The sequence below is a fragment of the Malaclemys terrapin genome, chromosome 7, assembly GCF_027887155.1.
Source record: "Malaclemys terrapin pileata isolate rMalTer1 chromosome 7, rMalTer1.hap1, whole genome shotgun sequence".
NCBI lineage: Eukaryota > Metazoa > Chordata > Testudines > Emydidae > Malaclemys > Malaclemys terrapin.
The window spans coordinates 59,625,584-59,697,672 of NC_071511.1; the positions used below are offsets into that span (position 1 = coordinate 59,625,584).

General features: G+C 46.1%; 1 protein-coding gene across 2 annotated transcripts; it reads right to left on the minus strand.

Annotated features, from left to right (window-relative positions):
- Nucleotides 1-252: 252 nt before the first annotated feature.
- On the minus strand, nucleotides 253-27,787 carry GDF10 (growth differentiation factor 10). Of its 2 annotated transcripts, XR_008445582.1 has the most exons (4): nucleotides 27,336-27,787; nucleotides 14,613-15,520; nucleotides 806-2,196; nucleotides 253-690 (listed from the first exon to the last, which is right to left on the minus strand). XR_008445582.1 is itself a non-coding variant. In XM_054033362.1 (3 exons), the coding sequence occupies exons 1-3, from the start codon at nucleotides 27,628-27,630 to the stop codon at nucleotides 2,005-2,007; spliced, it is 1,395 nt and encodes a 464-aa protein (XP_053889337.1). In that variant the 5' UTR covers nucleotides 27,631-27,787; the 3' UTR covers nucleotides 253-2,004. The 2 variants fall into 2 exon arrangements, 1 of the variants encoding a protein (XP_053889337.1); XM_054033362.1 differs by having other exon boundaries at nucleotides 253-2,196.
- Nucleotides 27,788-72,089: the final 44,302 nt, after the last annotated feature.

Below are 72,089 nucleotides of genomic sequence, written 5' to 3' on the forward strand. Positions count from 1 at the left end.
TCTAAAAAACTGACTTCTATTAAATTGACCTAATTTCGTAGTGTAGACATACCCTAAGAGAGTGAGTGTAGTCCTTGGATGTAGGAGCTGGGGAATATCGAGTAGGGAGGAGGTATTACTTCTGTACAAGGCATCAGTGAGACCATACTGGATACAGTGTCCTGTTCTGGTGTCCATTCGCCAAAGAATTATATTAAACTTGGGAGTTCAGAAAAGAGCCATGAAAGAGATTTTTGCAGACCTCAAAACTACTTAGTGAGAAACTAAAGAAACTTTATTTAGTTTAGCCAAGAGAATGGTTAGAGGTAACCTGATCATGGTATACAAGTACAATAGAACCTCAGAGTTACGAACACCTCAGGAATGCAGGTTGTTCGTATCACTGAACATTATGATTAATCTTTCAAAAATATACAGCTGAACATTGACTCAATACAGCTTTGAAGCTTTACTATGCAGAAGAAAAATGCTGCTTTCCCTTTATTTATTTTTTTAGTAGTTTACATTTAACACAGTACTGTGCTGTATTTAGATTTATTTATTTTTTTGTCTCTGCTGCTGCCTGACTGCATACTTCCAGTTCCAAATGAGGTGTGTGGTTGACTGGTCAGTTCGTAACTCTGGTGTTCGTAACTCTGAGGTTCTACTGTACCTACATGGAAGAAACTTCTGATAGTAGACATCTTATATCTAGGAGAAAAAGGCATAAGAGCCAGTGATTTGAAGCTGGACAAATTCAGACTAGAAATGAGGCACAGTTTTAACGGGGGGTTGGAGGGGGGAAATAACAATTGGAACAACTTACCTAGGGAGAGGATAGATTCTTCATCATTTGAAGGCTTTAAATCAAGATTAGATATCTTTCAAAGACCCACTCTAGCTCCAAACAGAAGTTATGGGTTTGATGCAGAAATTACTGGGTCAGGTTCTCCGGCCTGCATTATGAAGGAGGCCAGAAGAGATTATCATAACAGTCCCTTCTAGTTTAAGCTAATAAAAATTATTATGACAAGCATAACTAGGCTTTTCCAAGTAAGATAACTTTGATTTCCTTCCAATTAGCACAATGCAATGATCTATATTTAGAGATATGAAACCTGCATGAGATTTAGAGAACCATTTTAACTAGTTTAGATACTACTGTACCTTTAATTTATTTAGCTTTTGTTAAAAGCATTTAACAATCGATCTAGAGGATATAAAGTATAACTTACAAAAATATAAATCTTGGTTATTTTTAGTATTTAAACATATTACTATATAGTTTGTGTTATTCAGAGAATATATATGTTTAACAATCTGAAATTAACCAGCAAACAAGTGACTGTGGGAAGGAGTTACATACGTCTTTTGTAAAATATATATTAGGGAAAGGTAACCAAAAGTGGTTATATTAACATACTGTATATATAAAAGCTTATACAGTACACTACATTTGAATCCCAAAGAAAAATGTACATATTAAGCCTTTTATTACAGCATTCTTTTTCAGTATAAATATGTGGATTAAAAGGTATAAGTGAGTGTTTAGGCAAAACAAAAATTACAATTTTTGTACAAAAAATATGATTCTAGAGTAAGCCTGCCTTTGCAGAGTCCATTTTTCACCTTCTTGGTTAGCTGAAGAGATAAAACAGTCAGGAAAATAGCACATACAAATGTAGCTTAGTCCTCAGTTTATGGCAAACTGTTTAAGTAGAAGTGATTACACTAAATATCAGATTTCTTAGCAGGCCAGGTTTTGTTTGTTTGTTTGTTTGTTTTTTAAAGTGGGCGATTTCTGGCTGATGAATCCCTGTTAATTTGCAAGACACACGATGACATTAAGGGAGATCTTTTGAGGGGAGCTTGTGTATTACTTTAGAGTCTCCTCATTCTTTCTGTGGATGGAGTTGTAGACCTGCATTCATTCATAAACACAGGCCAATTGATTTCCCATTCACAACTTTCCCAGTGTAGCTGGGCAGGGGGCGCTGGTCTCCTTAAAGGAGCATTGGCATAGACTTATCGGCAGGCACAGGTCTCCACAGACATATTGGGGTACACCTTTAAAACAACATTTTTGTTCTCGTCTAAGAACAGGACGCTGAGGGAGTTCATCTTGTCAGGAACGCAGCATGGTTCGGGAATGCCTGGAATGATTCCCACGGCTTTTACAATGCTCTGGATTGTGGCATGATTCGATGGCCGGACAATCTGGAACAGAGAAGGAAATAAATTACCCCTTCATTTATGGAAAGTCACTTTCCCATGGGCTTGGAAAAGAACAGCAGTTTTTTTTCTTTTTTGAATAAATGAAAATATGAGTCCAGATCATGGCTTCTCCCAGGCCAGTGAGTCAGAGGGGTGCAAAGCACAGAGACACCCCCCTGCCCGCTTACCTGGACTGGATTCTTACCCAAGAGGCAGCTATTAGTCATACTGCAGTGCTCATACTCCCTTAGCTTATGCATATAGGAGAGCACTGGCAGTACAGCTAGCACTCCATGCCCTAGGACAAGGGGCATGGCTAGGCTACTACAACTTGCAGCTGGAGTGAGGCATTTCCCTTTCCCCGCTATGTAGACAGGTCTCACTGCCTCCAGCCCCTGCCTGCTCACAATAGGTTTTCCCTTTTCCTCCACCTCAGCAGGCCTCTGGCACCCAGAGGCCTAACATGATGTTTGGAGGAAACCATTGGAACAAAAGGAAAAGTGGTATGAAGTCAGTTTGCAGTTCAACTGGTGCAATAGTGGTGCCTTAAACAATACATAGCTTGTGTTACTTTTACTACTGATTTTCTAATAGCAACAGCCCAACGATGTTCAACAATAGGGAGACTTTAAAAAGGTATGACCGAATGGAAATAGTTTAACACAGGATAATAAAATAAGCCAGGAATAAGTTCTCAGTATTTGGATCCAGGTACTGAAAGCACACTTCATCCAGTACTCGGCAATCCAAAAAACGCAGCGCAGCTCCGGCTTGTTGCTCAGTTACTTTATTAGGCATGTAACAGTTCTTCACCCATGCTGGCCAAGCCCAGCTGCAGGAGGTTTAGGTACAGGGTGGTACCACAATTCCAACTCATGTCATACACTACCCAATTTACATACAACTATCTTGGCTACTAACATCTGTACTTCTTGCATGTAAGGACCAATTGCTTCGCAGATTTAAGGCAAGCTCATCCTCTCAGGGTATTCCTTCCTACTTTGCTTACTATAAACATACCCACAATAGTTAGTTTAGTTAGTTTCTGCCTCCCTTGTTTACTAACAATAGTTAATTGTTTCAGCAATTACTTGTTCAGGCTTGTCTTAACTTGGGGATGCTTATATCTTAGTTAGCACTAAATGTGATAGTCAAACCATGATCTGGCCATATGGGGAAACATTTGCCATGAACAATTGTGTACCAAATCTGTGCACACAGTTTCCGCAAACAGATGCCTGCAGATCTGAAAATCCAGGGTTGCATATGAAGTCCCTTCACCCACTATTGAAATGCAGCAACCTCTAGGATGGAGCATGGCAGCTGTTGAACAGCACACAGAGCACTACACAGCTATTTAGGATAGAAACAATACCTCATGCAGTTGAAACTGTAGGATGATTTAAGAAGGCAGAGATAGATTTTCCCTGCGATAACAAGAACATTGCTGCTTTCACTGAAATGAAATACGTGGCATGCGCTTGATTATTTTTATATACAGGAGAGGGTTTTACGAGAAACAGGTTTGATCCTCCTACTTTAACAATCACAACATAATATCCCTTGCTGCTTTCTAACTACAGCAGCACATCAATACAAACTCAGCCAGGCTAAAATTTTCAAATGCTCTCAAACTAACCAAGGAACTTGGAGCTACTATGAGGATATGCTATGTGCTGGTCCTTCAGAGTCCCTACAACAAGTCTTGTCTAGCGCCTTATCCTTATTCAGGCCAGGCTCAGAATTCTGCCAGTCTTGTAGGAAGCCCGGCCCAAGTTTTGAGCAACCATGGGCTAGCTTTTGCTTTATCTTTGTGCCAATGCATGCTCTTAAGGGAAAGCTTGCAAGACTTGGAGCTGAAGGCACAGCAGGGATGGTGCTGAGGCAGTGGTATAGTCATGGTCCACATGTTACATGGTAGTGAGTTTAAGCTACACACAGCAGGCCAAATTCTGTCCTCATTTACTCCTTATCCGGTCTCACTGTAGGAGTAATTTGATCCTAAGAGTACAGAGGGGTGGGGCTGAAGCAGGAAAAAATACAACCAGGAGGTATAAGATAAAGTAGCCACCCCACACCTTTTATCTTACACCTTCAGACCCACCTTTCCTCTTCTACAATCCCACCACATGAGAAGTTATACCTACTTATGCCAATTTCCTGACTCACACCACCCTAAGAATTGGGTGTTATCTCATGGATTTGACTTCTCCCTCCCCTGGAAAAAAGAAAAACCAGGTTGGGGTTGCAAAACTGTATGGAGGGCCAGGCCACCGCCTGGCCACCGCCTCCTATCCATCCCCTCCCACTTCCTACCCCCTGACTGCCCCCCTCAAAACCCCTGACCCATCCAACCCCCCCGCTCCTTGTCCCCTAACCACTCCCTCCCAGGACCTCCCCACCCCAAGCCACCCCCTGAGACCCCACCCCCATCCAACTGCCCCAATCCCTGTCCCGACTGCCCCCCTGACCCATATCCACACACCTGCCCCCTGACAGGACCCCCGGGATCCCACGCCTATCCAACCCCCTGTTACCCATCCCCTGACCCCTATCCACACCCCCACCCCGTGATAGGCCCCCCCGGGACCCTCACGTTTATCCAACCCCCACCCTGTTCCCCATCCCCTGACTGTCCCCCCCCACCCAAACCTCCACCCCTTATCCAACCCCCTGGCCCCAGCCCCCTTACCATGCCGCTCAGAGCTGCATGTCTGGCAGCCACGCCACCCAGCCAGAGCCAGACACGCTGCCGCGCTGCTCTGCAGTAGGGTTACCATACGTCCTGATTTCCCCGGACATGTCCGGCTTTTTGGTGCTCAAATCCCCGTCCGGGGGGAATGTCCAAAGAGCCGGACATGTCCGGGGAAATAGGGAGGCATAAGCCAGGGTCCGCCCAGCACGATCCACTGGGTCCACAGCGCAGCCCAGCTGCCACAGCTACAATGCTCAGGTGGCGAACGGGGGGGGGGCTCGGGCTTCCCTCGCGGGCGGGGACCCCCCCGGCCACTGGGGGACCTTACCTGTGGCCCCGTTGCCCCGCGCAGCTTGGAACCCGGCACCGTGGGAGCTGTTTCCCGCGGGGACAGACAGGCCAGGGAACGTGCTTGGCGGCGGAAAGGAAGCTGCAGCCGGGGCTGCAGGGACCCGTGCTGCTGAGCGTCTGAAGCCCCCACCAGGCAGAGGCTGCCGGGGGAGCGGGGGAGCTAGGCAGGCGGGGGCATAGAGGCTGCAGGGGCAGGGGGTGCAGGGGCTGCAGGGCGAGTGGGGAGCAGGGGTCTCAGAGGCTGCAGGGGTGGGGGGGTGCAGGGGCAGGGGCGGGGGGTGCAGGGGCAGAGCAGGCGGGGGCATAGAGGCTTCAGGGGCGGGGGGTGCAGGGGCTGCAGGGCGAGTGGGGAGCAGGGCTCTCAGAGGCTGCAGGGGCGGGGGTGTGCAGGGCGAGTGAGGAGCAGGGGTCACAGAGGCGGCAGGGGGGTGCAGGGGCTGCAGGGCGAGTCGGCAGCAGGGGTCACAGAGGCTGCAGGGCGAGTGGGGAGCAGGGAAGCACTTAGCAACCCCCAACCAAGATCAGAGCGGGAGGGAGGAGGGGGAATGCAGGGTGCTCAGAGGAGGGGGCAGAGTTGGGGCAGGGGCTTTGGGGAAGGGGCGGGGTTGGGGCGGGGCTGGGGCAGAGTTGGGGCGGGGCCGAGGGTGAGGAATGGGCGGAGTTGGGGCAGGGCCAGGCCCCCGTGGAGTGTCCTCTTTTTTCAGTGTTGAAATATGGTCACAGAAGCAGCCTGAAGAGCAGACCTGTCCAGGGAGCAGAGCTGTAGCAACCAGAGCCAGAGGGGCCAGAGAAGCAGCCCAGGGAGCTGGAGGCAGAGCAGCAGCAGCAGCCGTGCTGAGGCCGAGTGGAGCTGGGGCTGGGGCTGGAGCAGTCCGGAGCTGGGTGCGGTGAGCAGCTGGGTAGAGCGAGGGGGATCCTGGACAGTGGGCCCTGCACAAGGAGACGTCTCAACCAAGAGGCCCTGCAGGCCAGGCCAGACTTGAGGGGGATCGTAACCCTGACAGGGCAGGGGCGATGCTGGGAAGAAGGGTCCTGCCACCTAGAGCCTGAGAGCATATCATGATAGGGGTCTACGATAGCCCACCAAATCAGGAAGATGAGGTGGATGAGGCTTTTTTAGAACAAATAACAGAAATACTCAAAACACAAGACCTGATAGTAATTGGGGACTTTAACTACCCAGACATCTGTTGGAAAAGTATTATGGCAAAGCACAAAATTTCTAGTAAGTTCTTGGAATGCACTGGGGACAACTTCCTGCCTGCCCTCGCTCCGCACCGCTCCTGGAAACAGATGGCATGTCCCTGTGGCCCCTGGGGAGGGGGTCGCCACGTGCTGCCCCCGCCTCGAGCGCCATCTCCGCAGCTCCCATTGGCTGGGAACCGCGGCCAATGGGAGCTGCGGGGGTGGTGTCTGTGGTAAGCAGAGCACGGAGACCCCCTGGCTCCCCCGCCTAGGACCCGTTGCCAAAGGTGTGTGCCGGTCACTTTTGGTAACCGGCTGAGATAAGCACTGACCCCCTGGCCACCTCCTGCACCCCAACCCCCTGCCCCAGTCTAAAACCCACACTCTCTCCCGCACCCAAACTCTCTCCCAGGGCCCGCATCTCCTCCCGCACCCAAACTCCCTCCCAGAGCCTTCACCCCATACCCCCCCGCACCCAAACTCCGTCCCAGAGCCTGCACCCTGCACCCACTCCCGCACCCAAACTCCCTCCCAGAGCCCAACCCCGCACTCATTCCCACATCCAAACTCCTTCCCAGAGCCCGCACCCCACACCCCCTCTTGCACCCAAACTCCCTCCCAGAGCCCTCACCCCATACTCCCCCACACCCAAACTCCCTTCCAGAGCCTGCACTCTGCACCCCGTCCCACACCCAAACTCCCTCCCAGAGCCCAACCCCGCACTCCCTCCCGCACCCAAACTCCCTCCCAAAGCCCAACCCCGCACTCCTTCCCGCACCCAAACTCCCTCCCAGAGCCTGCACCCCGCACCCCCTCCTGCACCCCAACTTCCTGCCCCAGCCTGGTGAAAGTGAGTGAGGGTGGGGGAGAATGAGTGATGGAGGGAGGGGGGATGGAATGAGCAGGGGGCGGGGCCTCAGAGAAGGGGCAGGACGGGGTATGGTCTCAGGGAAGGGATGGGGCAGGGAACAGGGCAAAGGTCTTTAGGTTTGCGCAATTAGACAGTTGGCAACCCTACCAGGTGGGCATGTGAAAGCCCTGGCTATGCCAGAAGAGCACGCCCATCAGCGCAGCCAGCAGCTCACTGGGCACCAGCAGCACAACTGGCAGCTCGCTAGGCACCAGCCAGCACAGGCGCAGCACCGCCCAAATGTCAGGCGGCCCATGTCCATGCGGGCGCAGCTTGTGCATGCGTGGGGGCCCACTGATTGTTCTGCCCAGGGGCCGGAGTTGCTGTCAGCGGGCCTGTCTGAAGGTGAAAGGCATTTTGGGTGAAAGTGATCATGCATTACATCTATGATTTCTTCTAAGGAAAGGAAGGAGTGAGAGCAGCAAAATAAGGACAAGGGACTTCAAAAAAGCAGACTTTAACAAATTCAGAGAACTGGTTGGTGAGGTCCCATGGGAAGAAAATCACAGGGAAAAAGAAGGAATGCTGGCAGTTTCTTAAGAAGACATTAAAGGCACAACTGCAAACTACCCTGATGTGAGGGAAAGATAGGAAGAATAATAAAAAGCAATTATGGCTTCATCAGAAGCTTTTTAATGACCTGAAAATCAAAAAGAAATCCTACAAGAAGTAGAAACATGGACAAATTACCAAGGAGCGCAAAGGAATAGCACAAGAACACAGGGAAAAAATCAGAAAGGCTAAGGCAGAAAATGAGTTACACCTAGCAATGGACATAAAAGGCAGTAAGAAGAGTTCTTTAAACACATTGGGAGCAAGAGAAAGACAAAAAGTGTAGGTCCTCTGCTTCGGTGGCTCTCAACTTATCCAGACTACTGTACCCCTTTCAGGAGTCTTTGTCTTGCTTACCCCCCAAGTTCCACCTCATTTAAAAACTACTTGCTTACAAAATCAGACATAAAAATACAAGAGTATCACAGAACACTGTTATTGAAAATGTGCTGACTTTCTCATTTTTACCATATATATATAAAATCAATCAATTGGAATATAAATATTGTACCTATATTTTAGTGTATAATATTTAGAGCAGTATAAACAAGTCGTATGAAATTTTAAATTATACTGACTTTGCTAGTGCTTTTCATTTCACCTGTTGTAAAACTAGGCAAATATCTAGATGAGTTGATGTACCCCCTGGAAGACCTCTGCATCCCCCAGGGATACACATTCCCCTGGCTAAGAACCACTGCTTTCCTTAGTAGGGAAGGAGTGCTCATAACTGATAACATCAAGAAGGCTGAGGTGTTTAATGCCTATTTTTCTTCAATCTTCACTAAAAAGGTCAATGGCGACCAGATACTCAACACAATTAATATTTACCACAAGGGTAAAGGAACACAAGCCAAAACAGGAAAAGAAAAGGTTAAAGACTATTTAGATAAGTTCAATGTATTCAAATTGGAAGGGCCAGATGAAATTCATCCTAGGGTACTTAAGGAACAAGCTGAAGAAATCTCAGAACCGTTAGCAATTACCTCTGAGAACTCATGAAGGATGGGGGAGGTCCCAGAGGACAGGAGACGGGTAAACATAGTATCTATCTTTTAAAAGTGGAACAAAAAGAACCCTTGGAATTACTGATCAATCAGCCTAAATTTTTGATACTGGAAAAGATACTGGAACAAATTATTAAGCAATCAAGTTGAAACACCTGGAGGATAATAGGGTTATGAGGAATAGCCTGCATGGATTTGTCAAGAACAAATCATGCCAAACCAACCTAATTTCCTTCTTTGACAGGATTACTGGCCTAGTGGATAGGATAGGTGGGAAGCAGTAGCTGTGATATATCTTTGTTTTAGTAAGGCTTTTGACACAGTCCCACATGACATTCTCATAAGCAAACTAGGGAAATGTAGTCTAGATGAATTTATTATAAAGTGAGAGCACAACTGGTTGAAAGACTATACTCAATATAAATTGTTTATTGTCACACTGGGTGGGTATATCTAGTGGGGTCCTTCAGGGTTTAGTCCTGGGTCAGGGTACTATTTAATATTTTCATTAATGACTTGGATAATGGAGTGGAGAGGATGCTTATAAAATTTGCAGATGACACCAAGCTGGGAGTGGCTGCAAGCACTTTGGAGGACAGGATTAGAATTCAAAATGACCTTGACAAATTGGAGAATTAGTCTGAATTGGACACGATGAAATTCAATAAAGACAAATGCAAAGTACTTCACTGAAGAAGGAAAATCAAATGCACAACTAAAAAATGGGGAATAACTGTGTAGGTGGTAGTACTGTTGAAAAGGATCAGGGAGGTCATAGTGGATCATAAATTAAATATGAGTCAACAACATGATGCCCTTGAGAAAAAGGCTAATATAATTCTGGGGTGTATTAAAAAGAGTGTCATATGTAAGACATGGGAGCTAATTGTCTTGCTCTACTTGGCATCGTTGAGGCCTCAGCTGGAGTATTCTGTCCAGTTCTGGTGCACCATATGAGAAAAGATGTGGATAAAATGGAAAGAGTCCAGAGGACAGTGACAAAAATGATAAAAGCTTTAGGAAACCTGAGCTCTGAGGAAAGATTAAAAAAACTGGGCATGTTTAGTCTTGAGTAAAAAAATGAGGGGGGACCTGATAGTCTTCAGATATCTTAAGGGCTGTTATAAAGAGGCTGGTGATCAGTCATTCTCCAGGTCCACTGAAGTTAGGATGAAAAATAATGGGCTTAATCTGCAGCAAGGGAGATTTAGGTTTGATATTAGGAAAAACCTTCTAACTCTAAGGATAGTCAAACCCTGAAATTGGCTTCCAAGGGAGGTTGTGGAATCCCCGTCACTGGAAATTTTTAAGAACAGGCTGGACAAACATCTCTCTGGGATGATCTAGGTTTACTTTGTTCTGTCTCCACACAGGGGGCTGGACTAGACGGCCTCTCAAGGTCCCTTCCAGACCAACATTTCTCTAAGTGAACTGGTTAGTGGGACTCAATTCCTAGCAGACAGGCGTCCACACTATCAAAACTGGCCACCATCAGAACTGGCACTTGTTTGGCAATCCCAGCAGCCAGGCTAGTGACTGACAGGCCATGGAAACGGGACTTATCCCTTACCTCACAGGTAGCCTCTCTGGGCCAAGGGAGAGGCACTTGGGCAAGGGGTGTCAGCATGCAGTGCTGATACCTGTGTTTTGGACATAGATTGAGAACTTCACTCTCTAGTCAGTTTCTTATTAAGATCCCAGCAGAAAGGAAAACACTTCTCTCCTGATTTGTCAATGCTCAGCATCCCAGATGTATCGCATGGCTCCAGCACTGTATCCCGCAAAGAGAGCACTTTGTTCTTTAGTTACAGTTTATCAATCTCCCATTCCCGTGTTGGCTGGTCTAGGACAAGTTTTCAGAGCAGCCTGAACCTGACCTCTAACTTTTATGACATCCAAAATCACATGCCCACATTCTTGACCACTCGTTTTGAGTGACCACATTTTTACATGTCCCAACATTTGTACTTGCCCTTGCAAATAGTATTTCCTCCCCCCACCCACCTCCTAGAGATTAAGTAGTTTGCCTACTTGGAAGTGGATAGCTGAAGACTGTATCCAAGAATTTAGTTTCCCTTCTCTGTGCTCAAATTGTGGGTGCTCAAACTTATCAACGACAGAAAATTTGGCTTTATATCTCAGTATTGTATTTATTTTCTCTGAAATACAAGTTGTGAGCAGCCAGCAAGCAGACTTTCCAGAACAGTGGGACATAACAAGAGACAGGCCCAAACCAAAACCACAGATCTGAACCCACACAGATTTTGGAGCTGCATCTATCAGAATTTCAACTCTGTGGCTCAGATGCATCTACATGCCTAATACTTCTGAAGGTCAAGTAGTGATAGCATGAAAACTGGATTCGTTTTGACACCTGAATACTTAGAGAGACCTACGTCTATAGTTTGCTGTTCCTTACCTTAGAAACAACTTAGCCTATTTATGATATATTTCAGATTTAAGATTTTTTTGTATTCCGACTAAGAATTCTTCACTCACTATTGGCCCTGTGCAGTGTGGAACAGCAGGTTTAACACAGAAAAACTGACATAATCAATTTGTTCACAAGAACCCAGATTTGTTGGAGCAAAGGGGCTTATGGCTGAAGCACAGGATTGGGAGTCTGATGTGGATTCTATGCCACAGACTTCACAAGTGGCCATGGGTGACCTCTGTGCCTCAGTTTTCCCATCTGTAAAAAGGGATGACACCTATTTCAGTTTTTGGAGATTCTCTGACGTAAAGCATTATCCGTTATTTGTGTGCACGTTGGGTAATTCATAGGCTAAGGCCAGAAGGGTCCACTGTGATCATTTAGTCTGACCCACTGCATAACGCCAGCCATAGGACTTCCCTCAATTAATTCCTATTCGAACTAGAGCAGATCTTTTCAGAAAAATATCTAATCTTGATTTTAAAATTGCCAGTGATGGAGAATTCACCACAACTCTTGGTAATTTTTTTCCCAATGGTTAATTACCCTCACGGTTAAAATATTGTGCCTTAGTTCTAGTATGAATTTGTCTAGCCTTTGGATCTTGTTTGTTTGCTGGATTGAAGAGCCCTTTATCATCAAATTTTTGTTCCTCATAAAGGTACTTATAGTCTGTGACTAAGTCACCCCTTAACCGTCTCTTTGTAAACTAAGTAGATTGATCTCCTTCAGTCTCTCACTGTAAGGCAGGTTTTCCAATCCTTTAATTATTCTTGTGGCTCTTCTCTGAACCCTCTCAGTGTATCAACATCCTTGTTGAACTGTTGACACCTGAACCAAACACAGTATTGCAGTAGTGGTCGCCAAATACAGAGGTATTACAACCTTGCTATTCAAAAGTCCTCGGTATATGCATTATGCTTTACTGCTCATCTGAGCAGTTTGCATGCATTTTCTATGTAAGAACATAAGAATGGTCATACTGAGTCAGACCAGTGGTCCATTTAACCCAGTATCCTGTATTCCCAAGAGTGGCCAATGCCAGGTGCTTCAAGGGGAATGAACAGAAAAGATAATCATTAAGTGATCTAACCCATGTTGACCATTCCCAGCTTCTGGCAAACACAGGCTAAGGACACCATCCCTGTTCATCTTCTCCAATAGCCACTGATGGACCTATCCTCCATGAACTTAACTAGTTCCTTTTAGAACCCTGTTATAGTCTTGTCCTTCACAACATCCTCTGGCAAGGAGTTCCACAGGTTGACTGTGTGTTGTGTGAAGAAATACTTCCTTTTGTTTGTTTTAAACCTTCTGCCTATTCATTTCATTTGGTGACCTCTAGTTCTTGTGTTATGAGAAGGAGTAAATAACACTTTCTTATTTACTTTCTCCACACCAGTCATGATTTTTGTTTTCCTTTTCTGTACCTTTTCCAATTCTAATACATCTTTTTGAGATGGGGTGACCAGATCTGCATGCAATATTCAGTATGTTGGCGTACAGTGGATTTATATAGAGGCAATATGATATTTCTTGTCTTATTATCTATCCCTTTCCTAATGATTCTCAACATTCTGTTCACTTTTTTGACTGCCGCTGAGTGGATGTTTTCAAAGAACTATCCACAATGACTCCAAGATCTCTTTCTTGAGTGGTAACAGTTAATTTAGACCCCATCATTTTATAAGTATAGTTGTGACTATGTTTTCCAGTGTGCATTACTTTGCATTTATCCACACTGAATTTCATCTGCCATTTTGTTGCCCAGTCACCCAGTTTTGTGAGATCCCTTTGTAACTCTTTGCAGTCTGTTTTGAACTTAACTATCTTGAGTAGTTTTGTATCATCTGCAAATTTTGCCACCTTGCTGTTTACCCCTTTTTCCAGATCACTTATAAATATATTGAATAGGACTGCTCCTAGTACAGAACCCTGGGGGACACCACTATTTACCACTCTCCATTCTGAAAACTGGCCATTTATTCCTATCCTTTGTTTCCTATCTTTTAACCAATTACTGATCCAGGAGATGACCTTCCCTCTTATCCCACAACAGCTTACTTTGCTTAAGAGCCTTTGGTGAAGGACCTTGTCTAAGGTATTCTGAAAATCTAAGTACACTATATCCACTGGATCGCCCTTGTCCGCATGCTTGTTGACCCCCTCAAAGAATTCTATTGGATTGGGGTGGCATGATTTCCCTTTACAAAAACCATGTGGACTCTTCCCCCAACAAATGTACATTTGTCAGGTTTCTGAAGTTGTATAAGTTGTGCCCTGCTTTGAAAGTGTGTTGTTTAAAAATCCAAGTCTCTACAAAATTAATTATCTCCATATCTTACAAAAACTCCATAGATTATCTTTTCTAGTATTTTCTGCTATTTCTTATGGTGCCCTGTTGAGGGCACAGATAATATCTACACATTTGAATGTAGAAGGACATCTCCAGTGAGTGTAGAAAACTCATTTGTCTGGTGGTGCTGAATGAGGAGTTAGATATAAGATTGCTTTCACATATGCAGGTTCTAGCAGCGAAGAAAAGCAGGAAATCATAATAACCATAATGTACATCTGGGGTCAAATCTAGAAGGCAAAGCTCCCACAGGACTTCAGCTTGGAACTTTATTAATAAGTTTCATCTAGTTCTATAGAAGGGATTCAAAACACAGCAGTAACACTACTGTATGATGTATTGTTGGGCCCCATTAATGTAGAATCTTCCCTCCCATCCAAAAGCAAGCTGAAGATTTGGTGCATGTGATAATAGTTTAATCCATTGTGTATGCCTGTGTGCTGTGGTTTGAGGTCATAAAACTAGAAATATTGGGGTGAAGTGTAAGTTGAAGATCCATATTAAGAAAAATTTCTTAATGGCGATATCTGTTAGGCTTCAGAATAGGCTCCGAAATAATTTGGTGGAAACCCTATAGAGGACAGAGCACTGGACTGGAACTCAAAAGACCTGGGTTTGTTTCCTGGCTTCGCCACTAGCCAGCTGGATGACCTTGGGCAAGTCACATCACCTCTCTGTGCCTTAGTTTCCCCAACTGTAAAATGGATATAGTGATACTGACCTCTTTTTAAAAGGGCTTTGAGATCTGTGGATGAAAAGCACCATTTAAGAGCTAGTTATTTGCATTAAATTAGATTGGACAGAGCCCTTGAGCATTGTGAAGAAGGGGAAAATCCCACAGTAGCAAGAGCAGTTGGATGGACTAAGTAATCTTAAATCAACATATTGCAAATAAAGACAAGTGCATCAGCAGTAGAGACTCATACTACCTTGGGCATTGGAAACTCGCAAGCCCCAGCACAGTAATATGCATCGAATGACTTGGGAGATATGATCCATTCATTCCAGCCAATGTCGGCAAAGTCCACTTTCATGTATCTTCTAGAGCAAATCCTGGGCTCGTTCCATTGTTTTCGTCTGGCTTTCTTCATGGTTTTCTCATCAAAATTTAGCATCTGAGATTTTGAGAGCACCTCTGTGTTTTCTTGACCTTTCCTCCTCCGGTCCTTGCGTGAGGTTTTGGGTTTTAGGGACTTGTAGGCACTTTCCCATATGTCATGTTTGTTGTATTTGTTGTTGTTATATTCCACCTCTGGCAGCTCGTTGTTCTGGATAGAGCTGGAAAGAAATATGTCCCTCCTGACCCGGGTGTCTGTGGAAGCATTGGAGGATAGGCTGGGATCCCCATCACTGGAAGGGAACGGGTCATATCGCTGTAGAGTGACGGCCACACTGTTGGGTTCTGATATGGCCAGGTCATTAGCATAAACCAGTATGTACGGTAAGTGATTGGTTTGCTGTTCGGGGAAGCCCTGGTATTTCTCTCCAGAGTCAAGCTCCACACAGAGGATGAGCTCACCATCCCGTTTAGATTCCTTTATGATGTGGGAGATGTCCTTCATCTGCCAAGCCCCTCGCCTGTGGAGGAACACTGTGACATTGCCTTTCACCAGCCCATAGGCGGAGTTCTGGAGAATGCTTCGGAAAATGAGGCTGAGCCGTGGGATCTGGGGCAAATGGAGGAGGCGGCAGGACGAGTTCTTGGAGCGTTTGCAGAACACTTCCCGGTGCCGGGGGCGCTTGTCCGAGTAAAAGTGGAATGTGGCAGTGAGAATCAACTCTGAGTCCTGCATGGATGTTAGATTGAAGCAGTACAGGGGCTTCTGGTCCAATAGGTCTGCAAGAAAGTGAAGAGAGACCAACAGATCAACACTCAGGGGACAATATATAATTAACCATGAATGCCAAGTGTCACTAAATAGTTGGGCTTACAGACCCAATGCTCTTCTCATGTACCTCACTATAGGCCAAGAGTGACTGGGCTCAATGGAGTTAGACCAGCTTAAAACCAAGCTCAATGAAAGGAGACTCAAAGCACTTAGAGACCCCAACAAGGTCAGTGCCCCAGTGTGCTAGGCTCTGTGTAAACACACAGGACTCCCTGCTCCCAAAGAGTTTATAGTCTAGGCAGCCAAAAGAAAGATGATCATCCCTGCTATACAGATGGGGAACAGAGGCATAGGGAAATTAAGTGACTTGCCCAAGGTCACACAGGGAGTGTGCGGCAAAGACGGGAACTGAATCCAGACCTTTTATACTCTGGCCCACTGCCTTAACCAAAAGACCAGCCTTCCTCCCAGTTCCTTCTGCTCCTCCTCATTCCCATTCCTTCCCTACCTCACTCTCTTTCCTACATCCCTCCCACAGGCCCTCTCTCCCATCCTGGGAGACGGAACAGCCTCAACATCCAACAAGCCTAGAGCTCAGGAAGCCAGCACCCAAGGATTTGCTTTCAGCGAACACACACACATACAGGGGTCATTCTGCTGCTGTGTCACCATCTTCCCATAGGCTGGGACAAAGCAGCCCCAGGACAGTTACCCCTCCCCTTGTGCATTGTGCTGGAGCCAGGCAGGTTCCTCTCAGTCACCAGGAACTCTGATTCTGGCACTGAGAGCAGGGAGACGGTGTTTCCTGTGCTCATGATGCACCCTTTATGAGTGCCCAGCTAGTACGGAGAAGGAAGAACCAACCTGACTGATGGCTGCAAAGTGGCATAGTGCAGAGGTTCTCAAACTGGGGGGCATGTGCCCCCAGCAGGCATGGAATGTATTCTGGAGGTGATGCAAAAAGAATTATGAAAAATATTTACTGTGCACATTCAGAGCTGGGCATCTGGAGAGCAGCGGCTGCTGGCCGGGCACTCAGGTCTGAAGGCAGTGCTGCCGTCAGCAGCAGCAGAGAAGTCAGGGTTCTAATGCCATACCAGAGCTGGGTGCCCAGCTAGCAGCCGAAGCATTCTGCCTTCAAAGCTGGGCGAACAGAGAACGGTGGCTGCGGGCTGGCCAGCCAATGGGGGCATGTAGTGAGGTGATGTGGCTCTCCGCCGCCCCGGAGAGGGAAGAGCCCATCCGGAGGCCGGAGTGGGCAGAGCTAGGGAGCTCTGAGCCCGCCCCTCAGAGGGTCAGGCGGCGACCCAGAAGTATAAAAGCTCGCCCTCACAGCTCAGTCAGTCCCCAGCCGCCAGAGCGACCAGACGTCTCCAGCCTAGCTTGTGACTGGGAAGACCCTGCGGCCCAAGGCAGCCGCCAGGACTGGCCGGGCCTGCCCTGCGCCCGCTATCCGCAGGAGCCACCGGGCCTGCCGATCAATCCCTGCCCTGACGAACCCATGGTCCTGGATCCCCCAGAGGCCAACACCAGGACCAAGGTAGGCCCCGAGGAGGCGTGTGGAAGTAGTCCAGGGGCAGCCGACCCCAGTCTGGCTGCATCACTGCCCGAGCCTATGTCAGTGTGTTGTGGCCAGGATCCACTCTGACAGCAGCGGGTCTTCTGCCGCTGCTAGGGCCCCGGGTTGGGACGCAGTGGAGTGGGAGGGCCTGCGTCCCCCCTGCCACCCAACCCGTGAGTGGCAGTCTCCCCCTCTCCCAGGCCTTTTGAGGCTTGGGGCCTACTAGTGTTGCTCAGCCCTGACTGAGGGCCTGAGCTCTTGACTCAGTGTTTGTTGCCCCGCCCTGACCTAGGGCCTGGGCTTAATACTTTGTACTCGTTTGTTGCTCAGTCCTGACTGAGGCCTGAGCTCCTGACATAGCATTATTGCCCGCCCTGAGCAGGGCCGGGCTTACCGTGTTCTTACGGTTACAGCAAGAGCTGCCGAGGGAGACCCCATGGCCAGACGAATTTCCCAAGCTCACCGGTGTGTAGTGAGCCGGTGTGGCTCCCCGCCACCCCGGAGAGGGTCGAGCCCCAGCAAACTCTTGTACAGGGCACAAGCTACTACAGACACAAAGAAGAGGGGCATGATCAAATAAGTTTGAGAACCACTGGCATAGCAGACAGAGCAGTGGCCTGGGACTCAGGTGACCTGGGTTCTACTCCTAGCTCTGCCACTGCCCTGCTGGGTGACCATGCACAAGTCCCTTTATTTCTCTGTGCCTCAGTTTAACCAGCTGTAAAATGAGGATAAGAATGCTGCTCTGCTTTGCAAAGTGCTTTGAGATCTATGGGTGAAGAGTGCTAAGTAGAGCTCGGTATTAATATAGTGGGGACAGGGCAGACTAACAGGATGGGGCACAAGGAAGGGGAAGTGCAAAGCAGAGACAAGATGGGGTGGCTGCTTCAGGCTCTCCCATCCCTTCCTTTGACCTTCCTCATGCTCTTCTGGTCCCTCCCCAAGTCTGGCCTTGAGGCCCTCTGGTTCCCACTGACTCCCCTCAGCCATCCCTGGCTTTGTCTCCACTGCTTCTGCTAGGTGAGAGGCTCCAGTCTCCTCAGATACTCTTCCCTCTGCTCTGGGCACCCTGAGCAGGGAAGAAGGGACTATTTGTCTCGGGCGAGGAAAGTCCCACAGAGCTGTGAGACTGAGGCAATAGAGAGGCTTCTAACTGGAGATGGGCCAGAATCAGCCCCTGTGAGATTTGGGGATCTTTAGATTGGGAGCCAGTTCCAAGCTTTGGGGCTTGCCCATGGCAACTAGCTGGGTAGTTCATAGGCCATGTGTACCTTAGAGGATCACCAGTTATGTGGCATTAAGGAGAAGCCACCAGAGAGTCAAGCCAACAGGGAGGGAGGCTGGGAAGTGGAGCTAGCCAGGATTTTTGCCCTATGTGAGTTCTAGCAGCTCTGCCTCCCCTTACCAGACAACGCATTTGCCTGTCTGCTTCCCCCTCACCCCAATGCCAGTTCCCAACAGGAACCAAATAGAGTCCACCTCAGGAATGCGTGTACAGCTCCATGGGGGCAGGGCTGTGGCAGCCACAACAGGTGGGGCAGCAGCACAAGGCTACCAGATTCATTGCGGGAGAGGCCTGCCTTCAGCTTCTTTGCAGAGGAGGGCCAAGGCAGCGAGAGGGAGTCAGAGGTGAGAGATGCAAGGGGGAAAGAGGCCAATGACAACAGATCGGAGGTGTGTAACCCCAGAACACTCAGTCCTAGGGGTATAAGGATGTGGAGGTTTAACTCCTCCCTCCCTCCCCCCATTCCCATGCTCCCACTTCTGCAGAGAAATTAATCTACTGACCCAGAGCATAAGACTCGGAATCAGGAGATATGGGTTCTACTCCGACACAGGATTCAGGCAGGTTTGTACTCAACATGACTAAGCCATGCTTCCCCAGCTACACTATTTATACACATGCTAGCTCTCACTGGGCTACCGCGAGTATGTGTATGTGGGCTGGGGAATCACACTCCTAACTTGTAGTGTAGATGTATCCTAAGTCACTTATTTTCCTTGCCTCAGCTTCCCAATCTCTGTAATAGAGAGTAGTGCTTACCTACTTCCCAGGACTTAATACTTAGCTCTTTGTAGCTCTTCTTATTCACTGATCAGAAGGCACTTTACACAAGTGATTGGTAAAACTACTCCTGTTTGGCAGAGGGGAGAATAGAGGCAGAGAGAAGGGAAGTGAGTTGGTCACAGTCACACAGTAGCTCAAGAGCTGAGACTAGTAGCCAGGTTGTATTCACAGTCCAGTTCCATATCTGCTAGACTCTGCTGCAAATATTTACAAAATGCTTTACTAGTCGTTGGTGCATGCACACACAGAACTTCAGTGCAATATAGTTTCATATCCCTTCTCCCCATCACTCCCTTTCTCCACCCCACCCCCCCCAACTACTAGGGATATGGACATGAAATCAGGGCTCTGCTAATTCTTCCCCACCAGAAACTAATTCATAATCACACCAATCAAGCACACAACTGATGCTGAAGAGATGTTGGACATCCTTCTGCAGTGGCCAAGTAGTAGCAAGACACCCAGGTGAAATTGATTTGGGAGGTAAAGGCCCCTTAACAGCTTTAACTAGTGTGAAATGAAGCTGCTAGACTTTTAAGCAGGCCATGCTGATCACAGTGCTGGCTGCCAGTTCATTTCCTATTGAAGTTACCTGAGACCCAGTTATTTTCTGAAGCTATCTTTCCCCTTCTGCCCCATCTTAGCAGTTATGGTCCGTGGGGAACATCAGCTGCTGATTCCCAAGGGAACTCACCATCAGTGAGTAAGGTGCCATTAGGATAGTGCTTATGTCTGCTTTACATGTGCAAGGTTCTGGATTTGAGTCCCAGGGGGACCAGCTGATCCAAAGAGCCACCAGTTGCAGTACAGAATGGAAGAGACACCTTCATCTAGGCCTTCTTGTAAAAATGCAAATCAACTGGTAATTAATATGACTATTTCCAGGGAATAATCAGATAGGAGATTAAGGAAGATGTGGAATATTGCTGTCTGTTTTGGGAGGGCAGTTGACAACAGAAAACACATCTGAGGTTCCCAGGGTACTTTAAATAGGACCTAAGACTAATATTCCTATAAGTCAGGTTAGCATGTTTCCCTATTTTACAAATACATTCTCTCATTTCTATTTCCCTATTTAAGACCAATGTTTTCAAAGTTGGGTGTTTGATTTTCAGAGGTGCTGAGTACCCACAGCTCCTTTTGTCTTCACCTGGGGCAGTGGGAACTCATCATGTCTGTAAATGAGCTTACTTCTACATTTAGGAACCTAAAATCGATGTAAATCTCTAACCTTTGAAGATTTTCACCTATAAAGCTTGTCTGAGGTCACCCAGCAAATCTATGGCACAGTGGGACTTCTAATCCTATACTTTAACCAGTAGACCATGCTTCCTCCCTTTTATGCAGCATTTGGGGGTCTAGTTTAATGCATGGGGGGAAGTCTACTTTGCTTTTGCATATAGGTCCAAGTTCTGGTCCTACTGTAGTCAGTGGCAAGACTCCTATTGCGCAGGATTTGATCCTTAGGATTCAAACCTGACTCTTAAGCTCTAAGCATTTCATTCTGCATGCAAAATGCCCGTGTAATTAGCTCTTGTACAGTGTGCCATTGTTTCATGAAGCAAGTAGCTATTTACACCATCCCCTGAGTTGTCCCATAAGGTACAGCTTATTCAAGTTTTAGAGGGCTGTTTAGAAACAGCACCAGAATCAGCAGACTGCCCTCAATCTGTTATATATCAAAACAAAATCTTGGTGTTTTTATTTTTGTGACACAGCTGTAACAGCATTCCAGGCTCAGAAGAGTGGGTAGCTTCCCTTCTAGTTTATCCATAGCCCTAGGTGTAAAGCATTTACATTTTCAAGAGCTGCATGGATCTGAAAGGTGTAAACACCACAGGGAAAGTCTGTTCTTGGATTCCCATAGCATAGGGTTCCCACTGAAGACAATGGAAACCAAGGACACAGCTGACAACAGAATGTAGCGCGCCAAGGAGGGCAAGAATTAGGATGATCTAGGGCAGTATAAATAAAAGTAGCAGGATGAAAGCAAGCACAGGAAAACTTTGGCTGGTTGTTAATCATTAGATCCGTTAGGCTATGGAATAGCCTCAAGCAATCCAACTTCCACTCTGTCCTCCTGGGAGACATTTAAGAGTGGGCATTACACTGGAGAATGTCTTGTAGGGTATAATGCCATATGTCTTGGGATAGGGTTGATGGAGTAAACTCCCTAATCGGTTTATTTCCATCTAATGTCTCTGGCGCTATGTACAGCAAACTGAATACTTTTACCTGCTAAACCAACTGTTTACTTGCTCCAAGAACACATGGCATCCCCTAAAAATGCCATCATCAGCCTTACAATAGTCTGTGAAGTAGTGGTTCATTGGCACCCTTATCATATTGACATCTACCTTGACATCAGTTGGCCTGGCTGTAAAACAGGCCTTCAACTGATATTGTTGATGTTAGCTAGCCGAAGCATCTCCACTGTTCTTCACACTTCAATATAGGTATCTAATCAGCAGTAGCATCTGGATGCCCAAACCAACATCAGAGCCCCATTGTGGTGGATGTGGTGCATACACGGTAAGAGACAATCTCTGCCCCAAAGAACTTACAGTTGAAAGAGACCAAGGAAGAATTATTAGCCCTATTGTATAGAAGGGGGGTGGAGACATGGAGAAGCTAAATGACTTGCTTAAGGTTACACAGGAAATCTGTGGCAGAGCCAGGAACCGAACCTGGACCTTCCAAGTTTCAGCCCAGTGCCTTAAAGAAGTCCAAAGGCTACAGTGCTTCAAGCAGATGACTGGAAAAGGAATTTCCATTTAGCTGGAAATTCCACAATGGTGACACTTCATTTCAAGGCAGAATAAGACACTGACATTTTGGAATTTCCATTGAAATGGGACGATCCAATGACATGGGACAATCCACTTTGGTGTTGGCTTACCAGGTGACATACTTGCAGCCAGCTAGCCTGCCTACCCCGCCCATCTGCCAGGCTGGAAATCAGATTGGCTGTTTTCTCTTGAATCTGTTGACAGAATTGACACATTCCCACAGAACATTTCAATTCCGTCTGTGCCCCTAAGAATCTATCAAAATGCCACCTGGCAAAGGGTTCACCATTCTGTAACAGTAGCTCCTGACAGGCCTCATGAACTCACTACACCCAACACATTGCTTTTATAGTATTTATACAAAGAAGGTCAAGTGAGGTATCTAGTAAAAGCTTGTGTCCTATTGAGCCTCATAATCGCTGAGAGATGGATGTACTGAGGCTATTTAAGGAGTCCTGTATATAGTCTGGAAAGCAGGTTTTAAAGTCTGAGTCAAAGCGGGGTTGACGAACAGGTTTTGACCAGACAAAGGATATATATTCATTCCCCTGCCTTGGTTCACATGTAAAGTAAATAAGCATTGTAAGTCAACACAACAGAAGCCCCTTTGCATACAATGTCAACATGAAGATGTGAAGGCAACATGGAAACAGCTCACCAGGGAATTACCATGGGGTCATCCTGACTCCGGGGACAAAACAATGACTTTGGGGAATGTAAGGGGAAGGCAAAAAGACACCCCCTCATCCTTCGCTGAGGAAGCAAGGACAGTGCTTTCTGCATTTGTGAAAGGGGGACCCTATCCATTTTGGTTGGAGACACTGGGAGATTGCTTTAGGTGAGAGAAACTACTTTAGACAAAGGTTTAGCCCGTTCCAGTTCAGTTTAGACACTAGGGAGTATATTATACTTTTTGTTTGATATGTAACCATTCCTCTTTCCACCACTGTGCTCATTCACTTTCTCTTAAGCCTTAGCTTTTGATAATAAACTTATGATTACCCGTAAATAGAGCTCAGTGCTGTGATGTGATATTGGAGCTGATCCTCGATTGAACCAGACAAGCTGGGGACAGTTTAGCTGGTAATTTCTGAGAGTGTCCAGAAGGGTGGGAGACTTCAGGGGAATGATCCAAGAGGACAAAGCAGTTGGGGTGCACTTACCGTTAATCTGCAAAGCAAAGTAAGGGCTGCCAGAGCCCTGGGGAAATTGTTTGGGTGGCTAACAGACTGATGCTGTCAGGGAGCTGACACCCAGGTGATCATCAGCAAGTCTCTCTCCTAAAGGAGGGGAGGCGGGGGTGTTTACAAGGTGACTCATACTCCTGGGCACCCCAAGAAAGCGTCACACTATTGAATCAGCATTTTGCGACAGAACAGTTTTCCCATTGGAAAATTTTCAGCCAGCTCTAGTCTCAAGGGTTAAGTCTAATCACACAATCACAAGGGGGAGTCTAGTGATGGGCAGCCCTCCAAAGGGTCAGCGTTCAGGTTTGATTTGGGTAGCCCCAGCTTATCCAAGCCTCTGGAGACTGGGAAAGTGGGGCTGGACATCTCAACAAGCTTTCCCAGACCACCAGCCATGAGCCGGAACAGCCTCTTAGCACTTCCATAATCTGCTGGACACCAGGCGTGGCCACTGCTCCACTCAGGAAAGCGTGGAAAATAAGTATTTCTCCGTGATGACTCAGAGTCCTTGGTTTAGCAATATAGCGGTCCATGGTCCAAATGAAGGAGCCTGGCTGTTCAGCAAAAAGAAGAACAGGAGTACTTGTGGCACCTTAGAGACTAACAAATTTATTAGAGCATAAGCTTTCGTGGACTACAGCCCACTTCTTCGGATGCATATACAGTCCACTAGGGGGCTTCAAAGCAGTTGCATGACTTCAGACTAGAGCTAGGCTGCATTTTGGGGAGGATTTCAACATTTCAAAATTTGGTTTTGTTCCAAGTCAGAACAAAAAATCAAAATTTTGATGTTTTCCACAAAATGGAATGGGACGCTGGAAGAGCCAGGTGTGCAAAGTGGCAGGAGACCAAGTTGCCTGTGCAGCCTTTATTCGGCTCTCTTGTGCATGTGCATTATGATGCAATCTTTAAGTACATGATTGCATTGCTTTCCCCACATCTGCATGACCCCTGTCTCATTAGTGCATAAGATGGAGGTGCTCAGGGAATGAGTCAGGGTTGTGTAGCAAAGGAGGCTGGTGTCTGTTGGAGCACTGCTTTGTTTGTTCACGAAGTTGGGAAGCATGTAGTAAAGCAACATGAACAGAAAGGATGGTCTCGTGGTTTAGACACAGTTGAATTCCGCCCAGGAGAACTGAATTCTGTCTGCCGCAAAAGTGTAGGTGATTCTCAGCGAGTCACAAGGGGTCATAAATTGTGTGTCCGGCTTTCTGGATGCCCAGTGTGAAACATCTGGGGCCAGATTTGCAGAACTGCTGAGCACTCACGACTGCAACTGGAGCAGATTGGCACTGTGCTTTGAACATATGGAGTTCTGAGTGCTTGGAAACAAAAATCAAGCCTGGGGAGTCTCAGATTGGGAGCCCGAAGTCAGCGGATACTTTTGCCAATTTGGGCCTTAATATGTTTGCCTCATGTCCCCATTTGTAAAATAGGGTTGGTACCTCCCTATTGTCCGAAACCCCTGTGAGGTAATGCCATTACTCTTTGCAGCACTCTTATTACAGCAAGGAGCACTACGGATGAGCCCACAAGGAAGTTAACTTGGTTTTCAGTGCAAAGTTTAGATGGTGTGTAGCAAATAGGGCACAGGGCTACATTTGAATGAGGAAGATGAGAAATATTGAATCACTACTCAGTCAGTGAGCACCATCCATGTTATGCACTGAATGAGACAGGGATCCTGTGGAGGAAAACATTAGTATGTGATCTTGTCATTAAAGATAGTCTCATAATGCATATGTACCAGGGGACAAATTAAGATTGCATGGGCAATCCTAATTCTGGCATTTCTTAACTTCAGCGTGCTTGATCCAACTGTCTTTTAAATATGTAATATGATGTATCCTAATGCAAACAGCCTTATGTTACAGAGGACCATGGGAATCTTAGGAAGGATGTACCCAACTATTTTTTTTTTAAACTTAGAGCTATCACTGGAAGAGGGAAACGAACAGATTTTATAGCTGCCACATTGTTTTGCCTGTCACAATAAAGGGTTGCCATAGGTGTTATCTGTACAGAAATTTCATGTATGTTGCTAAAAGAAAGTGATGCTTCCCTGTCCCCCAAATTCCTCCCTCACCCAAGAACTCTAGGATATCATGAAGGAAAGGAAGGAAAAATCAGATAATTTCTCCCATGCTGGTCTTGGACATTCTTATACAGTAGCTAATCTCAGAAAATGGTGATCCATATTTTGTAAATTACCAAGGACAATAATGAGAAAAGAATGTTATTTCCTTAATAATTTGGCCACAAGGGGCCTGGTGGAGGGGCTTTCCTCTTTCAGGCTGCTGAAGAAAGAAAGGAGATCTAGTAGAAAATACATTGGTTTCAGACCTGGCTTTGCATTTTACTCAGTGTGTGAGTTTGGGCAAGTTACTTCCAATGCTCTGTGCCTCAATTGGACTATCAATAAGATGGATATCAAAATACCCACCTTTGTGAAGTTATGTTGATCTGTGAGACTGTGGGTAAGAAATGCTGCTACTTAAATGCTAAGTACTATTACATTTCAATAAATGGCATGTGTGTATGTTTTAAAATAAACTCAGCCACCCAAGTCTATTCAAGTTACTTTTAAAACAGATTAACCAGAGTATGAGTAAGATTACATCATAGGAAAGAAGGAACTGGTTTACCAGATCAGACCAGTGGTCCAGGACCCTGTCTCAGGCAGTAGCCAGTATTAACTGCTTCACTGGAAAGTGCAAGAAATGCTGTAGTAGTACGATAGGCAATCATCTGCCATTGGGGAAGTTTCTTCCTAGCCCCCATCATTAAGTGGTTGGCTAATGCTCTGATACAGGAGGGTTTGCTCCCTTCCAAATGTCTGGGATTTTTAATAAAACTCTAGATGTGCACATTAACCTTACATGCATTCAGCTGAGCATAAACTCCATGCAGAAAATGTTGTCCATTTTAAACTACATTTTACATATACTTACAATACTGAAAAGTAAGTTTAACGTGCATTGTTATAGCAATGACTTACTAATAACTGCTTACTATAAAATATTACATACTGCGTTGCACTTCACAGAATGCAAGTGTTTTTAAAAACCTATGCAATCCTGACACTGATTCAAATTTTTAATATGCTTATCTAAAACATCCTGAATGCACTAACGAAGTGGACATTCACCCACGAAAGTTTATGCTCCAATACATCTGTTAGTCTTAAAGGTGCCACAGAACCCTCTGTTGCTTTTTACAGATCCAGACTAACATGGCTACCCCTCTGATACTAAAATAAAAAGCCTCTTTTGAAGTGAGAAAAATAATACATGTATTGGAATTCCAAAAGGGAGGATTTTTTTTATTTTGCTAATCTTTTCTAATTCGTCTAAACAATATCTTAACCCTGTGCTGAAAAGGGTTTCCCAAAGATGCCATTGGCCCAGGCACTAATGCCAATGCTGTATTTGTTTTTTTGGTTTATTTAACAAAGTGCCAAATAAGCCTCAGTCTAAATATTGAACATCGCTTTTCTTCAGTTAAGTGATGGGCAGTTTCCTAGATTGATTTAACAAACGCATTTCAGAATAAAGTGTTTTGGATGCAGCAGGTCTCCCATTGATGTAAGGCAGCAAAGGAAGACAGATTCCCCCACCCACTCTATTCTTTTTAAAGCTAATACTAGGTACCACAATACATGGAGAGAGAGAAGTTTTAGAAGGTCCCATAGGTGGCGCTGTTTCTAAGAGGCTTCTGGAATTCTTTGAAAGACTTGGATGCAAAAAAAAAATCGATGAAGTTTGCACAGTTGTCATCGTAGTTGGGGACTTTTTAATTATCTTAGGAGCGAGGAGACCCCTCAGAACTAGCGGGATGCCCTTTGGGAAATCGCTTCTCCTGGCTGATAGTTTTCTGCCACGCCAAGGGCTGCTTTAAAAAAGGCGGACAGTAGTTTTTTGGTAAACAAATGCGTCCTCTCTCGGCTTCTGGGCACGCATGGAGACTGGACGTGGCTCCCAGAGCAAAGGGAACGGGCAGCGGAGGTGTTAGCAGGGAAGCATCCAGCATTGCTCATCTAGTCAAGGAAACCTTCCACCTCCGTCACCGACACTCCGCACAGCTAGGGACAGGTTCGCAGGAGTCCGCCTGCGGCGAGCCTGCACCAGAGGACGGGAGCTGTGCCCACGACCCCGGGGCCCCCCACCCCCGCAGTGCCTCTGACCCCCACCCCCCGCGCGGAGCTCCGCAAGGGCTTACCCAGCCTGGCTTTGAAGCTGCGCACCGTGTTGCCGTCCCCAGGCCGGCTGCCTTCGCGGCTGTACTTCTCGTAGAGTTTAAGCATGTGGACAGCTACCGCGTCCTGAGCGAGGCTGCCCAGCGCCGGGGAAGGCGAAGAGCCCCCCGGGGGGTCCCTGCTGCGGGAGGCGATGGCCAGGGGAGCCGCGGGGGGCCTGGGCTTGCGGCTGGCACTTTCCTCCTCCGCGGGGAGCGTGTGGCAGCCCCCCTGCCCCAGCGCCCAGAGCAGCAGCCAGCACGCCAGGCGGCCGGCCATCGGGGGGATCCTGCTGCACCGAGACCCGCGGGGAGCTGCGGAGCCGCGCGCCGGCTCGGGGATGCTGCAGCCTGGCTAGCGGCGCCCGCTGGCTGGGGCTCCAGGTTCCCCCTGCTGCAGCCGCTCTCCTGGTGCCCCGGGATGCGGGCTGGGGTGGGGAGGTGGGAGCGACCCCTCCGCGCTGCTGATGCCGAGCCCGCTCGGCCAATCCCCTGGCCCGCGAGGTGAGCAGCGCTGGCACCGGGGCTGGGGGAGGTCGGGCTGGGCTGGGGGCACGGGGGGAGGGACACACACACCCGACCATGCGCGGCTCTGAAATTGACTCGCCGGGGGGCGAGGGTTTCCGGAGGCTGGAAAAGTTTGCAGGGAGCGCTACGGTTAGTTCCCTCTGCTTCCAATACAGCGTCTGCATTAATTCGAGCTCAGCCACTGATGGGAGACACATGCCACAGCCGGGGCTGGGGCCCCAACCTGAACAGGGAAGCACCTTGGGTTCCATAAAGCCAGGGGAAGGAAGGAGGAGAAGTTAGGACATGATCATAGGGAGACAGCTAGGAGGAAGTCGCTCTAGTAAGCAAGTAATAGAGAGGGATCAGTAGATAGGAGCAGAAATACTCATAAAGCAAGAGGGATACACTGATAGATGCCGAAAGAAACAGAGGGATTGTTAGATTGGATTAAAGCAAAACCTACCGTGCAATCTCAAAAGGCATTACCCCTCTCTGTTTGCTGCAAGAATGTAGGAGAGGTGAATCAATCAGCTAGCAATTGTTATGTATTCTTGCGAGAGCTAACCTGAGCTGTCCTGCCATGAAACAAGGCTCATTGCTAATTCTGAAGCAGGTATTTAAATAGCAAGGGTTAAAGGGGGAGGAAAGGCTTGGAGTTTGAGCATTGGAAGCATTTCTGAGTGTGATCTGAAGCGGGAAGAGGCAGGAGGGATTTCTGAAGGGTTTACTTGGGCTGGGAATTGAGTTAGGTGTATGTTGCATCATGGCCAAGTCGTCATGTGATGCAGGTTTTTCTGAACTACAGGTCATAGCTGCCCAGTGGATATAAATGTAGTTACAGTGAACTGCAGTTTTCAAGTTGATCTGTGAGGGAGAGGTGTGTATTTGAACTGAATTAGTTCATTCTGCCTCTCTTTTTAAAGTTGTTCCTCCCAAAGCCAAGACAAGTTACTTTTCTTGGAGAGTACACAATGCAATAATTGAAAAAATTGTTGGAAAAAGCTCCTGTTGCTGTGTATAACACAACCTTTTTGTGATTTTCTAACCTTGGAGTGTCAGATTGGAGCAGATACTATTGAAAACCTCTGAACTACAAGTTTGTCGTTTTTGGACGGGGCAAAGAAAGGTTTGATTCATTTTTAAAATTAGCACCAGGCTACAGTTGCTCTGGTCCTCTTCCATGTCTGAAACGAACAATTTGCAAATACAAATTTGCCCAAAGTAAGTTGCTAAAGTATCAAACCTCCCATTAATTAATCGTTGCTTATAAATAATCCAGACCATCCTTTGATGCTTTTTCTGTTTCTCCATGGTAGCATGCTCATGACCTCCACTGGGGGCATGAGCAAACCTTTTGTTGTTTGTGGTTTTTGTCTGTAGTGTTTCTATACAATCAAGGTCCTGTGAAAAGGAGGAAGAGGCAGCAGGAGGTAGGAACAAGCTGGGCTATTTTGGACCAATGTCCTATTAAAATGTTCTCTCTCCCCTTAACTCACTCCAAACTCCTATTCAAGCCTACACTTTGTATCAGTCTTTAACCTGCACTAAAACCTGTAGGACACTGATACTTTGACATTGTTGGGAAAGAATTAAAGAATCAACCAGGGATGGCTAATATTTCTTGCCTTATTTTATTGCAGAACAGCAGGAATTCAAAGTCTTTACAGCTCTGGTACTTTGACTCTTTTATGCAGCTGAGATGATGAAATAAAAATGTGTTTGGTAAAGGAATTCAAATTAGCACTGGGTCACATAATTCCCCTGTTCTGAATATGGCCAATCAATGGCATCTCTAAGGCATCTACAGGCAAGAGCTATGCAATTTCTGCTCATGCAGAATAATATTCCTAGCGTGGAAATTTCTGCTAATTAAAGCCTTTGCCAAGTAAAGAGCCTTTTTTTAAATAGCTCAAGTCACAGCTTTGTGAGCAAGGACTTGGGGAAATCTCACTATAGTTAGAACACACATTCAAGCTTTTAAATTGCAGATCGCTTCCTGCGACAACCAACATTCTGTAAATAATGTTGCACACCATTTAATAACATTCATATATGAAACAGCAAACAATGTTTCTTATGGAGCCAGAGACACCTGTACAAAGGAACTGTTTTGACCTGGACATGTGCTTTGTCACAGTAATAAATGAGGAAATATAGGGTGAATCTCCTTTTTTTGGTTCTGAAATAAAGCAGCATATTAAAGTCTTTTTTGTTTTTAAGAGTCTAAAATCTTTTTTAAATTTTCTTTCTTTCTTTCTTTCTTTCTATAATAATGCCAGTAGCCAGGATAATGAAGGTTAAAACTCCAGGGAAGCTGTTAAAACATGAATTATTACCAAGTTTGGACTTTAGCCCAAATTTCTGGTTATGACCTAGCATAGGTCATTCATTTCTCACATGCAAAAATATCATGCTCTGTGTAATGCTGCATTATTAGCCAGGATTACCCAAGACCATTCCTTACATCCATAATCATTCAGCACAATCAATGCATGTGTCCTCTCTTAGAGCACTCCCAGGAAACCAGCCATCCTAAAATAATAACCAGATCCCCCTCTGCTAGACAGAATCAATGGGCCTTGTAGCATTCACCCGGCACCTGACTGAGTGAGGTGCCGAGCACCTTCAACTCCCATCAGTTTCAATGGAGAGGAGGGCACTTGGCACCATTCATCTCAGTGTCTTGTAGGACTGGGCTCCAAATATGGCCTCCATCAGCTCAATGTAATGTCAAAAGTATAGCCCAGATCATGGGAGGGGAGGGGGTTCCTCTGAAGGAAATGTCCACCAAGATCTCATTGTAGAGCTTTTCCACATTGTCTCACTGGGGGGCCAGAGTTTGCTCCTCCTCACAAGAAAGACCAAAGGGTCTGCCTCAAACGTGGATGGCCTGGATCTGTGTGTCTTCCCTGTGGTCCTCTCTTTATGCACAGAATTGGTACAGCATAGGCAGTGACTCCCTCATGCCGCCACCACCCACAAGCCTCCATCTTCTTCTGGTGGAACTTATCCATGGGTTTGGTCACCGGCTTCTCAGCTATGCTCTCTAGCAGGGATCCCAATCAGTGCCAGCTGTAGTGGTTATGTGATCTGGACAACTCTTTGCTGGGAGCTGGACTGAGATGCAAACTCAGTTCACTTAGGACAACAAATAGCCATAAGATTGCAACAGTCATGTCACCACCAGCTAGAGCCTGTTGAAAACTATTATTGTGCTCTGTGGAAAATTTTGACTTTTTTTTCCCCAGTGGAAATTCAAATACTGAAAAATGTTGGCCAAACGCCAAAATATTGTGCTATGGAAATGCTGCCATAGTCCTCTTGGTGGGAACTGTAGTTTGGGTGCCACCTGGTTCCATTCTCTGCAGGCCATTTCCCTATTGGGAGACAGGAGGTGGTGCATCATAGAAGTCCCTGGCCATGGTGCATGATGGGGGATGTAGTCCAGCTCAGGAGCTCAGTCCATAGAGGAGAATGGGGACATGAGGCAACTGAACTATTGTATTTTTGGCTGAAATATTTTGGTTTTCAGACATTTGGGTATTTTGGTGAAAAATCAACCTGGAAAACACGCATTTTTTAAAAAAAACATTGTTTAGCTGAAGACCCAGTTTTCTGTTGAAAAACAGCTTTGATGAAAAGATTGCAACAAGTCCTACCACCCAATCTGGCTAGATACCAGCCAGCAATTTATAGGAGAAAGGCCCTACATCCCATTGCCAGTCCCTTGAGTCAGCTAGTTCTCTAGTCAGCAAAGACTTTACTGAGGTCAGTGTTCAGTGTAAGTTCAGAGCACAGCCTGATGCAGTTAACAGGCAAGATCAATACCTGCTGAGCAACAGTCGCCAATATAAACACTGGTGCTTTTCATGAGAGCAAGCAGGGTTGGGGGGTGAATGCTTTGGGCTGGTCTGAGGCATTATGTACTTAATAGCCAGCTGCAATATGCATCTTTTGACTCCTGCTCTGAAGTGGAATTTCAAGGGGGGGAAATTACAAAGCAGCAGCTGGGAACCACAGTCCCATTGCAGACAGGCCTGGGGTCTCTGCAGCAGTTTGCTGCTTTCTGGTCTGTACCAAAGATGAAAGGGACAAGTTCCACTTGTATAGGGAGGGTGCACTCACTGGTGACTGGAATAGAAAAAGCATATGGGAGCATCTAGAGACATGGTGAGTGCTAAGGCCATTGGTTTCAGTGGGAGCTAGGTGCTTAAATACCTTTGAGGATGTGCATGACACTCTTGTCCCTGAGTTAATACTGACCCAATGCTCCATCAGCATGTTTCAGGGCCCCATGCTATGCTTAAGGATGAGGGTTGTGATTCAAATAGATTCCATAGTACCTCCCCCCACCCCCACCCCGAAAGAGCAGCTCTATTATGGAAGCCTGAACAGCCTCCATTCGGGGCTATTCATAGATTTTTAAGGCCAGAAGGAACTATTATGATCATCTATTTGACTTCCTGCCAGAGAACCTCCCCCACTAAATTCTGAATAAAGGCTATAACTTCTGTCTGATCTCTAGCAGATTTCTTAGAAAGCACATCCAGTCTTGGCTCAAAGACTGCAGGGGATGGAGAACCCACCCCATCTTTTTGTAAGTTGTTCCGGGGGGTTAATTATTCTCACTGTTCAGCATTTGCACCTTAATTCTGGTCTGAATTCATCTATTTTCAGTCCAGTTCCATTACTGTCTACATCCCTAAATTCCCCCTGCAGTTTCAGTTCTAGTGTTTTACTTCCTGCCCTACACTGCTGCACAGGATTTCCCTGCAGTATTAAGCTGCTGTTTGTGTTCTATCCAGAGGTGACCGCATCATAGCAGGGACTGAAGGGAATGTATATATAAAGGGCCTGATTAAAGTCCCTATTGAAGTCAATGGCAATCTTTCCATTGACTTCAGTGAGTCTGGGATCAAATTAAAAATGTGTAAACTATTATGGGATGAAAGGTGCTATAGTAATGGAAGGGATTACAATCTATTCATACAAAAAAACAATTTTTACCTTAGGCGGCTTGGATCCATATGGGTATTTTGCTTGTTGCCAAACATTTCTATGGGGACTTGTGAGTTTTCTTTCTTACCATGACTTTTGTGGGCTAAACTAATTCCCCGTCTTACACCACTGATTTTGGTGGAATTACATGTGGGAAAAATCTGGCCCTGTGACTTTACACATTTTTGCTAGATTGATCACAGCCTTTCCCGAAAATAGATCACGCCAGAATGACAACCACAGAAATCATCATTTGAAACTCCGCAATAGTCCTCATTCCCTGCAAATTGAAAAATAAGGCTTTGAACTAGAATGTTTTGTTCTCCAACCTCACACTAACATTTCATTAACATTATATAACTCTCAGGCTATTAAGAAGGGCCTATTACAAGACAGAGTGGGCAGAATTATTTGACTAGAGAAAACCAGAGCATCACACTAAATGAAGGACCAAATTGATAGCTGTCGTCTTCTCCTGGTACCCATTGTCTGCCACTGAAGCCTTGGTTAATAAATTTCAGCAATCACTTATTTTAAACTCAGCTTCACCTTTAGCCCTACACAAACCTGCTGTTTATCACACGCCTGTTGAAGATTGGGAAAGGCAGTTCCTCCATAAGAATGACACTCAAACATTGACACACACAAAAAACATTGGTACCCCAATCCCCTACCCCCAACCAACTCTGGAACCAATCAACCTTAAAAAACAAAACCAAACAACCCCCAACACAATACAATAAAATTTAGAAATAAACAAAAATCCCCTATCCTATGCAGAATGTTTAGCCCCAAAAGGGAGATTCCCTGAAGCTCACTAGAGCTTTCACAATTACTATTGATTTTTATGTGGAAGGCAGTCCGATATGCTGATGAGTGATAGTATAACCCTAAGAGTATAGGGGGCAGAAATGCAGAATCATGAAACTGAGGTTATAGGTGCTAAAGAATTGAATCCCGTGTGATTTAAAATGAGCATCTACTCTGAAAAATCCCTTTACTACGGCTCCTCTTAGACCATAGAAACAAAACAATGGATAAAAGGGAACCGGTATTATTGGAACCATCTGAACTGGCCGCTGTTAGAGACAGGATACTGGATTAAATGTGCCACTTGTGTGGCAATTACTCTGTTCTCTCAAAATGGCATTGTGTGGTGCAACGTTTATTGTGGGACAAAGATTTCCAGATCAAACGTTTTCTCTTTGTGATGGTTTTATTTAGCTCCCGACTCTGAAAACTCACCCTGGGATCTGAGAATCAAGCTGGGCTGTTTCCTCCTTGTGCATCAGCACCAGTAATAGAAGTTCTGCAGGCTGCTCTGGGCCCTTGGGGAAAACCTGTGCCACCCCATTGCCATCTGTGGGTTTCACAGGCGTCTCTGATTGCTCTTACAGTTGGAACCTGGTAAACAATTGTATTGACTCCTTAGCAGGGACAGAGTCCAACTTGCTCTCTTGGCTCTTCGGGACGACTCATAGACTCATAGACATTAAGGTCAGAAGGGACCATTATGATCATCTGGTCTGACCCCCTGCATGCTGCAGGCCTCAAGACCCTTCCCTGGACGAACAGGAGACAAAGCAGGACATGCTTATTTTTGTTACTAAAGTCAGAAGATAGTAAAGGCAGGGAACAAGGGCCTGATCCAAAATTCCCTGCTTTCAATGGAAAGACCCCTGTTGACTTCAGTGAGCATTGGACCAGGTCAGAAGAAAACACCATTTTAAAATAGCCACTTATCAAACTAGAGGTCCACTCTGAAGCCTTTTTTCCTGCATTAATAATTTTCTCTTTCCTTCACTTTGATTTTGTTTTGAGGCTGAGCCTGGGACTAGGATTAGCTGCAGCACTGGGGAAGAGCATCTCAAACTGGCCATGTGATAAATACTTAGAAATGAACCCCGTCTGCACTTGTAGGCAAAGTGGAATTCAGTGATAAGAATCAACTTGGGCAGTGTGTCCTTTGGTTCTTATTAAAATGATCCCACCACCCTGTTTTACTCAATAAAATGGGCATTCGTCAACATATGCCAGCAGACTCTTTTCAAGGTTGTACTTTATTCAATAATTGTTCATGTGGGTTAAAAGCAGTGTCACAAAGATGGTGAGAATTCACCCTTTTTTTGCTTCATGTTATTCCAGTTCCATGCTGTATTAGCATGTGAAGACTGTGTTGAGTGTGAGGACTAAGTGTGATATGATACAATATGGCCCAGCAGGCTTCCCCTGAGCTGTAGGTAAGCAAGGCTTCTGCTACTGTAAACTCTGATCACCCATTTCTTTTGCAAAACTGTTGCTTTTCTGGGTCAACAGTGGCCTGGAAAGTCGCATAGAACAAGTGGAATGCTGGGCATCCAGCATCATGGTGCCAATTCCCATCTGGCTCCTTCCCCTCCCTCTTCTGTCTGTGATCTGAGCTCTCACTGGGCAGCCGGCAACTTGGGCTGATTTATTTACTGCTTTGGGGGTAAACTGAGGGATTCTGAAGATCTGAGCCAGATTCTGGCTTGTATTGGGTGAGGGGTTCTCAAAATTACTAACATTGTGGACACTTCTTTTCCTTTGTGATGTTTTCAAGGACACCTACCTCCCACCTTCCCATCACCAACCAGCCCATGATTACATGGAACAGTATAGAGCAGAGAAGGTAAAAATAAATTCTTTAATTAATAGAATGCAGTTCTTTGCTCCCTCCCCCTTTAGTATTTGTGCTCTTTATTTCTCCTCCCTGACTGCAGGACTCAACACTTGGTAAGACCAAACTTCCCCTGGTTGCCTGTAGCCCATGCTGCTGTTGTCATTTGGGATCATTTTGCATTTTGGTTTGGGTGGTCTTTGCATTTGCTGCCCCTTCCATTTTGATGGCATCTGCAAATCTGATTATGGTTCTGTTCATACCCCAGGAAGGCCTGAAGCAGCCACTTAGGGTATGTCTACACTATGGGATTAATCCGAATTTATATAATTCGGATTTGAAAAACAGGTTGTATAAAGTCGAAATGAATGCGGCCACACTAAGCACATTAATTCGGTGGTGTGCGTCCAAGTACCGGGGCTAGCGTCGATTTCTGCACCGTTGCACTGTGGGTAGCTATCCCATAGCTATCCCATAGTTCCCTCAGTCTCCCGCGCCCATTGGAATTCTGGGTTGAGATCCCAGTGCCTGATGGGACAAAAAACATCGTCGCAGGTGGTTCTGGGTACAGCCTCACCTCCCTCCCTCCCTCCCTCCCTCCCTGCATGAAAGCAATGGACGGCAGACTACCATTTTCGCGCCTTTTTTCCTGGGTGGGTGAACACTGCAGACTCCATACCACAGCAAGCATGGAGCCCGCTGAGCTCAAGACAGCAGTCATGAACATTGTAAACACCTCGCACATTCTCGTGGAGTTTATGCTCAGCCAGGACCAGAAAAACGAGGCGAGGAGGCAGCGGCAGCGGCAGCGCAGCGACAAGCATGATGAGGACATTGACATGGACATGGACACGGACACGGATACAGAATTCTGTGAAACCACGGGCCCCGGTGCTTTGGAGATCATGTTGTTAATGGGGCAGATTCTATCCATGGAACGCCGATTCTGGGCAAGGGAAACAAGCACAGATTGGTGGGACCGCATAGTGTTGCAGGTGTGGGACGATTCCCAGTGGCTGCGGAACTTTCGCATGCGTAAGGGCACTTTCATGGAACTTTGTGACTTGCTGTCCCCTGCCCTGAAACGCCAGAATACCAAGATGAGAGCAGCCCTCACAGTCGAGAAGCGCGTGGCGATAGCCCTGTGGAAGCTTGCAACGCCAGACAGCTACCGGTCAGTTGGGAATCAATTTGGAGTGGGCAAATCTACTGTGGGGGCTGCTGTGATGCAAGTAGCCAAAGCAATCACTCAAGTGCTGCTACGAAAGTTAGTGACTCTGGGAAATGTGCAGGCTATAGTGGATGGTTTTGCTGCAATGGGATTCCCTAACTGTGGTGGGGCGATAGACGGAACCCATATCCCTATCTTGGCATCGGAGCACCAAGCCACCGAGTACATAAACCGCAAGGGGTACTTTTCAATGGTGCTGCAAGCACTTGTGGATCACAAGGGACGTTTCACCAACATCAACGCGGGCTGGGCGGGAAGGGTTCATGACGCTCGCGTCTTCAGGAACACTACTCTGTTTAAAGGGCTGCAGCAAGGGACTTACTTTCCGGACCAGAAAATAACCGTTGGGGAAGTTGAAATGCCAATAGTTATTCTTGGGGACCCAGCCTACCCCTTAATGCCATGGCTTATGAAGCCGTACACAGACAGCCTGGACAGGAGTCAGGAGCTGTTTAACTACAGGCTAAGCAAGTGCAGAATGGTTGTAGAATGTGCATTTGGCCGTTTAAAAGATCGCTGGCGATCATTATTGACTCGCTCTGACCTCAGCCAAAGAAATCTCCCCATTGTTATTTCTGCTTGCTGTGTGCTCCACAATCTCTGTGAAAGTAAGGGGGAGACCTTTATGGCGGGGTGGGAGGCTGAGGCAAATCGCCTGGCTGCTGATTACGCGCAGCCAGACACCAGGGCGATTAGAAGAGCACACCAGGAAGCGCTGTGCATCAGAGAAGCTTTAAAAACCAGTTTCATGACTGGCCAGGCTACAGTGTGAAATATCTGTTTGTTTCTCCTTCATGAAAACCCACCCCCTTTATTGACTGATTTTCTGTAAGGAACCCACCCTCCCCCTTCCCCCAGCTTTCTTTCAAACCAAATAAAGTCACTATCATTTAAAAATCATTTATTCTTTATTAATAGATTAGAAAAAGAGGGAGGGAACCCGGGTGGTATTTGGGAGGAGGATTGCTGGGAAGGAAAAAGCCACAAAGAAAAGGTTAAAAAAATGACAGCCTTTTGCTTGGGCTGTCTACTGGGGTGGAATGGGAAGGTGTACGGAGCCTCCCCCCCCCCCCGCGTTCTTACACGTCTGGGTGAGGAGGATACGGAACATGGGGAGGGGGGAGGGGGGAACAGGGGCTGAAGTGGCAGTCTGTTTTCCAGCAGCCGTTCCTGAAGCTCCACCAGACGCCGGAGCATGTCTGTTTGCTCACACAGCAGCCCCAGCGTTGCATCCTGCCTCCTCTGGTCTTCCTGCCACCACCTCTCATCTCGAGCGTCCCTCCTGTCCTCACGTTGGTCCCTCCTGTCCTCACGTTGGTCCCTCCTGTCCTCACGTTCACTGGCTTCTTTCCTATACTTGGAAACTGTTTCCTTCCACTCATTCAGATGAGTTCTGTCACTGCGGCTGGATTCCATAATTTCAGAAAACATCTCGTCTCGCGTTCTCTTCTTACGACGCCTTATCTGTGATAACCTTCGGGATGGAGGAGAGAGGCTTGAGGAATTTGCAGCTGCTGTAGGGAGGGGAAAAAAGAGAGAATTGTTTAAAAAGCTACATTTTGCAGAACAATGCTTATACTCTTTCACGGTGACCAACACTATTCACATTACATAGCACATGTGATTTCTGTGCAAGGTCGCATTTTGCCTCTTAATGCTGAGTGCCTGTGGCTTTGCTGCTAGAGATCACAGGTCTGGGCAACAGAATTCGGCTTGCATGCGGCCATGGTAAGCCATTGTCTTACAGCTTCTGCGCCCTCCTTTCCCACATACCAAGCATAGCCTGTAGAGTGCTGCGGTTTTTCTGTTAACATTCAGTAGCAGCAGAAAACAAACTAACCACCCCCCCCTCTCGCCAGGAATTCTCTGGGATGATCGCTGTACCCCTCCCCCCCACCGCGTGGCTGGTATCAGGGAAGATCCCTGCAGGCACCAAACTAACCACCCCCCCCGCCGCCGCCCCCCTCCCGCCATGAATTCTCTGGGATGATCACGGTACCCCTCCCCCCACCGCGTGGCTGGTAACAGGGAAGATCTCTGCTAGCCAAACGCGAAAAGCTCAGGGCCAATTTCCCATCTGCGCTTGGCTAACTGCAGGGAAGGATTTATTTTCCGCCACAGGCAAACAGCCCAGTAGGAATGGCCACCTCTGTCCCCTTAATTAAGTTCCCGTATTTCAACTAGGTTACCAGGAATGATATCACTCTCCTGAGGATTACACAACAAGATAAAGAACGGATGTTGCTTGAATGCCAGCAAACACCGGGACCATACGCTGCCAGGCTTTGTCAGGCAATGATACCTGATTACTTGCTGCAAGCATGGCGTGGTCAAGTGTCCTACCATGGAGGAGGGAATAAGGATGCACTGCCCAGAAACCTTCTGGCAAGGCTTTCGGAGTACCTCCAGGAGAGCTTCATGGAGATGTCCCTGGAGGATTTCCGCTCCATCCCCAGACACGTTAACAGACTTTTCCAGTAGCTGAACTGACCGCGAATGCAAAGTCAGGCAAAGTAATCATTAAAAACCGTTTGCTTTTAAAACAAGTTTTATATTTTAAAAGGTAAACTCACCTGAGGTCCCTTCCATGGGGTCAGAGTCTTGGGTACTGGCTTGGGAGGCTTGGGAGGGTACTTCAGTCAGGGTGAGAAAAAGATCCTGGCTGTTGGGGAGAACGGAGTGCTGTGTGCTCTCTGCAAGCTCATCCTCATCCTCATCCTCCTCCTCTCCCCCATCGGCAGAATCCTCAGGCGTCGCTGATGAGACTATCCCCGACCCAGAATCCACGATCACAGGTGGGGTAGTGGTGGCAGCCCCCCCTAGAATTGCATGCAGCTCGGCGTAGAAGCGGCATGTCTGCGGCTCTGACCCGGAGCGACCGTTTGCCTCCTTTGTTTTTTGATAGGCTTGTCTGAGCTCCTTGACTTTCATGCGGCACTGCTCAGAGTCCCTATTGTGGCCTCTCTCCATCATGCCCTTGGAGATTTTTTCAAAAGTTTTTGCATTTCGTCTTTTAGAACGAAGTTCTGCAAGCACTGAATCCTCTCCCCATACAGCGATCAGATCCAGTACCTCCCTCACGGTCCATGCTGGTGCTCTTTTTCGATTATCAGCCTGCATGGTTACCTATGCTGATGAGCTATCTGTGGTCACCTGTGCTCTCCACGCTGGGCAAACAGGAAATGAAATTCAAATGTTCGCGGGGCTTTTCCTGTCTACCTGGCCAGTGCATCCGAGTTTAGATTGCTCTCCAGAGCGGTCACAATGATGCACTGTGGAATAGCTCCCGGAGGCCAATACCATCGAATTGCGGCCACACTATCCCTAATTCGAAATGTTAAAATCGATTTTGGCGCTACTCCGCTTGTCGGGGTGGAGTACAGAAATCGATTTAAAGGGCCCTTTACATCAAAATAACTAGCGTCGTTGTGTGGACGGTTGCAGGGTTAATTCGAATTAAAGCTGATAAATCCGAATTAAAGTCATAGTGTAGACAAGGCCTAAGTGTATGCCAGAGAGTTGCTTGTTTATTTGAGTTTAGTTAGCCCTGAGCACACAGAAGTGGCCATTGTTCTGAATGAGATGCACAGCCACAGTGCTGCTTGATCCTTCTAAACCAGCAGCCAGTGATTCTTAAAAGAAAAGCCATGTGGGCACAGACAATTGAGCAGCCAGTTTGGGTTTGCTAAAATCGATCATGGTGACTGACTGGTCCTCATAAGAAGCCGTTTGCTAGAACCACCCCTAGACTCTTCTAGTTTGGCAGAAATAAGACCAAGCTCTCAGTGAGAGAAGTGTAACAGGCAACTTTCTGAGGATGCCCTGAGTAGCGCTGGCTGGAAATTTTCCATTGGAATGACTTTCTAACAGAAAATGCTGTTTCTCCAAAATCAACATTTTCTGTGAGGAAAATTTAAACTATGCCAAAAAAATTATTTTTTCCATTGGGAAAAATCAGAATAAAATATTTCATTTTAAGGCAATTTGACCAGAATAAAATATTTCACTTTTTTAAGAGACCCAGAATATTGTTTTGAATCAATTTAACAAAACATCAAACTGCATTTCTCTCAGTGCATTGCCTTATGGGTATTCAGGCCCCCTTCTCTTCTATGGGTCAGGCTCCCTGGCCGATTACCTCTCCTTTAATGCAATGCGTATAGCTCTCTGACTGAGCTGTGTGGTGCATCGTGGAAGTCATACAATCATACAAATGTAGGTCTAGAAGGGCCCTCGAGAGATCATCAAGTCCAGCCCCCTGTGCTGAGGCAGGACCAAGTAAACCCAGACTATCCCTGGCACGTGGTTGTCTAATGTGTTCTTAAAACTCTCCAGTGACGGGGATTCTACAACCTCGCTTGGAAGCCTGTTCCAGAGCTTAACTACCCTTAGAGTTAGAAAGTTTTTTCTAATAACTAACCTAAATCTCCCTTGCTGCAGATTAAGCCCATTACATGTCCTACCTCCAGTGGACCTGGAGAACAATTGATCACCGTCCCCTTTATAAATAACCTTTAACATATTTGAAGATTATCATCAAGTCTCCCCTCAGTCATCTTTTCTCAAGACTAAATATGCCCAGGTTTTTTTAACCTTTCCTCATAGGTCAGGTTTTCTAAACCCTTTATCAGTTTAGTTGCTCTCCTCTGAGCTCTCTCCTATTTGTCCACATCTTTCCTAAAGCGTGGTGCCCAGAAGTGAACACAATATTCCAGCTAAGGCCACACCAGTGCCAAGTCGAGTAGGACTGTTACCTCCCCTGTCTTACATAAAACACTCCTGTTAATACACCCCTTTGCAACTGCATCACATCGTTGACTCATATTTAATTTATGAGCCAATGAGAGTCAACAAATGTGATTCAGTCACATGACTTTGGGTGCATTATGGGAAATGAAGTCTAGTCAGGGAGCATGGCCCATATACCATGGAGGCTTGAACTATAACTCCCATAAGACAGGGCCCCACTATAGCAAAATGCAGTTTCATATTGAACTGGCTCAAAATGAAGTGTTTAGAGAAAATCCAATAAACCAAAACAAAATATTTTTATTTTGGGCATGTAGAAATAGTTTGTTTCCATTAAATATGTCAAAATGTTTAGGTATTTCATAATAAAACATTTTCAGAATTTTTGGTCTCCACAAATACTTGTAATATAAACTTATGTCCCAATTTGGGACAAATTTGAAATGATGGTAATTCTTAATTTCACTCAGCTATAGCCATGAGATGAATATTCTCTCGAGTGCTGGCTCTGAGATTTTCGAGACCTGGAGGGAGAAATCCCCTTACAGTTGGAATGTGCTCCTGATTCCTTATCTCTGGAGTCGTCTGTTCAGAACTCTAAACTACTGTTTTTAAAAGATGCCTTTACATACACAATGCAACAGAGATTACATGTCTATAGCTTCCTTCACACAAGTTCTGCCCCTCTTAGAAGAGCAGTAGTTCCTAAAAGTGAGCCTTACCCCCTCCTACAATACCAGCAGCTCTTTGGGCTATAGGTGGATCTAAGGACAGTAATAATTCCATAGGGGACACCCTGCCCCTTATAGGATAGCAACAGCTTGTTGGCCTTTGTGGACACCACCATGCATTGTAGAAACCTGGGTTACAAAGCCTAGCTAAGGTATTTACATAACGCCAATACCAGACTATCTTTTATTGTATTTATCCTCACACCATCCTGTAAGGTAGGGCAGTGCTATTATCTTCATTTTAGAGTGGGAACTAAGATACAGAGAAGCTAAGTGATTTTCCCAAGGTAAGCAGGAAAAATATGGCAGAGCAGAGAACTGAACCCTGTTCCAAGCTAGTGTCCTCACCAAGGGGCCCTTCAGCTTCTCCTCCAGGGCCTGTTTGCAATGGTTCTTTGGTGGAAGGATAGGAGATATTGATGTGAATCCAATGAAAAAATGATAGAGAGAGCCATGCGTAACAAGCGCGGCTCTAAGACCTTGCCATTATATCCTACCTTTCATGCTGAAGCTTTTTGCAAACTATGCAGAGGGATCGCTTCACCCAGCTGTTTAGCAACACACAGCAACTCTGCCCGTCAGGTAAGAACAGGAAGTGAAGAGGAACACTCCATCCAAATAAAACCGCAGAGGGCTTAAGAAGGCAGAATATAAATTAGCTGAGTTGGAATTTGTGTAGCACACTAACGCTAATACCCCTAGTATGCAAAGTCACCTGGGAAACTTACTGACCACAAGTGAGTAGGACTAGAGCAGATGGGAGAAACCATTTCTATTGGAACACATGGTCCAGTTAAAACTGAAATGCTTCACAGATCAATTTTGCTTGGGAAGAAAACTAAGGAAAAATGTTCCAATCAGGCTGAAACATCTTGGTTTGACATTTTTACAATGAAATGTTTTTATTTTATTTTTTTGTTTTGACTTTTTAAAAACTGTGTCTTTTACTTTATCATACAAAATAAGAATGGTTTTGACCAGCCTGAACAGACATTTTTGTTCAGAATTTTCTTTTGCCGAGATCTTTGAAGTTTTCGTTCTGATACAGCTCTAGTGATGACTGTAATTTTACATCATATTCAGCACATGGCTTCTGCAGCAGCTCAGTTCTGTACACACCATGCTGGGAGCAGTCTCAGAGGGAAGAGTGCCAACTCCTCAATTACCAATCTTGCCAGATGTAGGTGTCCTTCAGAGGCCTCTCAGCCAACTTGCGTCCAGCCCATCTTGACGTGACTAGTTAGATCTGAGAAGTCTGTGGCCAATGGCCACAGGGCCATCTGCAGAGGTTCTCCACACACACCAGGTTTTTGTAGCCTGCACCTCAATAACCCCCAGTATCCTGCTAGAGAAGCAAGCCTGTCCTAGTAAAATGGTCCAAGTGAGCTGGACAAAGGCCATCTACCTTCTAGTGCTCCGGCTCCTGTGAAGCCTGTATCCCCGGCGGTTCTGCTGAGGGAGGTGGCAGCAGGGGGCGTGAAACAACATGTTCTGCAATTGGGAAGGGCTGCAGAGCTCTGCAGCAAACAGTAAAACATTCAATCAAACAAAGCTCCAAAGCTTTTCCTCTTTGTGTCCTTCAGCAGGCAGGCTCCTTCTCCGGGAGCCGAAAGCAGTCGTGGTGCCACCATGTCCTGGAGTCAACGAGCTAGTAAAGCGGCCCAGCGAGGCCGTGTGAGAGCAAAAGCAACTTCCAGCCGCCCTGTCGTTAGCGAGCAGTGTTGGGTTTTTATGGGCATCGTTATGTTTTTATGGTTTAATGGGTTTGACTATTAAAGCAGAACAAAGCACGTTAAAATCTTGCCATGGCTCATTTCCGCACTCGGTAGCAGCGCTTTGCTATGTGCAGTGTGAGTCCCTAGAAAATACTAAAGAACAAAGGCCAGCTTCGTACGGTGCTTCTCATATTTTCCCTGTCAACATTTCTCTTTTTGGGCTCTTTGTTTTAAAAATAATTTCAGGCTGAGTTACTTGGCTTCAAAGCTCTTGGAACAAGCTGGTTTGGAATTCACACCCCCTCGTTAACTCCTTCAGGGAGTGAGATGGTCCCTCTGGATAAATGCTACAGAAAAGGAGGGAGATCAGTGGGACATGTTTGAAAGACATGGTATATAATAGACCAAGGATTGAGAGTCTCAGGCCAGGGAGTCAAGCGAGGAGCAGTGGTTCTGATCAGCAGCACCAGGAAGGTCAGGGAGACAGGGAATAAAGGGTTGGGTCTAGAGAGCTGCCCTGGGATCTTCAGTCATAAGAACATGCTGCTGGATCCAGGCAGCAGCCCAAGGGAACTTGAGAGTGATAGGAATTCAGAATTCATTCTGGCTCAGGGCCTTGAGGTCCTCAGGTCACGAGGGAAGTGGGGATGGACAGCAGCCCCAAGGCAATGGAAGAGTGGATGTGGGTCTGATCATTGTCACTGTGTGATAGAGTTGTGGCACTGGGGCTCTGAGGGAATGGATAATGTGGTGTTGGGCCTGGATAGTGGTAGGTCTAAGACAGCACTCGCTCCTGGACTCCAGCGTGCCTGGGAGAGTGCCCTGAAGGCCTGTTTACAACGGCTTTTTGGTGGGAGGATATAAGCTATTGAAGTTATCATAAGTTGGTCCAATAAAAGATATTTCCTCATGCACCTTGTCTCTCTAATATCCTGGGACCAACACGGCTAAAACAACACTGCATACTATTCGGGCATGGTCATCTTACACATCCTCCTTGTCCTAGGCCTGGTCTGCACTCGGAAATTAGGAGGATGTAACTGCATTTCTAGTCGACTCGACAGCACTAGGTCAATGAGTGAATTCTCCTATCGACACAGCTACCACCTCCTGGGGAAGTGGAGAATCTACGCTAACGGGAGAACCCCGTCCTGTCGGTGTAGGTAGCATCTTCATGGAAGCACTACAGTGGTGCCGCTGTAACGGTTTATGTGTAGACAAGCCCTCAGTCTTCTCATCTAATCCATCTGTCTAGCTAGCTATTCTCCGGGACACAGATCCCCAAAGGTAGTTAAGCTTCCATTGTGGAAATTAGGAGCCTAAATGCTTTTGAGGATCTGGCCCTAGATACTAAATACAGATATGGGCTCTCAACCTGAGCTGCAACTTTGCCAAGATGTTTTAGGGGATGAACCATGTTGCTTGGGACTGAGTCTCTTTACTAACTGTGATTTTATTAGATAGTGTGGGAAGAGCATGAGGTTAGCCCTACAACTCCCACCACCAGAGCGTGGGGACTGAGTGAGGGGAGGGTAGACGTTGAGGAGCGACTTGATCTGTCAGTGAAAGCATGCTAAAGAAGTGGGGAAGGGGGGGAAGGCATAGAAAAGCGTGGAAGAAGGATGGGGATGGCATGGGGGTGGAGGGCTGAAGGATCTTTAAGGGGATGGTGATTTAGTGAAAGGCAGTGCAGCAGTCACGTGATGGGAGTTCATTGGAAGTCCATGTGGTAATTCAGTGAGGTAAGTAAGTCAAATGACCCGTCAGGGGATGGGAGTGGGAGCTGTTGTGAGGTCCCAAATAAGCAAGAGGGGAGAAATGGGGATGATTTCCCAGTAGTATGAAGCTGTGGCAGTCCTGGGTGTGGCCACTGGCAGCTGCATTTCTAGTCAGCGCTCAGCAGCATGCTCTTCTCCAGAAGCTTCTCGTCTTCTCTATGGGGTTGTCCTAGAGGAATCAGTCTGTTCTTAGTTCGATGCAGCCCCCTGAAGAGTCCATTCCAGATTTTTCACAAACTGTGGTGCCTTCTGGGGGCCTTGCAGAGGAGACGTTGGGACTTCCATTAGTGTCAGGTACGGGACTGGTCTGCCAGAGAGATCTAATGCTCCTGCTTATATCTAAAACAGACTCTTTGCATCTTTCCCCTTGGCTCCCCCAGCCCATGCAGAGTTCTCCAGGGGCTTTTCAATTCAGCTTTCAATGACTCATGCCATGGGACTTGGGTTACTTTCCTTAGGAGGCTGTTTTAACCTGTCTCACCCTGCTTCCTCCCGGGCTGATCTCGTCTGATCATTCTAGCAGTGCTTGGCTGGCTCCAGACTTGGACGGGAGGTTTCTCATGTGCTGCAGGAACGGATGCTACCGATTTGGAAAGAGTTGCTCTTCTCTGGAGGCTGTATTGAACTCAATGAAATTGTGGCCCAGGCAGGATGTTGCCTTTAAAGGGGTACTTTATTACACTTTCTATAAGACCTAGTGGTCCTGGCCAGATTCCAATATGGGTTATTTTATTCTGCTTATCTAAATTCCCTCTATCCTTAGAACTGAATGAGAGAGTCTTCACTTCCTGTCCTAAATTGTTGTTTAGTGGTGTTACATTTCACTGTAGAGGTGGCACCTCTGCAGCAGTTGGTCAAGTGATTCTTATATATGATCGATTAGTAAAGTAATTAGAGAACCATGTGACTGCAAGGTGCTTTATAAATGCAAGAACGTTCTCATCAGTAGACCTCACTAGTAGGAATATTGTCCTGATCCCCAGCCTAAATTCTCCTTTGCTCAGTAACTAGGTTCACTCCAGAAAGTTCTTCTTTCTCTCTCTCTGTCTTGAGTATTTACAGCCTTGAAATACCTGGATGTTGTTAGCCTAGTTCAGGGGAGATGATAACTTAAGTTGCACAGGTGCACACTGATCTGATCAGCATGGTGACTGGAGAATGTAGGCAGCCACAGGGACTGGCTGAGTTCATTTTGGCTATACTGATTGGGGAACTGTTATGCTCATTTGATCATCACAATTTTTCTTATCTGAGAAATCCGCTGAAATGTGCCTGCAGTGTGGAAACATATGGCTCTGCAAGCTTTGGGTGCTACTCATGTATACCCAGCCAGGGGTGGGTACAGTCTGTCTTAGACTGAATTACAGAGATTCCTTGATGCTCTGTTCCTTTTAAAATCATACCCATAATACTCTCTCCCCTCCTAGAGTTCTCTTCCTGCTATTTAATCATCAGCAGGATCTTCCTTTTGTCTTTCTGCATCTTAGTTTATCTCCTTAATCAAATGCAAAAGAGGTTGAAGTCCTAAAAATGTTAGAACCCTCATGCTTAAAATAAAGTGAAAGAAAAAGCATGATGGGTAAAACTTTCAAAGGCTCCTAAGTCTCATTTTCAAAAGTGAGTTGGACACTTAAAGGGCTCATTGAAAGCCAAGGGACATAGACTCCCAAGGGCCAGATTTGTAAAGGTTTTGAAATGAATGGGAGTTAGGCACTTTTGAAAATTCCACTAGGCACCAATCTGCATCTTTATGAGCCTAAAGACCTCTACAAACCTGGGCCTTAGTGCTTAAGTCACTTTTGAAAATAGGGCATAGGCTCCTAAGTCACTTAGGGTAACATTTCAGAAGTGCCTAAGTGCTGAGAGCTCTGCACAGTAAAGGTCTCTGCTTTCTCCGCAGGACATGAGTAGCACGGGCAGCATAGACCTGATGACCAGAGTTTTGTGTCAGTTCTAGGCTTGGGCCAGGACTTTGAGATTCACAAAGGATTCTGTATCTCAACTCCTGATAGGAGAGAAATATTTGCCCTTTGTACACACTAGCTCCAGATGGATTGCAATCATTCTTTGGGGGAACCTATTTATTATAACCCACCCCTGCAAAGTTGTTTAGGTGTTCTGACCTGTTCTCCCCAGGGAAGATTCCCAAAGAGTAAATGGCGCTCTCCAAAGCAAAGACAATGGCTTCCCAGGGAAAAGAGATGGAGGGGGTTCAGATTTGAAGGAGTAGTCAACTTCTCATCACAAATACAGATCAGCCTAGGCTAGTGTTACAACAATGCCAACAATCAATGGCAGCTTACAAGCAACCCCCCAGGGCTGTGACGCAGTCTGCAGGATATTTGTGGATGTCATGGTACTGAGAGATGTGATGGCTTTCACCACCTCAACAGACTGGCCAAATCAATGTGCCATTCTGTAGAGTAGTTCAGGAAGAATTCAGTCCCATTACATAAAATAAGAACATAAGAACAGCCATACTGGGTCAGACCAAAGGTCCATCTAGCCCAATTTCCTGCCTTCCGACAGTGGCCAATTTCAGGTACCTCAGAGGGAATGAACAGAACAGGTAATCATCAAGTGATCCATCCCTGTTGCCCATTCCCAGCTTCTGGCAAACAGAGGCTAAGGATACCATCCCTGCCCAAACTGGCTAATAGCCATTGATGGACCTATCCTCCATGAATTTATCTAGTTCTTTTTTGAACCCTATTATAGTCTTGGCATTCACAACATATCTCTGGAAAAGAGTTCCACAGGCTGTGTGTTGTGTGAAGAAATACTTCCTTTTGTTTATTTTAAACCTGCCGCCTATTAATTTCATTTGGTGACCCCTAGCTCTTGTGTTCTGAGAAGGAGTAAATAACACTTCCTGATTTACTTACTCTACACGAGTCATGATTTTATAGACCTCTATCATATCCTCCCTTAGTCATCTCTTTTCCAAGCTGAAAAGTCCCTGTCTTTTTAATCTCTCCTCATAAGGAAGCTGTTCCATACTGTTCTGTACCCTTTGCCTGCTTTTTCATGATTTCTTACAAAACACATGAGGTTTGTTCTTTTAGAGTCTCTCCTGGGAATACATGTGCATCTCCCCTTGAGGTGCATGTAATGGGGAGCTGAAGAAATTATTTAAATGGGCCATGTTTCATTTTATATCAATGATAATGTATTTATTATTGGTCTGATCCAATGCCCACTGAAGACAATGAGTCTTTTGGCTGACTTCAGTGAGCATTGGATCAGGGCCAATATTTCCTTTTTATATTAATTTTAATCTGTTTATTGACCAGGAAGCCATCAGTGATATGGAGACAACTTAAATTACACTGGTCTACAATTTTTGAGAAGTCGTCTGCTTCAGAGATAAAATGTGCTATTTATTATGTATTTTGATGTGCTGAATTCAAATATGACAATTAAAACAACTGATTGGCTACTGTTTCTAAGATATTTAAGTTTTTACATTTTATGTCTATGTATATTGTGTAAATAGTAGAGTTTTAATCATAAATTGTAAACCTAGGTCTTTTCATGTGTTTATGGTTGCTTTACATGATAATATTTCACCTGTCCTGTTTATGTAACACTTTAAAAATCAGCAAAAGGGTTATATAAATAAAATTTATTATGAAACAAAAGGCAAAAAACTATTATGTACATAGTTTAGTCCTATTCAGTGTCTACTCGGCGCTTCTTGGCTTGTCTCTTGTATTCATTACTTGGAGCATCTCTCGTGACTGTCCAGCAATAGTCTGCAAGCATTGATGGGCTCCATTTGCCCTGATAGCGTTTCTCCATTGTTGCAATGTCCTGGTGAAATCACTCGCTGTGCTCGTCGTTCACTGCTCCACAGTTCGGTGGAAAAAAATCTAGATGAGAGTGCAAAAAATGCATCTTTAGTGATATGTTGCAACCAAGGCTTTTGTATGCCTTGTGGAGGTTTTCCACCAAGAACCTCTAGTTGTCTGCCTTGTTGTTTCCGAGAAGATTTATTGCCACTAACTGGAAGGCTTTCCATGCCATCTTTTCCTTGCCACTCAGGGCATGGTCAAATGCATCATCTCGAAGAAGTTCACGAATCTGAGGACCAACAAAGACACCTTCCTTTATCTTAGCTTCACTTAACCTTGGAAATTTTCCACGGAGATATTTGAAAGCTGCTTGTGTTTTGTCAATGGCCTTGACAAAGTTCTTCATCAGACCCAGCTTGATGTGTAAGGGTGGTAACAAAATCTTCCTTGATTCAACAAGTGGTGGATGCTGAACACTTTTCCTCTCAGGCTCCAATGACTGTCGGAGTGGCCAATCTTTCTTGATGTAGTGGGAATCTCTTGCACGACTATCCCATTTGCAGAGAAAACAGCAGTACTTTGTGTATCCAGTCTGCAGACCAAGCAAGAGAGCAACAACCTTCAAATCGCCACAAAGCTACCACTGATGTTGGTCATAGTTTATGCACCTCAAAAGTTGTTTCATGTTGTCAGAGGGTTTCCTTCATATGGACTGCATGACCAACTGGAATTGATGGCAAAACATTGCCATTATGCAGTAAAACAGCTTTAAGACTCATCTTCGATGAATCAGTGAACAGTCTCCACTCATCTGGATCGTGAACAATGTTGAGGGCTGCCATCACACCATCGATGTTGTTGCAGGCTACAAGATCACCTTCCATGAAGAATAATGGGACAAGATCCTTTTGACGGTCACAGAACATGGAAACCCTAACATCACCTGCCAGGAGATTCCACTGCTGTAGTCTGGAGCCCAACAGCTCTGCCTTACTCTTGGGTAGTTCCAAATCCCTGACAAGGTCATTCAGTTCACCTTGTGTTATGAGGTGTGGTTCAGAGGAGGAGGATGGGAGAAAATGTGGGTCCTGTGACATTGATGGTTCAGGACCAGAAGTTTCATCCTCTTCTTCTTCCTCGTCTGACTCAAGTGAGAATGATTCTGGTGCATCAGGAACCAGCAGTCCTCCGTGGGGTACTGGGCGTATAGCTGATGGAATGTTTGGATAATGCACAGTACACTTTTTCTTCTTTGACACACCTTTCCCAACTGGAGGCACCATGCAGAAGTAACAATTGCTGGTATGATCTGTTGGCTCTCTCCAAATCATTGGCACTGCAAAAGGCACAGATTTCCTTTTCCTGTTCAACCACTGGCGAAGATTTGTTGCAAAAGTGTTGCAGCATATGTGTGGGGCCCATCTATTGTCCTGATCTCCAATTTTACAGCCAAAATAAAGGTGATAGGCTTTCTTAACCATTGTGGTTATACTGCACTTTTGTGATGCAAAAGTCACTTCACCACAAACATAGCAGAAGTTATCTGCCCTGTTCACATAAGTACGAGGCATCTCTGCTCACTTTGGCTAAACAGAAATGTGTCCCTTTGCAAAATCAAACACTGACAAATAAGAGAGCACGGCACTGTATGATTTCTAGAGCTGATATAGGGCAATTTGTTCAGCAGAGTGATGTAAGCTTCGTTATGATTGCATCATCCATGACTTCTAGGAATAACATGATGCAATTCATATCATGTATGACGCAATACCAGCTTCAGATTGCATCATTCATTGTTTTGCCTAAAAAGCAAGTACTGTCCAAACCCAGTCATAGATTTATTTATAGATCCAGTCAAAGATGTATTTTAGTCATTTCTGGTTTAAACTGAGATCCCTTCCCTTTAAAACTCACTTATCCTCCGCCATTCCCAAGTCAATGGTCATATATACTGACCCAATAGCATATCTTGAAAACTAGAGCCAATCAACTATTTTAAGCATCATTTTCCTTCTCAGTGACCCAGAATTAGTAAAGTTTGACTACATTTATTTCAGAAGCATTTTGGCTGTAGAGCAGTGTTATTAACAAGTCTGCCATTTTGGAGGACTATTTGGATTCAACCACTGAATTTTTTCACAGATTCCAAGGCCAGAATGGATCACTCTGATCATCTAGTCTGACCTAATTTCTGCAGAGCTTCATTGCTTCTTGTAACCTAAGTGGGAATTATAAAGGTGATCAGCTGCCCATTCAGATGTTTTCAGGAGAGAACAATCAGATATTGAGTTCTGTTAGCAGGAACATCTAGATTTCAGGCAGGGTGGTCCAGTGCTTTCATGGTTAGAACACTGGACTAAGACTCAGAAGACCTGGGTTCTAGTCCCAGCTTTGCCACTGGGCTGCTGGGTAACCTTGCACAATTCCTTGCCCCTCCCGATGCCTCAGTTTCCCCATATCTAACATGGGGATGTTTATACTGATCTTCATATAGTGCTTTGAGATCTGGTTGAAAGCATGATCGAAGAGCTAGATATTAATTATTTTTATCATTAATATTGACTTGTGAGGAAAATATCTTGATCCATATTTACCTCAAGGATTAACACAGCTTGATGTTTACCCCAAACATTAAGTTAACACACTCTCTATATTGAATACCTAAGGCTACAAATCGGTCATGGATTTTACATGCTCTCCACAGATTTTACATGCTCTCCATGATTTTACATGCTCCCGTGATTTTACATGCTCTCCATGATTTCAACCCCGGGTGGCGGGGCTCATTCTTTCATGATATATTCTTTATTGCCCACATCCTGTCCGTGATTTTTACTAAAAATACCCATGACAAAATTTTAGCCTTATGAATACCATACCTTTATCTGGCCGGCTCCCCATCATGACCATGAATTTTACAAGTGAAACAGTTTTTCCTTTAAACTTTCCAGAGAGGAGTTAGAGGCAGAAGTCCTGGGAACAAAATTAATATTGACCCCTGGTAAACCAATCTGGTAGCAGAGATTTTCATATGTGATGTGACTGTCTCTTGAATTAATTCAGGGAAAACTGTTACTGACTTGGCCAATCATTATACAGATATTTGGATATACAATCTAATAGGCTACCTTTGTTCAGTATCATTGATCTTTGTTGAGGCCAACAATAGAAACACATTGCCTCATTAGCATATCTGTTTTCAACCAATGGTAGGACAACAGGATTTACTTGTGCATAACAAGCAAAGAGCTAAGTGTGTGGGGGGAGGGATGCTTTCAGTGGGTTGTGAGATGAATTCCTGAAGAACTGGGGCGGACCAATACTCTGAGTTGGAATCCTCTGTTTAGATTCCTGGCTGGTGAGTCTTGCTCGTGTGCACAGGATTAGACTGAAGGCAAGATTTGGGGTTGAAAAGGAATTTCCCCCAGGTCAGATTGTCAGGGACATTGGAGGTTCTTCTGCAGCATGGGGTTTGGATCGCTGGCTAGCATCACCTAGGTATTTCTCACTTAATCAGTTCCCTGCCATCACAGAAGCCTTGAGCATTGAGGACACCTCAGTCTCTCATGTTCCTTGCCTGCGGCACACAACAGTTTAGTTTTCTGAGGACTGACATGCTTTAGTTTAACTGAAGTCATTGGGCTCAACATAGGAGTGGGGTGAAATTCATGGCCTGTGATATGCAGGAGGACAGACTTGATGATTTAATGGTCCCTTCTGGCCTTAAACTCTATGAAACTATAATTTGGATATAGTGGGTGGTGACTGCATAGATGTTGGGCTGCATACTGAGTCCAGGCAGTCCTTTATTCGCATGAAGTGTTTTGTAGACGGTTAGCACATTAATATAACTCTCTAGCTACTGGTGCTTTATAAAGCTATGGTTTCCCTGCAACAACATCTTAAATGCAGCCAGGCTTTGGACATCCCAAGAAGCCCAGCAGTAAGGACCTTGTCTGAATTTTTTTTTCCGAAGGTGAGAGTGTTTCCATATGTTGAGGCAGAGAGTTTGCAATGTATGCTAAAAAGTGAGACTGTGGACTATGATCAAGTGGTGGAAAGAGCCCAATGGTGGAAGGGGTCCCATTGAATCTTTTATTTATTTTGCAGTTCTGATTCATATTTTTCTTTTTGCTACACAAAATGCAACATAGTTTCTCAAAGATTTCAATTGCCTATTGTGTTAATGACCACCCATCTTCCACTTTCACAATGTAAATGGCAACACTGAAAATGGAATAGAGACAGCATTTGCTGAATATCATGCACTACCTACAAAATCAATAGAAATTCCATCACCTGTTTTATGTGCATCATAAGCTCTAATACACAAGCTCAATCACCTTTCCCCCAAGAGCTTACAGTCTAGATCAGGCAAATACAACCTAAGAGAGACTGGTTTCAGAGTAGCAGCCGTGTTAGTCTGTATCCGCAAAAAGAAGAATAGGAGTACGTGTGGCACCTTAGAGACTAACAAATTTATTAGAGCATAAGCTTTCGTGGACTACAGCCCACTTCTTCAGATGCATAGAGAGACTGCCTCTTACCATAACTTTGTACAGCCCCAGCACAATGGGGCCCTCACATTGGTTGGGGCTCCAAAGTGATGCTGTCTATGAACAATAATAAGTGATTTCCTAAAAATATTAAGTCTAACAGATACATTATATATAAAAGAATTCATGTAAATTATTTACACTGACTATTCCCATCTTGCAGTCAGGGAGTGCCACTCACATAACTTTCACATATAGAAAGTGATTTGCCATTTTTGCTGGGTAAAAGCTCTCTTTCAAAACAGAAAGTAGCCCCAGATACACAAAAATACTTTCATACCTGGATCATGCATTTAACATAGCAATGTTTATAGGGGGGAAAAAAGATTCTGTATGTGTTTCTTTTCATATTCATTTTAAAATGAAATGGAAAAAGCTGCATTTGCAAGGAATTTTTATTGGCGAAGCATATCATTTACTTTGGCTCCATAAATCAAAGCGCAGTCATGCTGCAAAATATGGGTAGCCCCTTCAGAAATATTCCATCAGGAGGTATAGAGGTGCAGTATATTATACTTGCTGTTTCAAATAAATAGCTTTCTCGATTCCTGTTCATCTGTATATAATATCTTTTATTGCAATGTGTTGCTTTCCATCAGCTTGGTTAATTTTGTTCCTGGGATTTAAGATGTAACTGATCGCTACAGTCCTTGCTCTTGGGATAGGGTATCTTTTTATCTGGCATGTCATTTTAACTTTTCACCCACTCTTTTTATATTCTTTTCCTATTAAACATACCAGACCATACTACAAGGAGTCCAAACAGCCATGTGCCCAGTTTTGTATTTTACAGTTCCTTTCTTTTCCATTTTATTCTCTCATCATTGTATATATTCTCTGCTCTTGGTTACACACATCCCTAGATTCAGCAGTTGCAAAAAGGAGCAAAATGTCTTGGGGGCCTGTTCAGTGGAAAGACCTCCATTGATTTCAGAGGGCTTTCAATCAGGTCCTAAGGCCCCAATTTGCAAGGTGACTAAGCATGTGCTTAAGTGAGCACTCATGTGCTTTTAGACACATTCTTTGATACTGTGTTGAACTGGGATCTAGATGCATAAAACTTGTGCATTGCAATGGCGGGTTGTGCTCCTGCTTTGCTAAGCCATTTGCAGCCCAGTGAGTGGTAAGGCCATGTGACTGATGAAGAGCAGGTGGAGCGAAGGAGGTACACACCCATGCCTGTTATGCACCTATGTAATCCATTACAAGCCCCCGATTGCTATTGCTTCCGGATTAGATGTGGGCCACTGAGCCAGAATTGATCTCCTGAGTGTTGAACTTCTGGCTTTCAAAGGGTTTGTCCTTGATGGACAGGTGTCCCCATAAGAACACACCACCTCCTATCATGCCAGTCTGCAACTGGGCTGGCTTGGGTACTGTTGTACGTTCACTTAAGGCCCCTGTCCTGAGCCCAGCACTGTCTCTGAATAACTGGGCTGGCTGCTGGGAGGTGGAGAGGAGGCTTTGTTCCAGCCATGTGACTGTGGAGCTGCTCTGTCTACCCCTGTCATCCTGAGTCTCAGCAGCCCTTCTCCTTCTGTGATGGGAGGACAATCCACATATCAGCAAATCGTCCAGCCCTGCCATCGACCTGTCCTCTCTGCCCCCTTCTGCCAGCGCTCAGGGAGTTGCTTCATGCTGTGCAGGGCTCACCCAGCTCTGATTCCCCTCAATTCCTGCCTGGTCAGAAGAGCTGCCCAAGTCCTCATACCAAGGGGCCCTTTGCATCCCCAGAGAAAGGTGGATAATTTGCCCCAAAAGACCCACAAAACTATTTTTTTATCCGCTTTCAAATCCTTCCTTAAAACGCTCCTTTGCCGTGATGTCTGCACAAAACTTGACAGTGGTTAGTCCACTGGTGTGCAGAGACCACTGCCTGTCATGCTGACCCATTACTGTCCCATTGTTTTCTTGTGCCTCCTTGTCAGTCTCTCTATATCCACCTGCTGTCTATTGTCTTATGCTGAGATTGTCAGCTCACTGCGGCAGGGGCTGAGTTTGTGTTTGCATAGCGCCTAGGGTCCTGGTCTAAGACTAGGTCTCCTGGGCATGACAGCAATACAGATAAGTACATGCTACTAATAATTGACTCCCTTGTAGAGAGACCAAAGACTGACTGGACCAAGGAGACTGAATTCTCCCCTGTAGCTCAGCGATGGGGCATGGTAGGAATGAGGGACACTTGCTTGGCTCGTGATCTGCTATGGAAAAGACTCCAGCACTAGCCATCCAGCTGAGAGCCGGCAGAATATTTTCAAAGTTTTCATTTGTTTATTTTGATGAAAATTTTCATTGACATTTCAAATTTTAATGAAAAAAAATGAGGTGAAAATTGACAATGTTTTGCTATTTTTTTCCTCCCCAGTTTTTTGAGCAGATGATTGAAATGTTTAATAGTTGGATGATTTGTCAACATCTCAATTAAATTAAAAAGGGAGCAGGATATGTGGGCACCTGTGAAAAACTGCCTGCATTTTGTTTACGGGGCTCACCCAGCCTCTTTCAACTGGACTAAACTCACACCATTTTTTTAAAAAAGAGAATATAATATAAGGCAGATAATGATAATACTTAGTTTTAATGCTAGGATCAAATAAATAACTTGATACTGGATGAAGGGTAGAGAAAAAAGTTACATTAACTGGGTTGTGGGGGATTTATGTCCCCCAAATGTATTCAGGAACCAAGAACAATTCTTTAATGTTTAGGAGGGAAAACATTATTTAACTAGCAGATTGAAAGAATTAGCAAGAGTCTCATGCAGTGTGAGCCTATATGCAATTTTCACACATCAGCATCAGTGTGGAGTGGTCAGCGCATAAAAATTCACTGCATTCTTCACATGGTTTGCAGCTCTTTTGGTCAGCTGGCCTTGGGCAAATGTGGCAGCGTCCACTGCCAAGTTTGCTAGGTGCGCCTGTGTTTTTTCAAGGGTAGCCAAGGGATGAGAGTGCTCTTTGGTGGGCATGGTGAGATGACGGGTGTCAAGGATTCCTCTCAGTATATGTACATCTAGGAATCATTGTTCTAGATTGACAAGGAACAAGCAACTTCTTTATCTAGATCAAGTACATAGAACTACACCTCTACCCCGATATAACACTGTCCTTGGGAGCCAAAAAATCTTACCACGTTATAGGTGAAACCGCGTTATATTGAACTTGCTTTGATCCACCGGAGTGCGCAGCCCCGCCCCCCCACCCCCAGAGCGCTGCTTTACCGCGTTATATCTGAATTTGTGTTATATCGGGTCGCATTATATTGGGGTAGAGGTGTACTAAAAATACAGGATAACTCTACAACACTTTGGGGGTACAATTTGTACCTCAGATACTTTTTGAACACAGGAAAAATGTCATGCAAAAAAAATGTTTTTGGTGCTGAATTGTGTACATGTACCTAAGTGACAATGTCCTAAAACAGCCAATAGTTCATGAATTATCACAACATATATGCTTGCCGGGTACAATGTTACCGTGTGAATGTGGCTGAGGGTTAAAAACCTGAATTAATTTACCCTCTCAAGCTCCATATGAAGTAGGTAAGTATCATTATTACAGCTAAATGAATGATGAGGGGGGAAAAATTCTGCAAAGACCCATTTGAATTTGAAAGCAAAATTGAATCCAGCCCTGTTCACAACACTTTTGTATTTGCATTCTGCTGGCGTCCTAGCCGTTGAGTTTCATTTTCAAGAGTAGACATGAAAAACAAATGTTTACTTTGCATAGTCATGAGAAGTGAGGGTTGGAATATATATTTAACACGTTTCTGGCTGGGCTTGTTAGGAACATGAACCATAAGGTATTGTTTCTGTTACCTGATTGCGTCTATAACTAACCAACACAGCAAGAATTACCAATGACAAAGCTTTAGTAACAAGTCAGTGTCATAGTTCCAGGGTAAACTGCGCCCATATCCCCCTTCCCTGGTCCACGCCAGGAGCGCCTAGTTAGGTCTCAGGTCTCCAGGTGTCTCTGGGCAGGGATCTCTGTCCTATTCCCATCTGACCAGGGCTGCACAGCTCCCTGCCTTAAACTGGTATCCACAGCAAGCGAGTCTGCATACTGCCTGGCACCTGTGCTTTGCTCTCTGTCTCTGAGGCCTAAAAACAATGCATTGCCAACAGTTACAAGTTACCACCTAGCTCTTCCTAAGCAAGCGCATGTATTGTTAAGATAAAAGCATTGCAGAAAAAACACAATAAAAGCAATAAACAGATTTAAACACACGTTAAGGAGTCACCCATCAGTCTTACAGGGTCCTAATAAGCCAAACTCTTTCTAACCCTTTTGCAAGGGTTGGGGGGCCCCTTTGGACAGAAAGTCTTGGATCAGACAGAAGGCCTTAAGTCACATTAAAACTCAGCCTTTTTATGCCAAAAGCCCTTTGATCAGTTGATCTCTGCAAAAACCCAGTTTGAATAGTATGTTCAAGTCTTCCTAGTGGGTGGTACCCCCCCGGGTATAATCTGAATGATTCACCTTAATTCCGTGTCCACCCCGCACCTGCCCCCACTGCTTTTAGTTCCAACCATTCATTAACATCATACAATATGTTTCCCCAAAGATCCTGCATGTGGTTGCAATATCTGTCACAAACAGAACTATTGTAATTAATCAGTGGGCATTTCATAAATCTAGGGCAGAGGATGAATGGTTAACACTGCTAGTTCAGATGGTGCATAAAGTAAAATGGCCCATTATGGAGTCATATGAGACTCAAGAGGGTTTGAGCAGTAGTGTATGAGAAGACAAAGCGGCTACAAAGCCTTCCCGAGTAAACAGGAGTAATTTCCCCAGTAGATCAGCTGGAATATTTCTTTAGATGGCACTGGCATGGCCCAGCCAGGAACCCTCTCCCCACTGAACCCCATACTTACTGAGCATTGACGCTGTGCTGCCAGTTATAATGTATTGGTCAGCGTGCATGAGTCACTGCCCTGCCCTGGGCCGGATGGGTGAGCAGAGCCATTCCCTGAAAGAGGCATACTCCCATCCCCTGGGATGGTGAGTGCAAGTGGGCATCCAGGCCTAGCCTGACACTCCTTGTCTTGCACACTCAAAACACCACTTGATTTGGGTGCAAGTTTTGGGTGTTCAAGGCACGTAGGACTGAACTGTGGTGTGTGTGTGTATTCTGTACAAAAATTGTGGGCCTGAGCCAACATTGGGAGCTTTTGCTTTTATTTCAGTGGGTGTTGGATATTAAAAGCTCTTTGATTGCATGGCTCAGCACTCCAAAGTCAGGAATGGCCATTGGGAAGGTTGGCCCCTTGTGTGTGTCCATTGTCAGGTAATGACACCTGCACATCCTTCAGCATCATCTCTTACCCCCAGGGAGTTACACTCCTGATCAAGTGGTGAGTCCCGGACTTTTACACTCGATGAGGTAGGTCTTTTCTCTTTACTGCTCCAGGTGTTTTGCTGGTGCATAGTGACCCTGACCGTTGTGTCCCCAGAGATCCAGCATGGGGGTTTTGCTTTCTCTGATGCCCTGAGACCTCATATTCCCATCGAACATCACAGGGCATGCATCTAAACAGACTCAGTATTGCTTGCACTCCTTTCCCCTACAGCTCTGTGAGCATCCAGCACCACATGGCATCATTTCCGTAGGAGCCAGCCAGAATCACGCTGACATTAGCCGCAGCAAACCTACCCTCTTGCTGGGCCAGTAGCATAATACTTGATTGTCTAATAAAACAAGTCACAAATAATTCCTTACTATTCTCTGCCCAGCTCTAGTTCATAAGCATTTTCTGCAGGTTGATTATGCCATCTCTGGGCTGGGACATTGCTTGTCACCCTCTCCACTGAGTCATTCTTCTTCTGAGCTTGTACTGGATCTTTTACTGATTCACTCCAAAAGTAGAGGAGCTCTGTTAGCCTTGCTAGGCATCATCTGAAAATCCCTCCAGGCATTATATGAATTTTGGGCCTGCTCCCTCAGTCATGAGCCGGTAAGGATCGAAAGCACGTCGCTCTATTGTTAGAAGGGATCCTACAGACCTGAGTCTTTTTCACTACACCGCCCAGATTCATTCCCTGAGTACTGTCCAGTCTGTGCACTGAATGAGGCAGGGGCTCTGTGGAAAAAATAGAATGTGATGATGTAATTAAAGATTGTCTCATAATGCATAGGCACAAGAGGGCTGAATTAAGGTTGCACAGACATCCTTAATACTGGTATTTCCTAATCTTTGAGTGCTTGACTTTGCAACAATGTTACATTCACAGAAACCTATAGTAAAGTATTATATACATACCGTGCAATAAGTATCAGCCACAGCCACACACTCAGAAGTGTGGACACATATTCAAAGGCTCATGCAGAGACATTGATGCACCCATGCAGAGAGACACATCGACAAACCTCCACACGCAGGCCCCAACGTGCACACACAGGCAGAAAGTACACAGCCGTACGTACTCTTATGCATATAATACACGTCCACCAGCACACAGACTGAGGCAAAAAGCCACACAACCATGCACACGTACTCACCTACACACCCACATCCAGAGCTGGACACACAGAGACAGACATCAGTGATTGATCACGTCACTCGCTCCTCCTGAAAAAGCACTTGGAGGAAAAGCATGTCCAGGAGGACAAAACAGTGAAGTCAATCCATCAAGCAGCTGGAACTAAAAATAATGCCAGAGACCGTTCACCCCAGCCAGAAGCGTTCCCAGCAGCCGAGTCGGTCACACAGCAAGAGCAGTCATCCACATATCCATATGCTGCAAGAAAAATATCCACCACCTGCCAACTGGCTACTAGAAACCATGACCTGTGTGTGTGGGAGGGGTGGGGGGCGGTCAGTGTGTTGGCACCAGCATTCGGAGAGGACTGGAAAGCAAGGGAACAGCAAGAGGAAATCAGAAACAACGGAGGTGAAATGGAATCCGTGCTCCCAGTGCAACAGAATGCAAACCAAAGTCTGGAATGGTTAATGCAACCAGAAGTGTTACACAGTGAAAGGTCCCAGTCATGTGTGACGCTGCAGCCATTCCCCAGTAGCAGGAGGTGGGATTACATGTGTACCTCACTGCTCCACTTAGCACGCATCGAATGCCTTGAAAACATTAGACAATGAAACAGGTGGCTAATTGGCTTCTGTCCTTTCAATCCTGACAAGAGGAGTTTGGTCTACTGGGTCGAGCGGAGGCATGGATGTGAGGCGTTGCCGCTGACTTGATGTGAGATCTTGGGTGACTCAGTCTTTCTGTGTCTAAGTCTGCCCATGTGTAAAATGGGAATAATAATGCTTCCCTGCTTCGGGGTCGGGGGGCAGGGAGCCTGAATGAATGGATTGAAAGTGCTTTGAGATCCTTGCATGAAAAGTGCCAAGTAGAGACAGGGCTGAGCAGCCACATTCAAACCTAAACTTCTCCAAAGTCTAGGTTTAGATTCGGGCTTTTGGTTTGGCCCATTGTAGCCACAGAGTTTAGAAGAATTCAGATTCCGTGTTTAGGTTTGATTCAGACTCATTATTCGGTTTGATTATGATGAGTACAGGAAGTGATGTGACAAATGACTTTCAGCATCAGCGCCTTGCTGTGTTTGGTGTTGACATGACGCTGCCACACAAAATTCTTAATTTTAAAAGTAGCAAATCTGGCCTTTCGATTTTACTGCATCAAATGGTTTCAGACTTGCCTGGAGTATCAGCCATTTCTGTGTGTGTGTGTGTGTGTGTGTGTGTGTGTGTGTGTGTGTGTGTGTGTGTGTAAAATTGGCTTTTTGGCAAAATAGAAATTTTTGTGAGGAAAATATCTGTTTTTGGCTAAACTTTTGGGGTTTTCGTTGAACGTTTGAAAATTTTCAATGTTTGACCATGTGAGGGTTTACACCCCTCTTTACAGGGCAGCACGGCCTAGTGGCCAGAATCCATATAACCGTCCCTGGTTGCAGGGCAGCACAGCCTAGTGGCCAGAGTCCATATAACCGCCCCTGGTTGCAGGGCAGCACAGCCTAGTTCTGCTTGGGCATCCTCCACTGAACAGGGCCCGTCACTGGGGTGATTCGTGGGGGTCTCCTCTGACGTGGAGATCCCCTCGCCGGGGTCACTCCTTGGTCTGCATCCGAGCAGTCCCGTTCTAGGCGCCTTAGTCCTGTCTGGTCGGGGTTCGGGTGGCTGGTACTTCAGGAGGACCTCCCCGAAGCTCGGCCAATCCCGTCCCAGCACCACCGGGTAGGCCAGCCTGGGGGCCACCCCTACCCGGAGGCCTTCCTCTCATCCGTCTACTTCTATTTTCACCCACGCTGTGGGGTACGGGCGGATGTCCCCATGTACACACTGTAGGCAGATCGGGGGGCCCAAGAGATTAAGGTCTGGGACCAGCCCCTCCTGTATGAGGGTTTGACTGCACCCCGAGTCCACGAGGGTGTTTGTGAGGATCCCCTCGACCCAGACGGGGACCACTAGCTTGCCTATCCCTCTCCTCCGTGCCCTTCATCCGGCCACCCAGGCTTGCCCGTAGCTGCGATCCATGAAAGGGCAATCCCATCGAAAATGCCCTTCTTGTCCACTCCCCCAACACCTCTCTCGGGTCTCGGTAGGCCCTGGGCCTTCCCCAAGGGGGCCCGCTCGGTCTCGGGGCCGTTGCTCCCTCCGTGTCGTCGTCTGGGGTGTCTTGTGTCTGGACTCGGGGATAGGAAGCCTCGGAAGAGTGGACCGGGTGCCTGTCGACGATTCCGGGTGTCCCCTTTTCTGTCCCGCCCTTGCGACCCAGGTTCCCTGCCACTCGGGTTGGCACCTCGGCCCCTTCGGCGGATAAGTAGTCTTCCATCAAGGCCACCGCCGCTGACAAGGTCACCGATCGATGTCTTCGTACCCAGGCCCTTCTTCCCGGGAGCAGTATCTGGGTGAACTGTTCCAGGGCCACCATCTCTGCCACCTGGGGTCCCGTCAAATCCTCCGGGTTCAACCACTTCCAACACTGGTCTTGGATACGTTGGGCCACTGCGTGTGGTCGGGCCCCCGGGGGGTACTGTTCCTTGTGGAGGCGCTGGCGGTAGGTTTCTGGGCTGATGCCAGTGTGATCCAAAATGGCTGCAGTAGGCGGCCTGGGCCTGTCCCGTCAAATAGGGGGCTAGCAAGGTGGCCCAATGGTCTGGAGGCCACCTGGCAGCGGTGGCTACCCATTCGAATGTCACCAAGAATGCTTCTGGGTCGTCTTTGGACCCCATCTTAGTGAGGCATATTGGCAGTTCCCCCAACGTATCCCTAAGTCCGGTCCCCATGGGTGTGGCAGGTGTGGCTCCCGCCAGGCGTAGTAGCGCGGCCATCTGTTGCACCAGGCGTTCCTGCTGCGCCTGCTGCTGGACAGCCAACTCCCGGAGGAGCTGCTGCTGGTGCTCTTGGTGCTGAGTCATCAGCAGCTGTTGTTGGCTAGTCATCTGTTGCAGCATCTGCACCTGCTGCTGTTGCTGTTGGGCTGACTGCTCCTGTTGCTTTTCCAGCATCCACTTCAGGAGCTTCTCCGCCTCCATCTTGGGGGTTAGCGGGGCACTCCCGGTTTAACCCCCACACTCTGGACCCTTTAACAGGTCCGGATTGCTGCCCGCATTCTCCACCACATGTGAGGGTTTACGCCCCTCTTTACAGGGCAGCACGGCCTAGTGGCCAGAGTCCATATAACCGCCCCTGGTCGCAGGGCAGCACGGCCTAGTGGCCAGAGTCCATATAACCGCCCCTGGTCGCAGGGCAGCACGGCCTAGTGGCCAAAGTCCATATAACCGCCCCTGGTCACAGGGCAGCACGGCCTAGTGGCCAAAATCCATATAACCACCCCTGGTTGCAGGGCAGTGCGGCCTAATGGCCAGAGTCCAGGGAATTAGCCCTTGGCTATAGGGCAACATGGCCTAGTGGCCAGAGTCCATAGAATGAGCCTGTGACGGTATACGCCCATCATCACAGGGCAGCACAGCCTAATGGCCAGAGTCCAGGGAATTAGCCCTTGGGCTACAGGGCAACACGGCCTAGTGGCCAAAGTCCATAGAACAAGCCCTTGGTTACAGGGCAGCAGGACCTTACTGCTGGCTTGGCAGGGGTGGTCCTACCAAAACATGCTCAGGCTTACCAGGGGCAAGGTACCAATCTGTCACCCCCCCGGGTCGGTTCCTACCGGTTTGGGAGTCGGGGCCGCCCACGAATCCCAGGGTCCTACGCGGGTCTCTGGGGCCGTCACCTCCTCTGGTTCCAGTATGGGCGGGGCAGGACTTCCGCTGACAGAGCTATCTATCTGTCACTTCTGGGGCTAGTGCGGGGCAGAGCTGCCGTGTCACAGACCATTAAAAAAAATGTTGGTTTGGGGTTACTGAAAACAATCATTTTTTGTTGTCTGGGTTACTGGTTTTTTAACAAAATTCCACAGTTTTTAAAATTTGATTTGATTGGTTTTGGAAATGGAAAACCTTTTGAAAATTTTCATGGACAATAAAATATATAAAATACATGTTTCAACCAGCTGTGTCCACTGATTTCACCCATCCCTAATGTCAGCTGTTCTCCAATATGTGTTTCTTGGTTGATAGAGTTGAGTTGCCTCAGTATCTCACAGGAGTCACCCCCCAGTTTGGGGTTTTAAATGACAGCAAAGGGATATGAAAAAGAGGCTTTCAGGTGTGAAGTGAGAGGGGCAGTTGACGAGGCAGGGGACACAGGGAGTTTATTCCTGATGGCAGGTGCTGCAGAGGAGCATGTTCTTGACCCATCTGTGGTGAGGCTGTGCGATGAGGGAGAGCCGAGGCTGGAGAAGCAGAGAGGGCAGCAGAGTTGGAGAGGGCTAATGCAGCCATACTGTGAAAGGTTTTAAGTACACGGAGGGGGATTTTGACCTGGCTGCAGGAATGAACAAGGAGCAAGTGGAGCTGTCTGAGGATGGGGGGTGACATGGCTCCAGCAGGAACCTGCTCTCCAGATTCCTGCTGGAGCCTGGAGAGCAGAGGCTCAGCAGGCCAAAGGGAAGGGAATTATGAGTTGAGGCATTTCTTCTTCTCTTTCTCTTTGTGCTTCAAATAAACCAAGCAAACATCTTCTGGTTCAATGAGAGATATGTCTGCTGCAAAGGGGGTTGGGGGAATGTGGGGTGTGGTTGGCAGCAGGGTGACCACCGGGACCTCCCTGTTCCATTTGCTTGATCCCTCTGTGGAGGTGCAGATAGCCATGGGCATTTCTGCCGTTCTCCCACTACAACTGGCTGGGTCCTCCGCTGCTGGCGGCAGTGGCCGCATGCCAGAGAAATCACACCCAGTGCCAAAGAGTTAAACTCTGCAAGGAGCGAGCCCAACCTCCCTTTTCCAGCTCCTCTTTCTTTGTTTTCCAAAAACCAGCCAGCCAGGCGGACACTTACCCACACACACAGAAAAGGACACACACGTTCCCACACACAGACACTCACACAAATGCCAGCATATGGGATCAAGCTGTATTTATGCTGGTAGCCCACTCCGGTAAGCAAACACATGCAAACGGGCTGCAGCATGTCTCTGTGCACCAACGAGTTGGATGGACACAGACTTCTCAGAACTGGAGACAGGCTCTGGCAGTCAGATCTCCCCCTCACTGGGGGTGTATTTATTGAGGCTGGTGTTTTCTAAGGGCTTCTGGAGTTTAGGCACTCAAATCCCATTGAATTTAAATGTGAGTTGGGAGCCCAATTCCTTAGATTACTTTGCAAATCCCAACCCTTGCTTTTCAGATGACTGTACTAGCTCTATTCACTATTATACTAAGTGTATTCCAGGGACATCTGCAGCCTGAACTCCCGTACACTGAAACCACCGTTGGCTTTCCTTGCCACTGTACTCAGTGTGTGCCAACAGCTGAAAGCCGCTGACTTAGAGGTAGAGAACAGATCTCACTTTCTCCCGCTGTAACACAGCCTGGCATAGATGGTAATAACCCACCAAGACGAATGGACCCTCTGTTACAACACTTCTGGCTTCTCAGATGGTGGCAGTGGCTGGAAATCTGACTGCACCAAACAGCCATAGAGTTCAAGGCCAGAAGGATCCACCGGATCATCTGGCCCGACCTGTATAGCGTAGGCCACTAAATCCCACCTTGTTACTTTTGAATTGAGCCCAATAACCTGGATTAGACTGAAGTGTTGCAGCTCTCAGGAGTCTGAGCTATTGCCCCAGAGTTGGGCAGACGGATTAGGAAAATGTGCTTGCTGCTGATGAGAGAAATAACAGGCATAGTAAGAATGTCACTGGCTGCATTCTTTTCAAAGGAAAATTCCTGTGTTTCTCTATCAGCCATTGTACAGATGGATCCGGTAGAGACTATTACAATTGTGGGTTGAGATTTTTAAAGGATTCAGACTACAACTGGTCAGAAAAGGTGGCCCCACCATCATGGAAAATGTCAAGTTTTTCAATGCGAAATCGAAACCTGAAATATTTTTACTTTGACATGCCATTGCGGTGCATCATGGGAGTTGTAGTTCAGGGGTCTCATGCTCCTGTTCTCCTCTTCAGACTCATAGACTTTAAGGCCAGGAGGAACCATTGTGATAATCTAAACTGAACTCCTGCACATCGCAGGCCACAGAACTTCACGCACCCACTGCTGTAATAGACCCCTAATCTCTGGCTGAGTTACTGATGTCTTCAAATCATGGTTTAAAGACTTCAAGGTACAGAGAATCCACCATTTACACTAGTTTAACCCTGCAAGCAACCCGTGCTCCATGGCAGGGGTTTTGCTCCAAGGCAAAACCCCTCCTGGGGTCTCTGACAATCTGACCCGGGGGGAAATTCCTTCCTGACCCCAAATATGGTGATCAGTTAGACCCTGAGCATGTGGGCAAGACCCACCAGCCAGCCACCTGGGAAAGAATTCCCAGGCTGGGCTCCCTGGTCATATCACATCTCCCATGATGTACCATGGTCTCTCCTCTTGGTCAGGGGAGGCCTTGCATCATGGCCATGGTGCATCATGGGAAACAGAGTCCAACTGGGGAGAGAAGTTCTAAATTCTCTGCTCAGTCAAATTGCTTTGTCACTTTCCATCCCTCCTCCTACCTATGTATATTGCCTGTTTACACTTTCTGTCTACACAGGAAGCTCTTTGCAGATATAACCTTCTCTCCATACCTGAGATCATAAGAATGTCCATATTGGGTCCATCTAGCTCAGCATCCTGTCTTCCAGCAGTGGCCAGTGCCAGGTGCTTCAGAGGGAATGAACAGACCAGGGCAATTATCATGTGATCCATTCCTGTCATCCACTCCCAGTTTCTGACAATCAGAGCTTTGGGACAATCAGAGCATGGGGTGGCATCCCTGACCGTCTTGGCTAATAGCCATTGATGGATGTATCCTCCATGAATTTATCCAATTCTTTTTTGAATCCAGTTATACTTTTGACCTTCACAATGTCCCCTGGCGACAAGTTCAACAGGCTGACTGTGCTTTGTATGCAGAAGTGCTTCCTTATGTTTGTGTTAAACCTGCCACCTATTAATTTTATTGGGTGACCCCTCATTCTTATGTTATATGAAGGAATAAATAACACTTTCTTATTCACTTTCTCCGCACTGTTCATGATTTGATAAACCTCTAGCATATCCCCCCTTATCTGTCTCTTTTCTAAACTGCACAGTCCCAGTGTTTTTAATCTCTCCTCATATGGAATCTGTTCCATACTCCTATTCATTTTTGTTGCTCTTCTCTGTACTTTTTCCAATTCTAATATATCTTTTTTGTGATGAGGTGACCAGAACTGCATGCAGTATTCAAGGTGTGGGTGTACCATGGATTTGTATAGTGGGACTATAATATTTTCTGTTTTATCATCTATCTCCATCCTAATGGTTTCTAACATTTTGTGTTAGACTTTTTTGACTGCTGATGTTTTCGGAGAACTATCCACTATCTCTTTCTTGAGTAGTAACAACTAATTTAAACCCCATCATTTTATATGTATAATTGGGATTATGTTTTCCAATGTGCATTACTTCGCATTTATCAACATTGAATTTCATCTGCCATTTTGTTGCCCAGTCACCCAGTTTTGTGAGATACCTTTGTAAGTCTTCATAGTCTGTTTTGTACTTTACTACCTTGACTATCTTGACCCCTCTATTCACTTCCCTCCACTGTGAAAACTGACCATTTATTCCTACTCTTTGGTTCCTATCTTTTTTTAACCGGTTACTGAGAGGACCTTCACTCTTAGCCTAGGACTGCTTACTTAGCTTAAGAGCCCTTGGTGAGGGACCTCATCAAAGGCTTTCTGAAAGTCCAAGTATCCTATATCCACTGGATCACCCTTGACCACATGTTTGTTGACCCCCTCAAATAATTCTAATAGATTGGTGAAGCATGCTTTCCCTTTACAAAAGCCGTGTTGACTCTTCCCCAACATATTGTGCTCATGTATGTGTCTGATAATTCTGTTCAGTACCAGGCAAATTGATTGAAATGATAGTAAAGAAGTTAGGCTTACTGGCCTGTAAATGCCCGGATCGCCTCTGGAACCTTTTTAACAAATAAACGTTATACTAGCTATCCTCCAGTCATCTGGTACGGAGGCTGATTTAAGCAATAGGTTATATACCACAGTTAGTAATTCTGCAATTTCATATCTGAGTTCCTTCACAACTGTTAATGTGTGTTAGCAAGGTCCACATGGACAGTTAGTCCACGGCAGAGTAGATTCACACCCCAGCTTGCCACAAACTAACAGGGCCTGTCTACACTAACAAAGATGGTAAACACAAATCTGTCAGTAAAGTATCTAAATTACTGGTGGCTCTTTGCAAATAAATACAAACACTAGAACTAGTGAACTATTTTTATTGATTTTTTTAAAACAAAAAATGTCTTTTCTACCAAACTGAAATAGAAATAATTCATTTCAGCTGAAATTTTTTATTTTTTCAGTGAAAAACCAGAAATCAAACCCAAGATTTTTATAGTAATATTTTTGTTTTTCGGTAAAAGTTTTTGGTAAAAAATTTTGATTTTTGAGACTGAATTTTTTTAAAATGAAAAATGGGTTTTGAAATCTGTACATTTCAGTTTGGGGGTTTGGCTTTTCACCAAATAACAAAACAAAATATTATGGAATTTAAAATAAAAAGAATTTAAAAAAAAAAATCTCCCACAAAAATAATCAGCATTTTTGACCATCTCTAATAAATAATATTATTTCAGGTACCCAAACACCCACCTATGAAAATCTTGGAGAAATGACAAACTGTAGTGAGCTGATCAGTTTTAGACTCTTGGTCCATTTACAGTCCTTGCCAAATTCAGGGGTGCTGTGTAACAAGGATCTAGTTACATGTTGGTAAGTAGCTGTGAGTAAGAAAGAAAATCCAAGGAATTCTAAGTGAGTAAAGGAGTCTAAGCTGTTGTAATATACGTGTCACAGGGGCTGTAGGAAGGTATAAGTTCTACTAAGCACCAATCTTGCAATGATCTTTGCATAGTTTGGCACCTGCCCCTGTGTGGAAGCCGATTCACAGAGTTTTAGGCCAGTAGGGACCATGTAGTCTGACCTCCTGTGTAACATGGGCCATGGAATCTCACCCAGTTACCCCTGTATTGAGCCCATGTATTGACTTGTGTGTGACCCCATGAAGTCAGTGCCCATGGAGAGCTCATTGCAGGCTCAGGGTCTTAGACGCCCTCTGAACCTAGCCACTTAGTTTAAAATCTGAGAATGTGATGTGTGTGAAATTGAAGGACAAATAGTACTGGAAAGAACCTGCCTTAATGAGGCTGTGTCACCCCAGGCTGATGGAAGCTGCAGTGCATTGCCCTGCATAGCTCTACCCTGCCTATGGGAGGCACCATCCAGGCCACCAAGGTGCTGGAGATCTACACAGCCCAGCTGATGGGAGCTGAAGACTCTCCCCTTAGAGAATGATGCTTTCCCAAGGGCTACAGGGGCTGCTCTGCCACGTGGTAAAGGCAGTTTCCAATCAAAGCTGCTTTTAGTTCCCCCTTGGCCGCAAAGCTGCTTTCTGCTTAGAACGCCAGACATAGTTGCATCTGAGTGGAACTGGTGAGCAGCGAAGGATTTGCCAGTTTCATTTTGGGTGTGAACACAGTCCTGCTTCTCCTGACTTTCAGTCATGGTCATTTCCCAACTGGATACTCTCCTGGCCATCAATTCAATGCTTGTTTATTAGAGGACATTTTACAGGCATAAGCTCAGTGCCCCTTTCCCTCCCAAGGGCCTGATTCTGGCTCCCACCCTGCAAGTGGGAAGAAGGTGCAGGGCTTGTGCAGAATGCCAGTTGGGTCTAGTGTCCTTGCTTTCTCCCAGAGCAGAGCCCTGCTGGCACTAAGTGTCAGGGGTGGGCATGAAGGAGTGGATGAGGTGGTGGGATTGAAGAGGGAAGCATAATTGTACAGCATGTAGCAGAACATGATCCTGGTCCCTGATCGGGGCTCCTTGGCTCTACCACAATAGAAAGAATTGAGAATAGTGGTGCACTGGGTCCCTGGGCATGACCCCCAGTGGAATTCTGTCTGAGTCATCCAGAATCCCAGCTGGGGACTCCAGCTTCGGTGCAGCCCTCTACACCTGCTCCAAAGTGCCCATGCTGCTTAAGACAGGACCTAGCCCCACCAGCTTTCCCCTCTTAACAGTACACCAGTTCCAGCTCTGGGCTCTCCCACTGCCAAGCTCTGCCTCTTGGCCATTGCACCCTCTGCGGGGATGTATGTGAGAGGCACTAGGTTCGCCATGGGAACTAGCAGCCGTGAGGAATGCTAGGGAGGGTTGGAAAGGAATCAGCCATGGAAAGAGAAGATTTGCGAGGATGATTGTGCTTCCCCTGTGCACCTACTGGGAGATGAGCGCCGCCTGTTCAGCTCCCACACACCCATGTGCCTGGTGGGGTAACCAGGCGGGGTGAAATAAGGAATCCTTCCCTCACACTCTGAACCGAATCCCAACGTCAGCAGGTTTCACGTACAAAAAAGTTCAGTTTGTTTCCCTCCCCGATTGGTTCTCTCTTGTGCAGACAAGGCACGAGCAGTCACGGTGGTATCTAACCGCTGTGCCCGTTAAAGCTGACCATGGCGCTTCGTCCTTCTCTGCTAGCATCTGCAAGCTGTGGAAGGTGGTTAATTGAAGTCACTGGGATTACTCACATGTTTAAAGTTAGGCGTGGGCTTATGTAGCTTGCTGTATCAGGGCACTGTAACGGCCTCTAGGAGCTATCTCTAGAGAACAAGAACATGGGAAAACACCCAAAGCCGGAGGAGTGAAGAGCATTTGCTTTGGTTCAGGCCATCCCAGCCAGGACCGGCTCCAGCTTTTTTGCCGCCCCAAGCAGTGGGAAAAAAAAAAAAGCTGCGATCGGTGGTAGCTTTACCGCCGCTGCTTCATTCTTCGGTGGCAATTCAGCAGCAGGTCCTTCCCTCCGAGAGGGACTGAGGGACCCACAGGCGAATTGCCACCAAAGAGCCAGACATGCTGCCCCTTTCCGTTGGCCTGGAGCCGGCCCTGATCCCAGCCTCCTCCCCTGCGTCATGGTAGTATATCCCAAGCTGTTCAGATGCCATTTGGTTATTTACAATAGTCCATATGCTATGGCCCAGGGGACTGTGCGGTTGCATAGCTCCTGTGGATTCCAAAAAGACTATGCAATGAACTCTCCTAGTTAGCTCTGCAAGGATTTGCCTCTTCCATGTATTCATTCCCAGTTTACCCATGATCAGTGACCACCCACCTCTATCTGAGTTTTGTAGGGGCATGATTGAATTGATCCTTGCATCACGGCCTTCCTGGCCCAGACCACCCACTCATCCAGGGCAGTGTAAAACAAATAGAAAAGCCTCCCACTTCTTCATTCTCCCCTTCTTCGCTGATATTCTTTTACAATCCCAATCTTATTTAATACTTGACAATTAGTGTTAAGAGCCTTTTTAGCTTCTGCAGCTGTCCAAACCTTATGGCTACTGTGAAGGCATGAAGAATATTAGGTAACCATGCAGTAGGCTATATTTTGTGTCAACTAAGAAAAATCTCTCTGTGATGTAACTGATGTAGCTTTGGTTC

Coding starts and splice junctions, on each gene's coding strand:
- GDF10 (XM_054033362.1), bottom strand. CDS start 27,630: ATGGCCGGCCGCCTGGCGTGCTGGCTGCTGCTCTGGGCGCTGGGGCAG. Junction 15,521..27,335: donor CAGCTTCAAAGCCAGGCTGG/GTAAGCCCTTGC, acceptor ACTTTCTTGCAG/ACCTATTGGACCAGAAGCCC. Junction 2,197..14,612: donor GCGAGTTTCCAATGCCCAAG/GTAGTATGAGTC, acceptor TCTCTGTTCCAG/ATTGTCCGGCCATCGAATCA.